Source organism: Aulonocara stuartgranti (assembly GCF_965226115.1).
Source record: "Aulonocara stuartgranti genome assembly, chromosome: 23".
Classification (NCBI taxonomy): domain Eukaryota; kingdom Metazoa; phylum Chordata; class Actinopteri; order Cichliformes; family Cichlidae; genus Aulonocara; species Aulonocara stuartgranti.
Genome location: NC_138958.1, coordinates 30587527 through 30658780, shown reverse-complemented (window position 1 = coordinate 30658780; position 71254 = coordinate 30587527). Strand labels below are relative to the sequence as shown.

The 71254-nt window shown below is 43.6% G+C and overlaps 3 protein-coding genes and 1 long non-coding RNA gene across 5 annotated transcripts in view; 1 reads left to right on the top strand and 3 right to left on the bottom strand.

Moving 5' to 3' along the window:
* Nucleotides 1-17468: 17468 nt before the first annotated feature.
* hemk2 (HemK methyltransferase 2, ETF1 glutamine and histone H4 lysine) lies at nucleotides 17469-19259 on the top strand. The gene is made up of 6 exons (XM_082525278.1): nucleotides 17469-17787; nucleotides 17869-17955; nucleotides 18055-18145; nucleotides 18216-18299; nucleotides 18383-18524; nucleotides 18609-19259. Exons 1-6 carry the CDS (start codon nucleotides 17651-17653, stop codon nucleotides 18722-18724), a joined length of 657 nt encoding a protein of 218 aa, XP_082381404.1. The 5' UTR covers nucleotides 17469-17650; the 3' UTR covers nucleotides 18725-19259.
* On the bottom strand, nucleotides 18986-30685 carry gart (phosphoribosylglycinamide formyltransferase). Its single transcript, XM_082525238.1, has 23 exons — nucleotides 30460-30685; nucleotides 30200-30293; nucleotides 28600-28749; nucleotides 27908-28003; nucleotides 27655-27829; nucleotides 26906-27017; nucleotides 24532-24600; nucleotides 24268-24393; nucleotides 24083-24170; nucleotides 23918-24003; nucleotides 23662-23830; nucleotides 23078-23309; nucleotides 22706-22800; nucleotides 22256-22365; nucleotides 21962-22160; nucleotides 21617-21868; nucleotides 21383-21535; nucleotides 21014-21217; nucleotides 20770-20928; nucleotides 20233-20363; nucleotides 19877-20018; nucleotides 19674-19789; nucleotides 18986-19571 (listed from the first exon to the last, which is right to left on the bottom strand). Exons 3-23 carry the CDS (start codon nucleotides 28742-28744, stop codon nucleotides 19377-19379), a joined length of 3054 nt encoding a protein of 1017 aa, XP_082381364.1. The 5' UTR covers nucleotides 28745-28749; nucleotides 30200-30293; nucleotides 30460-30685; the 3' UTR covers nucleotides 18986-19376.
* A 2918-nt stretch (nucleotides 30686-33603) lies between these two features.
* Nucleotides 33604-39885, bottom strand: LOC309701195 (uncharacterized protein). Its single transcript, XM_082525273.1, has 5 exons — nucleotides 39786-39885; nucleotides 39308-39594; nucleotides 34423-34689; nucleotides 34189-34341; nucleotides 33604-34014 (listed from the first exon to the last, which is right to left on the bottom strand). Exons 2-5 carry the CDS (start codon nucleotides 39579-39581, stop codon nucleotides 33836-33838), a joined length of 873 nt encoding a protein of 290 aa, XP_082381399.1. The 5' UTR covers nucleotides 39582-39594; nucleotides 39786-39885; the 3' UTR covers nucleotides 33604-33835.
* A 29720-nt stretch (nucleotides 39886-69605) lies between these two features.
* The window catches only part of LOC309701207, a 9806-nt gene continuing 8157 nt past the window's right edge, over nucleotides 69606-71254 (bottom strand). For both annotated transcript variants that reach the window (XR_014274910.1, XR_014274911.1), the window contains exon 2: nucleotides 69606-71248. This is a non-coding gene — a long non-coding RNA (uncharacterized lncRNA). The remainder of the gene's footprint in view (nucleotides 71249-71254) is intronic.

Below are 71254 nucleotides of genomic sequence, written 5' to 3'. Positions count from 1 at the left end.
TAACTGCCTCAGTGACACCTCTGGTGTCCACCATTTGGTTTGAGGATTACCACCACGACAGTGTAAAGCAAGTGTTCTTAACAATATTAATAAGTCTGCAGTTTGTTACAATCCACTTGGCAATTGTGTAAGTCAGTGTTTCCGAGGTAGACTTACTGAGTCCCTGATGCTCCGTGAGTGGTTTGTCGCAAGCTGGGTGACATGTTAGCCAAGGTCCTAGCAGCATCCCAGACTAACATATGCTTCACCTCAATGTGATATTTTAAGCTGGAAGTACCTCGGTGAAAAGAAAATTCATTCTTGCACATTGTGCATAATACTTTATGTCGGTCGACTGTTCCATCTTGTTATTTTTTTAATACTCAAATTTCCCAATGTGCATTTAATAATAATAATGGATTGGATTTATATAGCGCTTTACAACGCAACTATTCATTCACTCTCACACACTGGTGGCAAGCTACAGAAGCGAGGCTGCCATATTGCGCCATCGGCCCCTCTGGCCAACACCAGTAGGCAGTAGGGTAAAGTGTCTTGCCCAAGGACACAACGACCAGGACAGAGAGGGCAGGGATCGAACCGGCAACCTTCCGGTTACAGATGCGCTTCCCAACCCCCTGAGCCATGGTCGCCCCGTTTATCATTTTCCATATTGAGTTGAGTGGATCAGCTGCCCATCACTACCAGATCAACTGCCCATTTGCGCATGTAACTGTACTTGGACAAACTGCCCGAAATGCGTTGAAAAAACATTGCAGTGATTTTGAGTCATTTTGCACTCGAGATGCATTAATTGCGTTAAAAATTTGAATCGTGTTGACCGCGATGGCAGATTAATTTGCGTTAATTTTGACAGCACTAATTCATATGCAACAGCACATACTACATACAGTAAAACACAAACTGGGGCTTTTGTTTATTATTTAGGAATTGTATCTGTATTATCTGTTATGTAGAGAAGTCATTTTTTCTTTGCTCTTGTAAAAATAAGCAGCACCTCACCTTGAGGATTTTTGTGCCTACAGATGAAAAAAATAACTCAGTCACAGGTCTGGACTGATATTTGCTGAAATGGTATTTGCCTTGATTTATCCATTAAATCCAACATTTGAATTTTTTCTCTCCCCTGATTCATACACCAAACATTGTTGTATTAAATTCTTATCTTCTCTTTCACGGGGGATAGAGTGCCTCGTATTAGTTAGGCACACAGATGGGAATTCTCTATTACTTCAGTTTAGATTTGTCTGTATTTTTGAGCCACTGTCGAGCTGCTGAGTTTCACAGACCTGCTTCACGCAGACACCAGGGAGTGGTTTCCTTTGTTGCAAGTCTGCAGGTAGCAATTTGAATGTGTGATGTTGTATAAACGAACTATAGTGTCGCTTTTTCCTTCCATTTCTTGAGGGGACGGTGTATTTCACAGTTTGTTTTCACCGTTATTTAAATGAAACGTGGCAGAGACAACGACCACTGCAAATCAGTTATTGTTTAAAAACACAGCTGGAAGGACAAGTACATAAAAGCTCCAGTGAAATGCTGAATGACAGTGACAATAATTAATCAGCATTAGCAAAGGCAGAGGGTAAAACACACATAGTAAAGGTCCGCTGATAAGCCTGTTTAATCATGCATGCATTTATTATATTGCATCACAGTAATCTAGCATTTATTATTATTGCATATACAGCATGTGACTTCATTTATGTGATATTTTTGTACAACTTGTTTGCAGTAAAATATGCACTTTTTTAAAAATGTGATTATTCTGGTAGTGACAAAATGCAGAAAAAGTCATCTTCATCAAGATGGACTTCTATAGCTTATAGTCATTTGAATGTTTTGTAGCTTAGTATTTGCATGTGTATTATTTCCCCAACAGACACTAATGTGGTGAACATTAGTTTTTACTGGGACCCAAGAAGAGTGATGTAACTCCCCTGACTGAGCATCATCATCTTCAACCTCATTTTTCTTCCCCACTGTTTTCTCTCTTGTCATTACAGTTTTCAGCTTTTGAGTACACTTTCAAATAAACTGTACTTTACAAAGGCTTTAAAAGTTAAATTGGTTATGAGCTGTAGGTTAACAGGCCATTATAAGTACCCCAGGCAAAAATGCTCTAAAAGTTTAACAGGGACCTTCATCATTGTCTTAGAAGTTTAGTTTTAAACACCAAGAGGTCATTAAAGCCCTTTAGTGTTTCACATAACCATCTGAAAAGACATAGCTATGAACAGGATATAAGAAGCACTTCAAAGTACACTTGTTATCATGCTTGCCAGGACATAAAAGCAAATATTGATATCATTGCTTCTGAAGCCACTATTACTACGTCTTTTTGAGCAGATTGAACTAATGAGTGTTAATTGGTGACTTCAACGGAATTTTATTATCCGACCAGTGGCTAGCTTCTCATTTACTGTAAAGATGGCAGAGTGGGCTCAGGCTTTTCATCCAGCTATATGTCAGATGGTGTTTTTAGTAATGTGAAGTTACTACTCACTGAAGAACAGTGTGAGACTGCACGCTTAGATCCTATATTATTCCAACAATCATGCATTGACTGAAAACAATTTCCGTCTGAGACCTCCTTCTACACAATCAAGAGCGCAGCAGCCAAAACTGGCACACAGTTACATCTTAGGCCTCTGGTGGTTCTTATCTATATCACATATTGCCAAGCAACCACCTACTGACCAAAATGATCCATTTGTCACTCTTAAGCACTTATAACACCTTTGTACTTGTATGTCTATATATATATCACGTTACCTACTTAACAACAGACTAAAGCAACATTTACAGTTGAGGCCAGAATTATTAGCTCTCCAGGAATTATGGAACATTTTCCTAAACTTCTTCTCAATGTTTGCAGCATTGATGAAACTTGATATAATCAAACATTCACCAGTGCTATTTAGTAGCTTTTTGTACATTTTGCAGTGGAAAATACATTTTAGCCCCATGGTTTAGCCCCATGTGAATGTTTGCTTTCAAAACACACCTACAGTAATTAACCAGTCTGCTTTGAAACCACACCTCTGCAGTCACTTTGCTTCCTAACACCATTCAATAAGCATAAAAAGACTCCAAGGAAGAGGGCACTTGAACACATGAGAGGGACTACTGTCACAAACCATGCCAAAGACAAACGAAATCGGTCTTGAGCTCAGAAAGAAGATAGTACAGGCTCATGATAAGGGGGAAGACTGCCATTTCCAAGCGATTCACAGTGTCTAGAACCGCTGTATGTTGCATCATTGCCAAGTACAAGGAGACAAATTCTGTAAGAAACATACCTGACCGTGGCCATAAGTGCTCTGGAGAGGAAAATAGTCAGACATGCCAGCAAGGAACCCTGGACATCTGTCAAGACAATTGTTGCTGACCTGGCCTCTTCTGGAGTTGATGTTTCAAGGAACCCAGTTGTGAGGGCTCGTCATCATGGTGGGCTTCAGGTCCATCGTCCCAGAAGAACCCCTTTACTCAAATAGCAGCACATCACAGCCCGACTGAGGTTTGCTCGTGAACATTTGAAAGGTAAAGACGAGTTTTGGAAGTCTGTGTTTTGGTCTGATAAGACTAAACTGGAACTGTTTGGGCACATGGATGTTGCTTATGTTTGGCGAATAAAGGGACAGGCCTTCAACCCTAGGAACACAGTTCCCACAGTTAAACATGGTTTGGGGCTATTTTGAAGCCTCAGGCACAGGGAGACTTGTTCGGGTGGATGCCATCATGAAAAAAGAAAATTATGTTGACATTTTGAGGGGGGATATGTAAAAATCTTCTCGTAGTCTAGGCTTAGGTCATTGCTGGGTCTTCCAACAAGACAATGACCCAAAGCATACATTGAAATTAGTCCAACAGTTCCTCAAGGATACCAAAACCAAGATCCTGGAGTGGCCCGCACAGAGCCCAGACCTCACTCCTATTGAGAATTTGTGGCAAGTGCTCAAAGTGAATGTCCATGATTGGAAACCATGCAATTTAGACCAGCTAGAAAGATTTGCAATGGAGGAATAGACCAAAATCCCTCAGTAGACCTGTGCCAACCTAGTAAAGACCTACTCTCAGAGATTGTTGTTGGTTGTGGTTCAGAAAGGGTACAGTATTGTCTACTATTGGCCATAGGGATAATAATTTTGGATGTCTCATTTTTGCCCTTTCTTGTTTCAATTCGGTGTATCAATAAAATATCCTAATTAAACTTAGTGGACATTGTTATCTTGGAAACAGATACACTATAAAAACAAATACTTGTTGTTAGTGGTCATTTCTATATTGAAATCAAGAGTGTTGTCTAATTTCACAAGGGCTAATAATTTTGGCCTAAACTGTATAAAGTACAGCAGAACAAGTATTGCCAGGGACTTTAATACAACCCCATATTTGTCTTCTATTTATGCATAAAAAAAAATAACATCTGTGATTGGCCCTCTTTTGATTTTTTAGTTGTTTTGTGTATTTGTCAGACTTAGAAGTTTCAGATCATCATACAAATTTATATTATTTTATATAAAATTTTTTTAATATTAAACAAAGATAATCCAGAATTAATACAAGTTCAGCAATTTTGGCAGCTACTAAATACACACAAATGATTATAACTAGGGCTGTCAACGTTAATGCATTAACGCGGATTAATCAGTCATCTCGATTAATGCAATTACATTTTTTTTTAATGCAATTAATATATCTGGAACTCAAAATCCCTGAAATGTTTCTTTCAATGCATTTTGGGCGGTTTGTCCAAAGTTTGTCCATTCTGCGCTCCAGGTTTTGGCCTGGAGCGCAATTAAAAATTTTAATCATGTTAATCGTGATGACACGTTAACGTTGACAGCCCTAATTATTACTGATCACTTTTTTCAATTTCACTAGTCCCATTCAGGCCTGGTAACTGCCAAACTTGCTTAATCAAGAAATCACTTAAATAGAGCCTGTCTGACAAAGTGAATTAGGCTAACAGATCTCAAAAAGCAACACATCATGGCACAATCTAAATATACTGCTGAGAAACTAAGTCATTGACATCTATAATTCTGGAAATGTTTACAAAGCCATTTCTAAAGCTTTGGGACTCTGGTGAACTACAGTGAGAGTAATTATACAGAAATGTAGAAAACTTGGAACAGTGGTGGAGCTTCCCAGGAGTGACTGGCCCATGAAAATTACTCCAATAGTGCATAAACGACTCATCCCTGAGGCCACAAAAAAACCCCAGAACAAAATCTACAGAACCACAGGCCTCAGTTGCCTCTCACTTAAGGTCAGAGTTTAGAAAGAGACTGGACAAAAATGACATCCATTAAGGAGTTCAAGGAAAAAAACACTGCTGACAAAAAACAAACAAAAAAACAAACAAAAAAATTTTGATGATCCCCAGGACTTTTGGGAAAATATTCTGTAGACTGATGACACTTAGTCTCATCAATTTTTGGAGTGTTTGAGTCCCGTTGCATGTGACATAAAACTAAAATCAGATTGAGATGCTGAGGCATGACTTTAAATAGACAGTTCATGCTGGAAAACCCTGCAATGTGTTTGAGTTACAACAATTCTGCAAAGAAGAGTGGACCAAAATTCCTCCACAGCTATGTGAAAGACTCATTGCCAGTTATCACACTTGATTACAGTTCTTGCTGCCCAGGTTGGCCCAAACTATTTTTAGGTTTAGAGGACAATTACTTTTCACACACGGCCATGGAGATTTGGATAACTGTCTTCCCTTAATAAATGAAACTGTCATTTAAAAACTGCATTTTTTTATTTACTTGGATTATCTTTGTGTATAATTAAAATAAGTGATCTAATACTGGCTAATAAATGTTGAGAGACTGAGTTTCAACAGATTTATCACAGTAGTTAGCACCATGACTGCCACTTCTGTAGAAATGGATGACATTGGATTTAGCATTCACCTTCAGGATGATTTTGAAATGGTTTCATACAGGAATTATCCCATATCCACATGGTGCATAGGGAAGGGGAACATTGAAAGTGCTTTTACCTTGTCATGTTTCAAGGAAGACATGAAGCTAAAGGCGAGGCACAGTGAAGATGTGTAACAGGAACACTAAAACAACAAATTATGGCAACCAAACAGGTCATAGTATTATACTGGAAAGCTTTTATTCGATTCAGAGCAGTAAAATAAACTGTTGTAAATGTCAGTAGGCACACTGTAAACAGATGGCAAGTCTAGCTGCTAAGGTTTTACTGTAATCTAACAATGACATTTATTGCAGTGCTGAAAAAAAAAACACCAACTGTGCAGGATTATGGTTGGTGAGGCATTTTAAGCACGTTTTTCTCCACAGTATGATTAGAAGCGGGTATTACATGTAAAGTCTGCACAGACCATCCAAACTTTGACTGTTTAAACAGGCGATCATAAAAAAATGTTTACCTGTCCTTATGTGTTGTGTTGCATCATTACAGTATATTTGTTTTAACACCTCAGATTGGCCCAGTGCCTCGGTGGCAAAGAAGTGCTACCTAACAGAGTCATGATGAAACAAGGAAGCTTGCTAATGAGAGGCACCTCACTGGTATTAACCACGGAAGGCAGTTGTTTTGCTGATGGGTGAGAAGCTATAATTTGATCTCAAAGGTATTATTATTTGTGTGTATTAGTTTAATGAGTTTGCTGAATGTTTTGGGGGATTAGGTGATGGAGGGGTCTGGGGGCCAAGTGAAGCTACTGTTGTAGTCTGTTAAAAATTACAAACCCAATTCTGAAAAACACTCATATTTCCCTAATAGAACATAGAAAACATAAAATTTTGAATTCTGTGGCAGCAACATACTGCAAAACATTGAGATTAGGGGGGTGGGGCAACAAAAGGTTGGGAAAGTAAATATTACTAAAAGCAAACAGATGGATGAACATTTTCTAACCAGATTGATTCATAGGCAACTGATCAGTGACATGATTGGGTATAAAAGGAGCATCTTAGAGAGGCAGAATTTCTCAGACCTTTGGGGTTCGTCAAGCTGCAGTAAATGTTTCTAATATGTGAAATTGTGAGGACTTTGAATAATTTATTTCCTACAGGCCATAATTTAATCAAAAGATTGAGAAAATTTGGAGAAATCTCTGCGCAAGGGATGAAGCCAAAGATCAGTACTGTATGCTTGTAGATCACAATTTTTGGCCTTCAGGCAACAAACTAAATGATTTTGTGAACCTGGAAAAACTAGCTAAAATAAAACAAAAATATTGAGTAAATATCTTTAGTTTTAGTATTTGTTAGTTTGGTAAAAGCAAAGCTAAAAAACAATTTACCTGATTTGGGATGAGTGTTTATTGAGACTGATATCTATCTCTGGGGCGATCGTGACTCAAGAGATAGCAGTTCGTCTTCTAATCAGAAGGTTGCCAGTTTCAGCCCCAGCTCCGACGGTCTCGGTCGTTGTGTCCTTGGGCAAGACACTTCACCTGTTGTCTAGTGGTGGTGGGCAGCTGTGGCTACAATGTGGCTTGCCATCACCAGTGGGTGGATGACTGAATGAAGTGTAAAGTGCTATACAAATACAGGCCATTTACTGAGCTGATTGAGTCAGCTGCTTTCAAAATTTTATTTTAATACCTGTACTAATTTTCCTGCTTCCTTGTCTCTGACATATGCCCTCCGTAACATAATTATAAAGACTAAAACTAACACTGAAACTAATAAAAACTCTGAACTAAACATAATAAAAGAATAAAAAAAATCAGCTCTGGAAACTAACTGGAACTAAACTGAATTGAAACCAAAAACCAAAATAAAATAATAAATACAAAAAAATGCTAATAAGAAAAAACCAAGACTATAACTCTGTACAAAATTAGTTTTTTGTACAAAGGGAAGGGTGGCCATTTTAACAAAACGAAATTTTCATTTTATTAATTCATTTTATGTATTTATTTATTTGTTTAACTTTTTCAGACTAAAAGAAAACAATGATGTATTGCTGGCAAAATATTACACTGGCTTGTCAATAAATAGATGAATTTTAGTAGATAAAAAAAAAATGTAACATGCCTGTAAATAATTCCAAAATGCAAATGATCCTGTTTTGGGACTACAAATGTTTCAAATAAGTAAAACACCCAATACATTGTTTTAATGTTGTTTGTTGTATAAATTATTAAAACCACCTTTTGTTTTATGTTTATTTTGGTTAGGAGTGACGTCACCGTGACGTTGTTGTATATAGGGCTTTGCCGCATGATGTCATGGACGGAGGGGGGCACGCCCCCTCCCGCCATGACAGTAGGCCAGACAAAGCACATGGAAGCGTCAGCTATGGTTCGTATGTACTGTGTTGTCGGTTGCAACGGTAGATCACACAATAGGGAAAGGAAAGAAGCTGGAAAATGGGATCTCTTTTCATCGTTTCCCCTCCTGGAGGCAACGGGAGGGATCTCATGTATCCGATAATACTAAACGAAGACGTCAGGCTTGGATTGCAGCAGTCAGACGAGTGGATATCAAGTTCTCTGCCATCCCCAAACGAGAGCAATTGCCCACCTGAGAATTCATGTTGAGCGAGTAATAGGTAGTTTGCGTAACAAGTTCAAAATGCTACCACTACAATGCCAATCCGATTACTCACATCATGTGAGGGTGAAGACACAACACTGCTTGATAAGATTGCTAAGGTGTGCTGTGTTTTGGTGAATATGTGCCCCAGTGTGGTTGTCAAACCAGGGCCAAATGAAATTTGCTCTTTGCTCGTATTGCATGTACAGTTCATTGTAAATAATTGTACTTTCTGTAAAGTGGTTTCAATAAAACAGAAAAAAGTATGTTTATTTTTTTATTCAAGATCCGTTCACATGTACTTAGCAAGTACATACACATGAAATGCAAACTATTTACATGGCAACGCACAGCTGGCATCAATCGTGAACCGTTCATCTAGAGCAAATTTTGGGGCAGGTGTTGAGAAGTCAATGTTATGTGCAACCTCTGGCTGCATCTTGGTCATATGGTCAACGTACTCACAACGTGGAGGCTTAAAAACGGCCAAATCTTGTACCCAACCGTTTGTGAATCAGATGTGCGCCTCCAGGGATTTATAATTACGAAAATGATTTCCCCTATGCGCTGACTCCACAGGCAAGGTACGCGAAGATATTGGGATAGGACAACGGCGGTAGGCTGTCTGGGTTTCCACTCCACTGCCTTATTTCATACAGGTCCACATTACCGATGCACGCTATTTTTTCCAAGTACCGTCTCTTGGCTTCTGGGCGCAATCAGTCACGATACAGCCCTTTTGCGCTGATTTTAAGCATGGTTCTGGCAGTCCCGCTTCCAACACCGTGGCCCTTTCTCAATATGCGTACTTGTGTGTACTTGCGTTCTCGTGATACGTCATCAGTCGGAGACCAAGTACTGTTCCAATTCGAAGTACGCATCAAGCCGAGAACGCGAAAAAGTCCCGGATGTGTTCTCACTCCGCCCGTTTTATCGAGCATGCATCGGTGGTGACTGTCACTACCCGATCTGTACCGGAAACCCGATCGGTACCCCGCATGCGCGAAAGGTGTCTACTTCCGGTCGAAGCATTTTACGATAGTTACAGGTCAGAGTATCTGTTAACTCATTCACTGCCATTGACGTCTATAGCCGTCAATGGCAGTGAATGAGTCAATGGGTTTAACTCATTCACTGCCAATGGCTGGCAGTGAATGAGTTAAGAATAACAAGTATCTCTTAAAATGTTTCCGATAATGAAACATTTAATATAATGTAGACAAAAACAAAAAAATAAAAAGATAGTGACAAATCGGGACTCCCGATCCTTACTGCGCATGTGCAAAGTCGGACCGTACAAATCGGGTCTACCCGATCTGTACCGTGCATGTGCAGGGGTTTTCTTCTTCTTCTGTTCGTTTAATGGCAGTGTACTCCCCAGTGTACGAGGGCACCACCACCTGCTGACTGAGCGAATGAACCCTATTGTAAACTAAATTAGCGTCATTATAAACGTGTGTTAAATTTGATTTAGTGATAATCGAGTGTGTTTATGCTTGTCTGTGTGGAGAGGATTGTTGGAAAAGTGATGATAATGTCCGCTATCACTGTCAATTGCCAGTAAACACTTCATCTGGCTGCTGAATCTTCACTTGACATATTATAAAGTCTGTATTATTAACTCTGTCATTAGGCACCATTCTTCTTATTTTACGGCGCTGTTGTTCAATCGACGAACGCTCTCTGTTGAGGAGAAAAGCAAAAATTTGTTGCGGATACGGATTATCCATTGTTTAAATGTCCCGGTAGTCGAAAAGGAGGCAGAGCTGCTGAGAAATGCTAAGAGCTAACTGGGCGCTAACCGTGTCATTCAAATATATTGAATGTCGCAATGTTGGCAAAGAGAGGAAGTGACGTAAGATTTGCGCATGCGGGGTACCGATCGGGTTTCCGGTACGATCAGGTAGTGACAGTGGCTGTATCCCAATTCAGGGTCTGCAGCCTTAAAGTACGCAGCCTCAACGGTCTTCAAGGGCCGCGTACTCAAAGACCACTAAGGCCGGAAGTGCGAGGCTTGTGAAATGGGACGGTCTAGCCTCCGTCGCGCTGCCCAGGTTGCCTAGCAACCATGATACTAACAGCTGGACACGTTTCATACAGCTTTGTTTGACAGAAATGAAGAAGAAAATCTTTTGTTCATTTGTTTGTTTGTTTCTACATGAGCTTTGATCATTCTCTGTAAGATGAAGGTCAGCTATTGAAGGCGTATATTTTAAAGTAAAGGCTTTAAAACCAAGTTAGTACAAATGTCACTAATGTCACATAACTTTGCCGACATGTGGCCAACAGTAATGTTTTAATGTTCTTCGTTATTAAGCATTTGCACATAAATAAGTGACATAATATTCAGTACTTACTTAAAGTTTACTCTTCGGGCGCCCCTCATCCGCCGTTTTTTTTTTCGGTAAAATTATCGTAATCGGCCTTAAAATGCGGCCTTTAAGGCTGCAGACCCTGAATTGGGATACAGCCAGTGGTCGTGTCCAAATTCATGGGCTGCATCCTTCTGAGGCCGCATTTGTAGACCGATTATGCCACAGCGACGCGCCGAAGGCTGTCCAAATTCGTAGACTCCTCCGAATGCAGCCGACAAATGCGTCCTCCTTTTCCCCGAATTTGAAGGATGGGTCAGGTGTGTCCTTCGTGGCATACCATATCCCAGAATTCATAGCGCGGCCCAGCCAAACTCCAGTTTCCAACAATGTTTCCAACTACTAAGTTTTAAAATTACTCATACTAATCTTTCTGGGTCACAAAATAAACTTTTAACATATTTTCAGGCGAGAAAGTAGCTGTGTAAACATCAAATATCTGCTCGGTTTATCAAGATATCGCATATTTGCAAAAGTGCCTCGACGTTTTCGGAGACGTCTGCTACCCACCAGCTCGATAGCTAGCCGGGAGCTCAAGGGTTACTGATGCGGCCGAGAACGGCACAACTCCCGGCACATCATTTTCAGATCACCGCGGACTGCTCGGGTTAAACGTAATATATAAGTCACTTAGACAACCTAAAAATGTTATTGTTGGGCTTTTTTTCAGTGTTTTGTTTGTTCGTGAGTAAATCGGTTTGGCTGAGATTAAAGTTATTAGATTAGATTAGATAAAATAAAACTTTATTAATCCCTTGGGTGGGTTCCTCCTTGGTTTTTACACAGCTGACTAAACGTCAAACAGAAAACTGATTAAACAGAAGTATGAGACAGTCGAGAATTTACGCCAGTGTCCTGTTATATTTTAGATAGCAAGGAGCAGACGGCTGAGTTTATTAAACTCCACCGAGACAGCGGTGACGCTAATCAGAAGGCTAGACCGTCCAATTTCACGGCCGTTTACTTCCGGCCTACCCGACCTTCTGAGGACCCGGCCCACGTAGACCGCGAAGGCCGGGTCTATGGGCTCAAAATATGGTCATAAATAGTTTGTACTTGTAAATCAGTCTCGTATGTGTAAAAAGAATTTGTGTGTGTATAAAAGATTTGTATGTGTAAAAAGAATTTGTGTGTGTGTAAAAAAGATTTGTATGTGTAAAAAGAATTTGTGTGTGTAAAAAAGATTTGTATGTGTAAAAAGAATTTGTGTGTGTAAAAAAGATTCGTATGTGTAAAAAGAATTTGTGTGTGTGTAAAAAAGATTCGTATGTGTAAAAAGAATTTGTGTGTGCACAAAAAAGATTCGTATGTGTAAAAAAGATTTGCGTGTGCGTAAAAAAGATTCGTATGTGTAAAAAGAATGTGTGTAAAAAAGATTTGTATGTGTAAAAAAGATTTGCGTGTGCGTAAAAAAGATTCGTATGTGTAAAAAGAATTTGTGTGTGTAAAAAAGATTTGGGTGCTTTTTTGAACTGATTTGAACACACAAATCTTTTTTACACATACAAATCTTTTTTACACACATACAAATCTTTTTTACACACACACAAATTCTTTTTACACATATAAAACTGATTTACAAGTACAAAATATTTATGACCACGTTTTGGGCCCATACGGGTCCTCAGGAGGATGCAGTCCATGAATTTGGACACGACTTGTGTGGACTTGGTACAGCTAAATATCCCAAAATGCATTTCGTCCAAAACTCAAACGCGGCAATGGCGGACGAGCGGGGCTAATAACTTTTAAATATTACTCTTTCTGGGTCACAAAATAAACTTTTAAGTTATTTTCAAGCGAGAATGTAGCTGTGTAAACTTCAAATATTGGCTCGATTTATCAAGATATCATATGTTTCCAAACGCGCTCCGACGTTTTCGGAGACGTCTGTGACCCGCCAGCTCCATAGCAGACAGCGAGGTCGAGGATCATTAGAGCCGGCGAGAACAGCGACTCCCGGCACATCGTTTTCACCCCCCCCCCCCCCCCCCCCCCGCGGTCTTTTCGCTACTCAGGTTAAACAAACCCCAAACCCCAGTAGCTGTCTATTGTATTGAGTGTCCACTAAAATAAAGGCGTTCTAACATCTCACCTGCTTGTTTCTATTAAGGTATGTACACGTATGTACATGTACACTATTTTTATTAATAGAGCTTTCACTACTGAGGTTAAACATGATATATAAGTCACTTAGATCACTTCTAAATGTTAATGTTTGGTTTATTTCAGTGTTTTATTTGTTCCTGAGTAAACCGGTTTGGCTGTGATTAAAGTTAAGCTTCATAACATATTACTCACAGTTAAATTAAGAGGGGACGGCAGTAAAAACTCTGGACCTGTGACATCATCAAGTACGCTGGTGTTCCAATTGTACAAGCCCGTGCTCGCGTTCTCGCCAAGTCCGGTCTCGCCGAGAACGTGAGTACGTACTCGCGTACTTTTTTTTTTTTTTTAATTTGCACAGAACAGTACAACAATTATGGCAATCTCTACAAACATTCTATTTTCCCAACATGAAATAGTATCAGAACAGGCTGAATTCCAACATATAGAAGATAGATAATGAACAGGAAGTACAAACAACAACAAATAAATAAAAACAAACCCCAAACAGAATCAAAGCAAGCAAACAAACAAACAAACAAACAAACAAACAACAACAACAACAACAAAAAAGACGTTATACCTTAGGGGTTTTCTAGCAGATCTAGTTCAATAATCATATGATTCAGAACCAGGGCCCTGTTTCAGGAAGCCGGTTTAGAAAACTCAGAGTGAAAAACGATACTCAGGGTTGAGTAACCCCGAACTGTCCAACTCGGAATATTCGGTTTCAGAAAGGCTGATAACAATTAGTTCAGTCAACGCGGAGTTGCTTTAACCCCAAGTGAAGCGCGCGGACGAGGATACATAAAGCACTGATAAGCGGAGCACAGATTAAGCGAGTCACCATGGAGACGGAGGGAAAGAAGGCGCGGTCAATGTATTTTACAGCGCTTGACGCCGAAATTCTGACGGCAGCATATGCCGATGACATGCAAATTCCGCGGAAAAAAGTAACACAGCCACAGCTGCGAAAGACAGGGAGCATGCATGGCAAAACATAGCCGACAGAGTCAATGCGTGAGTGTTAATTTAAACATTGATCTAGGGATTTCCACCCATTTAACACGTTATTTTAATATATTTTATTTTATTTTATACATTTTATTTCCTGATGTGATGTGAGCGCAGGTGCAACCCAACAGGCCCCAAACGTGCCTGGCAGCAAGTAAAAATGAAATATAAAAATATAGTCCAAACAGGTAAGGTGTAATTGTATTATGAGCCATAGTGCTTGGTCTGTTTGTCCCATGTAAATCAATTGCAGTTAGAGGCTACATTAATTTTCTTTCTGTAAACACCTATTGAAATTATCTGAGCACATTACAAGTCCATATTTGCTTACTCTGTATGCTCAAATGTGGCCCGTTATAGCCAACAGAAAAAAAGCGGAGGCCCGAAAAACAGGTGGGGGTCCTCCACCACCACCACTCAGAGGCTGAGCAGTTGGCCCTCAGCCAAAACAGTGGGCGCCCTGTGGCCGAAGGCATCTCTGCGGGGACATCCTCTGAGTCAATAACCCCGCAAGACACAAGTGCCCACATAGGGGGTAAATCCAAAATAATACATGATGTGCATACATCCTTTCTTCACAGTCACCTTTGCAGTGCTACTCATTCATTTGATAAACTCTTCACCATAATGGATTATTTTGTAGTGAAGTTATTTTCCTACTGATTTTGCCTTCCCTCAGTCTTGGTTGTCTTTGAGAGCATAATGACAATGAAGTGTAAGGTGCTTGGTATGTTTGTTAATTGCCATTTGGTCCCTTGTAAGTTATAAGTGACCTGTGTAAACCTCATATTCTATCAGTTGATGGTGGTGGTGTACTGCATCTGGTGCAGCCTCCTGTTGAGCCAGACCAACATGCAGTTGTGAGTAATACTCCACAGATTATATGAGTTTACAGTAGAACAGCAATGTTGTTTATTTCTTTACTACAGGAAAATAATGAAGAAACATTGACAGCTGTTACAGAGGAGGAAGCAACAGAGACACTTTATGAGGTTTACATCTTTTAATAATTTGTGTACAGGAAACACAGGCAACCAATAAAGCCAGTTGAACAAAAAATCTGTTTATTCTTCTTTCAACATGTTGAGGTGATGGGTCAAAAGAAATGATTGTGACATATGGTGTCTCTGACTGCGCTTCCATCTTGTATGTCCGTGGGAGGGTCAGGATGTTCATGGTTTGGATCACTGCTGTTTGGTTCAGAAGGACAGTGTTCTCCTCTAATTGTGGCAATGTTGTGAAGAATCACACATGCCACAATAATGTCACATGCCCTTTCTGGGGTGACCCTGAGTCTTTGCAGGCACTGGAACCGGGCCTTAAGCATTCCGATAGTCATTTCAATTCTGGCTCTTGTCCTGCAATTAGCCAGATTATATCGCTGCTGTGGGCCCGGTTCAGGGTCAGAGTAAGGGGTAAGCAAATAGGGTAAACATGGATACCCCCTATCACCAAGCAAGTAGCCAGTGAACTCTCCTAAGACAGAAGGATACACTTCAGTTCAAATGTCCCTGAAGCAATTGGTCTTTATATATTTTAAAGTATTCTCAACTCACCATGTCCAAATTTTGTGCTCAGTGTACATTCACGGAATATTTGTGAGTCATGGACAGAGCCTGGCCACTTGGCTTCCACATTTGTGATAATGTTGGCAGCATCACATATGATCTTCACAGTGCAGAGAACACAAATTAGCATCCATTACTATAATGATATAATTTGTTAGTTTGAAATGCTACAGCACATTAATGCTGTGGGAAGACTTCCTGTACACATAGTCTCCTTCATTTACTGAAGGAGCAATGATTGGAATGTGAGTGCCATCTGTACAGCCAATCACGCCTGGGAACCGTGAAAATAAATGTAAAATTTAAGTAGTAGTCCAAGTATCACCACACCATAAATTAAGTTTTGGTCATCCTGATACCTGCAATTTTGTGGCATCCCTCTTTGATAAATCTTGTGGGTCTATGACCGGGGAACACCACAGACGAGTACAGGAGACGTTTCAGTGCAACTGTAACATTCCTGACTGCCCGACAGACGGTAGCCTTGGAAACGTGCTCAGCGTCACCAATATTATACAGAAAGCTCCCATTTGCAAAAAACCGAAGTGCAATACAAATAATATGTAATGAACTGAGAGCATGTCCGCGATGTGTCACATGCGTAATATATGGCCTGAGGATGTTATCCACATAACTTATAGATTGTGCTGAGAAACGGTAACGTTCACACAGGAAATCATCAGGAAATGATAAAATGTCCAAACGCGCTCTGATCACTCTCTCCCGGCGGAGAGCTCTGCGGAGAATTTGGGCTTCACGATCTACTGGCTCTTCAAGGAAGGGACACGCCATGTCCGACACTTCCTACTGTCAGGTTTCCGACAAAGAGGCGGAGACAGTCAGGGTTAGTTGTAGTAAACCTGCTAGGGGGCAGGTTAGCTTCACGGCGTGTGTCGTCATAGTGACTCACTCAGGCTTCAGCTGAACTCGCTTTGTGAAACCGAAAACCCAGAGTTTTCGTTAACTCAGGGTATACTTACTCAGTTTTTCCACTAAACCGGCTTCCTGAAACAGGGCCCAGAGCTTGGTTTTTTGTCCATAAATTTAACAGATGAGAGGAAGAGGCAGAGGTCTTTGTGAAAAGTCAAAAAGGACGGCTTTGTTTTCAGAAAACGACATTTGTGAATGAAGAATTTGCCCATAATTATTACATTTAGAACATTTTCAAGTTTCTTTTCTTTTCTTAGAGAACCCAAGATAATATCATTTTTAGAAAATTCAAGTAAGTTTGGAATCTTTGGAAAGAGCCAGTAGTGCACACAGGGCTTTACAGAATATACAATTATAAAATAAATGTTCTGTTGATTCAATATCCCCGTCACAAAAAGAGCAAGAATTATTATCAATAGCAAAGCGACGTCTGAGAAATTCTTTGGAAGGGTAAATACCAGAAAGGATTTTGTAGTGGACCTCCTTAGCTTTGGGAGGAATGGGAAGTTTTAGGTAATTTTTTCTGATCTCTTACTTTTGATCACTAGAGAACAGATGTGAGATGGAATTTGGATTGGATCTATAAGGGAAAAAAACATTAGTAAATAATTCCCTAATTTGGGAGTTTTTTAGACTGTTAGCTGTAATGTTATGCCCATTTACCAAGAGTTCAGGGAGGTCAGGGGATCTAGTCAGGGTTTTGAAAAAGATTATATGCTGTACATAGAATGTTTTGAGGGATAGCCTTAGTAATTTTTTGAAATTCTTTGTTATTTATTTGCAGATTATAATTGGTGGTGAAATCTTCTAATAAAATTTTACCTCAATCATTTAACAAATGCATCACACTCGCGTACTTAGAATTGAGAAAGGGCCAGTGTGTTTGTTTTGATTTGTTGCCTTCTGACATGGCGCCGCGATCCCACAATACACTGCGGCGTGACGTCAACTCCAAAGCCCTATAAGGAAGTACAGCGAGAACGTCTCCGGGGCTGAGCTACCTTTATTTTTAGCATGAGTTTAGGCATATTGTCATCAAACATTAAACAGTGGCTCTGCCGAGCTTGATTCCTTAGTGTGGGCCAGCAGATGGAGGAGCGGATATTTAGTGAGCTGTAGAGTGAGCATGAGTACGAGCTACCCCACGCCGCTTTATTCCCACGCTGGACGAGGAGACTTCCGAGAGGTTTACGAGCCGGCGGAGGACTCCTTCCTCCTGATTGATGCTCTGGAGAAAGACGCAGACCGGCTACAGCGGATGAGGTAGCCATAGATCGAGTATTATTTCCAGTAGACACACACACATTTTTATCAGAGTCTTAACTGCCTCTTCACCGTTTTCAGCCCGTGTGTATGTTTGGAGGTGGGCAGTGGCTCAGGAGTGGTGTCTGCATTCCTGGCGTCGGTGGTGGGACCTTCGGCTTTATATATGTGAGCCATTCTGGTACCTAGCAGCAATGTCCAGCCAATGGGACTTACTGATGTAGAACATAACATCCAGTTTCATGTACGCATGCATTTATGTTTCAGTTGCACTGATGTGAATCCTGCAGCAGCACAATGCACAGCAGAGACTGCTTCTTGTAACAGGGTGTCCCTGCAGCCGGTGATCACAGACCTGGTAATCTTCAGCTGCTCTTATGGTTTGGGGTTTTCACAACCTGCATATCTGAATGTTGTTCCTCCTGCAGGCTGACTCTCTTCTCCCCCAGCTGTGTGGGAAAGTGGACATACTCCTCTTTAACCCTCCCTACGTGGTTACGCCTTCAGAAGAGGTGCATCACATAGCTCAGCAGGGTTAATGAAGTTCAGGCATGGTGCATTAACCTCCAGTTACTCAGTGGGTTTTCTTTTTCAGGTGGGCAGCACAGGCATCGAAGCCGCCTGGGCTGGAGGGGAGAGAGGGCGAGAGGTGACAGACAGATTTCTGCCAGCTGTGGTGCAGCTGCTGTCCGATAAAGGGCTGTTTTACCTCATCACAATTGCTGAGAATGATCCAGGTTGGTTGACTTTATTCATTGCAAATTATTCATTGTAAGGAATTGAAGCTTGAATAGTTGTTTCCCCCCCTTTTTCTTAACCAGAGGAGATCATCCACCTACTGAGCCAAAGTGGCTTGAAGGGAGAGTCCTGTTTGTCTACAAGAGCGAGAAACGAGAGGCTGTCCGTCCTGCGTTTCCACAGGAACCAACAAACATGACCTCCTTGGACATGTTTGTCCAGGATGCATTTCTTTTAGCCCCTGAGGTAGAATTCAACAAGAGCAAATCATGGACAACTGGACAGCTGTTGAATCGCCAGAGGACGAACAGCATGGGAAAACTGCAAGGAATTGGATCAGTCAAAGGATATTTTTAATCCAAGCTGGCTCCATGGAAGGACATTTAGTCCTAAATGTCCTTCCATGTAGCCATGGACAAAAAACAGCCACTATAAAAATAAATGATTGAAATCCTTATAATTGACTGTTTGCATTCAACCACAGTTTTTATTATCAAGTCACCAATGATAACATTCAAAACCTCATAATCAAGCATTCAGATACTGTAACAAGAAGGCTCATCATGCTAAATCTGTTATTTAGTGAGTCCAATGCAAATCTACAAGATATATGTGGAATGTAGTTAATGCAGTCATTTATCTGGGTTTTTTCAAAAGCTTTAAGTGACCCTACAGCACATGTGTACAAAAGTCAGCTGAAGACTTTTTAAAGAGTAAACTTTTTCTACTCATCACTCTGTTAGTGCCTCAATTTCTCTAAAACCAGTTTTGTGTAACGGAAGTAAACTGGAATTGCTGTAAACAGCACATAATTATTATTATTAATTTTTTTATTTTTTTTATTTTTTATTTTAACTTGAGTGAGATTTCCAGCTTATGCGTCCATCCTCTCCAAGGCTCACAGCGCCGCTCGCCACCAGCTCCAGAGCTGCAGGGAAGGCTCGGTGCTCGGCCTCTCTGATTCTGTCGGAGAGACTCTCCTCTGTGTCGCTACCCAGCACGGGCACCGCCTCCTGCACGATGATGGCTCCTGCGTCCACCTCCTCCTGATCGAGTACAGAAGCCACAGCAAAATGTTAAACTTTCCTGCCTCCCACGACTCTGCTTCTTGGTTTTCACATCTGAACTAAACACAAGCTCCTACTTACTGCTACAAAGTGGACCGTGCAGCCGGTGACCCTCACACCAGCCTGCAGAGCCTGTTTCTGAGCGTTCACACCCTTGAACGAGGGTAGCAGAGACGGATGGATGTTCAGCAGCTTACCTGTGACAACAAACGCACTGAAACTGTAAGAAAACTTAAATCTCTCTGATATTTCACAGAAGAAAAGATGCGCTTCAGGGAGCCTACCATTCCATTTCTTGACAAAGGTTCCAGTGAGGATCCTCATGAACCCAGCCAGACACACCAACTCCACCCCAAATTCTTCCAGCACGCGATCAATGGTGCCATCGAACTCTGCGCGGCTGCCATATAGTTTGTGGTCTACCACCTATTCAGAGCCAGACAGACAGGTTTTCCCCCCAGACAGTGTGCACACATGGATCAGACCACTGCTTAGGGTGTATTTATTTATTCATTTAATTCCAAACTCACATCAGTGAGCTCATCCAGACTTTTTAAATCTCCAAAACCCCACTCAAAGTTATCATAAATGCATTTTTTTCCCCCCCCAAGTTAAGTGAAAAGCTACTTCTGGTTGTTACCCGGGTCTGGATGCCAGCCAGTGATGCTCTTTTCAGGCCTTGAACTCCTGGTTTGTTGGAAATCACCACCACAATCTCAGCTGAGCTGCACGGACGCTTGGCCTGCTCTATGAGGGCCTGCAGGTTTGTGCCTAGGAGAACAGAATAGTCATTTATTTTTAGACACCAGTTTAAAAAATATGGTCCTTCATTATCTTGACTCTGAAGGAGCAGACATACAAGGATACAACTTCTCTTCTCCTTCGCTTTTTTGCACACTACATGTGACCTCTCTCCAGCCGCATACATTTAAAACAATTAGTCAGAAGGAAGACGTCCTCACCTGACACTGTACTTCAATATTTTGGAAAACAAAATGACTTTCAAATTGCAAATACCTTGTCTAGATGATATTTTGTCACTGAAACATTGCGCCTGATAGTGGCAATGTTAGACTTATAAACTCTTCTGTTGCTTTTATGTGACACACACAGATTTCCTAAACCACTTTTCAAATGGTACTTGCATGAACTCATTTCACCATTATTAGAAACACACCTGTGCCAGAGATGAGAACGCCTACTTTTGTCCTCTTGCGTGGTACCATGCTGTTGTCGTGACAACCCCCATTCGCCTCGACTGCCACCTCTTTGCTGGAGGCCTGTCCCGCATTGAGCAGGCTGTTTTTCAGGTTGCGGACCACCACAGGTTCGGCCCCTGCGTGAACACAAAGTTCATTTTTAGTCTCTTTTGTTTCTGTCCCGCCAGCCTGTTTTTAAGCATCAGCATTTCACAGTCTCACCAGGTTCCTTGTGGGCCAGCGAACCGACAATCCAGGCCTCCTCGTGGGCTTGAAGCTGGCTCAGGACCCTCTGAGCGTCCACGGGGGCGACCACCAGCACCGCTCCCAGGCCGCAGTTGAAGGTGCGGGCCATCTCCTCTTCACTCAGACCTCCTTCCTTGTGGAGCCAGGAGAACACTGGGGGGATGCTCCACTGAGAGGCATCTGTACCGTGCATAAACCGTGTAAATAATCAATCAGGAGGTGCTGCAACTGTGCTGAATATAAAAACACTTCTGTTAAGTGTTTTTATACATTCTTATTCTTCCTCTCCACATTGTTCAGGTCGTTGTCTCTATGCTATAGTTTGCGTTTGTGCTTTCGTCTCACCTAAATCCACAGCCAGCTCCTGTGGCAGCACCCGTGGGATGTTCTCCAGGAGTCCCCCACCTGTGATGTGAGCGTAGGCTTTGACAGCACCGCTGCGCAGGATCGGCAGGAGCAGGGGGCTGTAGATCTTCGTTGGAGTCAGCAGAACCTCCCCTGGAATCAGAATTACAAACAATTGAGTTCAACTGTTAAGGGTAACCTGGAGGAAAGGCACACTTCATCTCTTTGACTCACCAACAGTCTGTCCTGACTTGCCAAAGGGAGCAGGGGAGCTGTAGCTGAGCTTTGCCTTCTCCAGGATTTTACGGACAAGACTGAAGCCGTTGCTATGAACCCCAGAGGAGGCCACTCCAATCAGCATGTGCCCCTCAGAGATATCCCCCAGTCTGGGCAGCAGAGCTCCTCGTTCCACTGCGCCGACGCAGAACCCGGCCAGGTCGTACTCTCCCGGAGGATAGACGCTCGGCATTTCAGCCGTCTCACCACCTGCAACAGAAGCAGATGGCATGAACTCAACATAACGTCAAGACCGGATCTACCTTACCTCATAAGCCTCAAATGGTATGTCTTGTTTCTCACCCAGCAGCGCGCAGCCGGCCATTTCGCAGGCCTTTGCGATGCCCCTGACCACCGAGGCGGCCACGTCCACATCCAGGCTACCACAGGAGAAGTAGTCGAGGAAGAAGAGCGGCTCAGCACCCTGTGCCAGCACATCGTTTACACACATGGCCACCAGGTCCTGACCCAGAATGCCGTGCTGCCCGCACGCCTGGGCGATCTGATGATTTAAAAAAGAAAAAAAAAAAATTAAAAGAAAATCCAAACACTGCTAGGTTTACAGGCTCTATTCTCCTTAAAGGACTGAAATCCCACCTTGAGCTTAGTCCCAACTCCGTCTGTTCCAGATACAAGGATCGGGTCCACAAATCCAGCCGCCTTCAGGTCAAAGAGCCCAGCGAAGCCTCCGAGCTCTGCATTACATCCTGGCAAAGACAGAAAAACAAGTGACTCATTCGTTCTAGTTTGTTGTTTAGACTACGGCTGCTTTATCTGAATAAAACAGATGTAATAAAAATCACAGCATTTAATGACTACAATTACTGAAAAGGCAGGAAAACGCGTTTTCTAATTAGAAAAAAGGTTTCCATCAGCAGAAGAGGAAGAAAATAAAATGAGGTTTACAGAGTGGCATTTAAACAATTTTCCCCCAATGTTGTGGGTTTGACATTCGATCACAGATACAAGCGCATAAGCTGTGTGTAAACACAATACAAACCCTTTCTTCCTTTTGTGTTCAATTTCTGCAGATAAGAACAAAATTACCAGAACGGGAAGTTGCCTTGGCCAGGGGTTTGATCACGTCCACCAGCCTGTTTCCGGCAGCAATGTCCACACCGCTGTCCTTATAGGTCAGACCTCTGTCAGAGACAACTGATCAGCACTCACTGAACTGTGACAGTCGGTAATATCGTGTTGGTCTGCAGCTGCTATCACAGTGAAGCTAATGAAAGAGGCTAAAAATCAGTCGGGAATTCCTCACTGTGAATTAGATCAGCTACATGACAACTTAATTAGCTGAAGATGAAAATTAATACCCGCGGAAAGAAGAACAAGGACGCAGTTTATTATTCAAATACATGATATCCAGCAAAGGAATGAACAAAAGCACAACAGAATTTTTAGCCACACACACACCTGTGCTGTTTCAAGTGAGCGATGGCTCGGTGACCGATGTCGCGCCTGTACACCGCGTCCGGGAAGCCAACTGCCGCCACACCCTGATTGGCCGCCTGCAGGGCCAGCTCCAGAGACGACTTCACTGCAGTGACAGACAAGACCCGCCCGCCGCTGGAGACCACGCTTCCTTCTTTCAAGGCTGTACCGGCATGGAAAATCTGCAGCCCCATGTCCTGAATCAGGGACAACCCTGAGGAGGAGCCAAGGTGTTACACTAATAGTTCCAAGCACTATAACGTGCGCAAACACAGTATATGTCCCAAAAATCTAGATGTAGTGTTTTCAGTAAAGCACTTGCAGAAATTAATGCATTACATTAACTTGATCATTTTTTGCAATAAAATGTGCATGTTTTTTTTTTTGATTGCAGAATTATTACATCCACAGAACCACAGACTGAAACATTAACATGAAGGAAAAAGGAACTAGAGTTTTGCACATGTACAGACTGAGAGGCTCACAGAAAAAGTGAAGCCACACTCCATCTTCACTCACAGACGATTTTAAACAAGACTCCTGCTGAAATCGCGGATTTCCTGTACCTGTGATTTCGACTCCTTTCTTGTAGGAGCCGGGGTAACCGCCACTGGCCATGACCACAGTGACTGCAGAGCTGTCCTGGTGCCACACGGGGGCGTTGGAGGCCAGTTTGCCATTCATGGTGTTCATGATCACTTCATATAGGTCGCTCTGCAACAGCGGCAGCAGCACCTGGAGGAAAATGGCAAGAGCGGAGAGAAACGCTTAGTTTTAAAGAGAGGAGATGCAAAGGTGGACGTCTGCCTGTGAAACACACACCTGACACTCGGGGTCTCCGAAGCGGCAGTTAAACTCTAGCACCTTCGGGCCCCGCTCTGTCAGCATCAGGCCTGCGTACAGCACGCCTGAAAGACAAGGGCATAAACGATAAGTGAAAATAAATGAAGGCTGCTGCAGCAAACATTGACTACAGATGGTACTCACCCACATAGGGTGTTCCCTCCTCACGCATCCCATCCACAGTCTTCTGCAGAACAGTCTCTGTGATTTGCTGCAGCAGGTCCTGACTCACCTGTACCACAGTGACAGAAAGCAGCTTAACCATTAGCCAGCAAAAACTAAAGTAGAGCACAAACAGGGTGGTGCAGAACGACTACAGTTAACGTTACCTGAGGGGTGGGGCAGTAAGCTCCCATGCCGCCTGTGTTTGGGCCCAGGTCACTGTCCTGCAGCCGCTTGTGATCCTGTGCAGGGGGCATCTGTGACACCGAGTGGCCGTCGCTGAAACACAGGCACTACAAAACCAGAGCATGCGGGATAAGCAGTTTGCCAATTTTGATGGAAGAAAAAAAATATACACGCACATGTATATAAAAAAAATTCTTAAGTTTGTTTAAGTTTTCTCAGACTTTAACTTAAACTATTGCACTCACAGATACTTCCTCTCCCTCCAGAAGCTCCTCCACCACCACCGTCTCCCCTGCAGATCCAAAGGCTCCGTCCTTGAGCGCACAGTAAACACAGCAAACTGTTGACACTGGAAGATCCAATTACCTCCCCCAAAATTCTTCAACAGCTCAATATATCGGGTAAAAAAACCCCCCAAAAAAACAAAACAAAAAACCCCAACAAACTTCTGAGACTCCACCAGCGATTATTCTACTGACTAACCAGGCGACTCTGCACCTGAGGCTGCTGTGCAGCTTTAAAGGGAAACAGTCTGAGAGAGAAGAAGAAAGGCGTTTAAAGGCTTCTGCAGTTCAATTTCTTTTGGGAGGATACAGGGCAGAGAAGCAGCTTTGCATAAACAAGGCACACCAAAGTCTAGAAAAATGAGGAGCTGCCTACAGAAATATAATCCACTGCAGGATTTGTTTAGCACACAAAATAATGGTAACAGATTACGACAGCTGTGTAGCATGTTTCTGCCATCACTTTGAAAGAAGAAAGAAAAAAGTAGCACGTTATAATTCACTTCACTGCAGCACTTCTGGATGCTCACAACAGGAAACACGATGCAGCAGATCAAAGCAGATGACTTTGACCTGGAAGAAACGTGTTTGAATACTCAGTGAAGCAGACCTTAATCGTGCTTTCCTGAGTAGGTCGGAATTCCAGAGTTTCCAGCTGGAATTGCAGGGTTTTTTTTGATGAGTAAATATTCTAAATTATGTTAACATTAATGAGCAGTCATCTGTGCCTGCACTGCTACACTCTACTGATGCTCAATACTAACTAGAATAGCACTTTACCCTCTCGTCCAACCCTGGTCACCACCCCAATGCCAAACTCCAGACTTAAAACTGTTAGTTTGTGAAATCCCATTTTAATGTTTACTGAGGTATTTTCTGTGTTTTATTGCAGGAATAGTTTGAAAAATTCCTCCAACATTCCTCATGCTAATAGTAAATAACTCTCAATAATATAGTAACATACTCTGTTTTGCATTCCTGCTTAAAAATTACTTCCCAATACTTCCAAAAAAGAAAAACACCTGAAAACATGGAAGCTTGTTTCTGCCACATTTCTCCTCCCCCTGTTTTTTGGCAACTGAAACTTCAACATAGCTCAAAACTGACAAAAACATGTTTTTTTTGTCAAGTTGGTAAACTCAAACTGTGATTTTGAATTATTACATTAAAATTTAAATGAAGTAACATGAAATTTTGAATTACGGATGGCAAATTATTTTCTTTTTTTTCCTTAAGTGGCAGAAAGTTTCAGCTCACAGTAGCAACGTTTAACGTTATACTTCATCAGGAAATACACGTTAGCTTTCTGTTTGAGACAGAGCCATTGTTGGTGCCAAGTCAGTTTTGTTCCTTAGCCGTTTCAAAACTTTTGAAATGTGAATGTGAGAGTGACTGAATAGTGGCATTGTAAAGCGCTTTGGGTGCCTTGAAAAGCGCTATATCAATCCACTCCATTATTATTGTTATTATTAAATTACTTACGAGTTTAATTTGTCAGCAACTTTCTGCCAGCCCTCTCTCCTTGCTTTTGCAGCCTTTGCAGTGTTCCCTTGCGTTCTGATTAAACTCTGAAACTCCTGAAATCCCTCACTCAAGAGTTCTTGCTCTGCTGCCGAAAAATACCGAGCCGAGCGCGCTCCGTCGACATTTTCGCCGACCAATCAGAGGGTTGCCGATCAATGTTTCTACTATCGATGCGTAGCCCCTTTTACGACACCCAGTGATGTCACATTACTGCGTCCAGCTGTACTAATCGTCAACAGCAGGTGTGTTCGGGGAACCGGATTAGTGAGCTCACGGTTAGCGCGATGGTTTGGTCTTGGATGTAGTGAGCGACGTACGAAGAACGGGCCCCTGAACCATGTCCTTCTCAAAAATAAATAAAACAAGGTCCATTGTCTGCAAATGGTGTAAAATCTGCATCTGAAGACATTAAAAAGACTGAGGAGTGCGCCATAACAGCACAGCTACAACATAAAGGTGAAATTAAGAGGAAGAGCAGAGTTGGCACTAATTCCCACCCTTTTCATATACACAAAGCAGTTTGGTCCAACATTCATATAAAAATAATGATTACAGCAGCTTTAAGTAGCCCAGAAATGTGCTGGGAAATGAGCATTGAGAACATTACATACATCACTGATCTAGGAGGACTGCTCTGTGGGCAGCTGTGACTGAATATTCAAAAAGGAAGCTTTTACAACACTCATTCATCTATTTTCAATTAAAAATTTTAGCCAAATACTGCTGCCCATTTCCCCCTCTTTCCCCTCCTTGCTATAACATAAGGCCAGGGATTAATGAAGAGCTGCAGTATTGCTTAATAGCCTCACACCTTCATAATGTCCATCACGGCCTGACAGGCCTCGTCCTGATCTCGCGCCACGATCACTCCCTTCCCTGCAGCCAGACCGCTTGCCTTCACCACCAGAGCTGGAAAGTCGGCCCTGGAGAATCAAAGAGATGAAATAAACCTGGATAATGTGCAACAGGAATCTTTTCTCTGCCTCCCCGCTGCCGCCACAGACATACACTGAACAGATGCTGATACTGAGCATAAAATGTTTTTTTTTGTGCACCATTTAACATTTGCAGTGCGCGCTGCTGTTGGGGAATGGGTTTGCGATCCGTATGGATGAAGGCTGTCAGAATATGGCAGCTGTTGTTCTGCCCAAGATGCTTTACATGACCAGAGAAACGGCTCTCATTGAGCGCAAGACATTTTTTTTCCCCTTTTACCCTCCCCTTTGTCGATAAAAGTAACAAATCTGTTTATGCCGGATTGCTCCGTGCGGCTTCGCTCATCAGAAAGGCGGTCATTACATCTTAGATCATTAACTCATGAAACCATCTGAGGAAGGAAACTTCCATCTTCTTTCACGGTGTCGCTTTTTATGCGTTTCACGGCTCTAAAAACAAAACTTCGCAGCCATAGACAGTCTTTTACCGTAAACAGAAAACCCCATCTCCAATCCCAACTACTTCTTCAATTAAGCTGGACCAAGACGAGTTTTCAACAGTCCAAAACCAGAACTGTAACTTTAATGAAGTGTATTGCCTCACATATCCTTCTATAGTACTGACGTGCGGATGTAGTGACAGGCCTGCTGGGGGTCGGTGAAGGACCCGTAGCGAGCTGTGGGGATGCCGTGACGTTCCATGAAGGCCTTGGAAAAGCTCTTACTGGCCTCCAGCTGAGCTGCTTTGGCTGAAGGACCAAAACATGGAACTCCTGCGGCCGTCAGGTCATCCACAATACCTGAAAGAGAAGCAACAGGTGCATTTAATATAAAAATCATACCCATCATACAAGTTTAAACAGACGGCCGGCACTTACCTGCTGCCAACGGAACTTCAGGTCCGACCACAACCAGCCCCACATGGTGATCCTTGCAGAACTGAGCCAGGATGGTGTGGTTGCTCACTGATACCTCTGCACAGAGTGTGAGCACTTAGACATCATTCAGTCTTCAGCTGCTTGACGGTGTAATCAGCATGGCATACCGAGCATATCCCATTAGGCTAATTATATAATTAACTCAATCAGTGCATTAATTAATACATATCTGTGCGAGCGTCCTCATCGTCACCTTAAACAGAGGTGCTGTAAAAGTTTGTGCTATATTTATTAAAGCTCTTAATGAGTAACGCTAATGAAGAAGGATATGAAACGCAAAGAAGTTCATCTGTAAGATAAGAAACTTAGAATGTTGGCAAAGGGCAAAAACGTGTCATATCGCAGCTTTAGTGTGGAATCTGTGCAGCTACCCTTGCATAAAGCAGGCAAGCCAATTCCTCCGATTTACAGGTTTGATGCTTTGCAGCTTCTGGTTTAATGTGATGTGCATAAGTCTTGAGTCATCCTTCATTTCTTTTCATTTTGTTAGGAAAATGTGTAAAAGGTGCAGTGATTTACGCCACAGCAAGACCTTCGAAAATTGTCTGAACGCTTGTGTCTCAGAGGGACACCTGATCTTCACAAAGCTGCCCGTCACTCAAGTATTAATATAGAAAACACTTCCCACTTACCAGAATTGCTGATTTTTCCACAGCCGGCCGTGCCCGCGTTACCCGGCGCTACCAGAACCTGCTGAACCTGTGGCGACTGGGCCAGCTTCCACGCCAGCGCGTGCTCCCGCCCGCCGCCACCAACCACCAGCACCCGCCCTGCCATGACACCTGAGCGGCAAAAGAAGAACAACACCACCACCAAAACTCATCTTGTCATCCACCTTTAATTGACAGCACTCGTGCCAATTTAATTGCATGCAAACGGTGACCTATAACTGCACAGCTGCGAGGAAGCGGTGACCTTTTCAGTCAGCCTGCTGCTCTCATATTATCTTGTATCGCCGCAGTAACAAGGATCCAATCAAGCAGAACATAAACACAAGTCAACAATTACACAGAATGGTCACCAGGCAAGGCTAAATCACCAACAAGTGGAAACACAGGCTCAATTTGCATAGAAAAATAAAACCATAACAGCCACAGTGTGGCTGGGCAGTTATTCGGCAGTCCCTCCATTTTTGGAGTATTCATCCAACGCATTTTTTTTTTTAAAAATCCCTGTCATGGAAATTTAATTAACAAAGCTAGCAGACACTGTAGTAGCAGTAAAAACACCTTTAATTCTTCTATCGCATGCATGAGGACAGACATCAGTCAGGGGGCACTGAGAGCCGTCTTTGAAAATGAACAGTACTGGCCTCTTTTTAATACAGTCAACAGAACAAACGAAGGCCTTAAACAGCTGCTCCTTACAACTGCTTCCCCAAGGAAAGAGTTTACAATCCTTTACAAGAGCAGTCTGGGGTGATAAAGTCAAAGTACTGTTACTAAGACAATATGTGACCAATACGTAAAAAAAGTCCAACATATCCCTTTTACTTCAAACTATTGGGAATCTATTAGAAAGCAGGATACGGATATAAAACAGCTGAAAGGGACTACAAAGTTGTTTGTTGGCCCTTGAAATCAAACAAACTGGGGTCAGAGTTTAAACCATCCCCATGTGCGCTGACCTGAAACCAATTCCTTGAACCCTGGGAGGTTGTGCAACTGCATGGTTTGCTACAGTAAAGGCCAGTTTTTGCAGATACACTGCATCAGTGCAGTGACTTCAGGGATAAGACAACACAAAGGCGTGTGTGTTGCACAGTGGTTGCGCATGCTCAACAATTAACCAAATCATCGGGTTTGATTGAAATCACTCCGCTCATGTGACTCGCTTTTAAGATGCACGAGTCTAATAAGGGTTTAAGAAAGCTTTTTTTTTTTCTTGAGAACCTTCACTGACAAAGCTGTTTATACGCTGTTACACAACATGCTGCGCAAAATGATGCATTTGAAACTGGTATTACTGCACTGGCATGTGCCAGAATGTATATGAATGAATTTCACTGCTATACTCTGGGAAAACAGTGAAAAGGTGGCAGCATGTACACAGAAATCCATGCATTTATTCTAGAATAACAAAAAAAAAACATCCACTGCATTTCTAATAAACTTTCTTGGATCGTCTGTGCAATGCATTCAATCCCATTCTCTTCCACTAAGAGTACATTCAGCGACATTACCGCGTTAAACTGGGTAAAGTGAGCATGTCGCGTGCCATTTTAACACTTACCTGCGCGTGTTAAGTGTATGTGTGAAGCAGGAATTAGCCGGAGCCCAGACCAGGACAACAGTCAGACGTGTAGCCTCTGCTCCCAGCCCGCTGACTGACCGAGGGGATGCAAAGTATGTCATCACACACACATACAACACACCACGTGGATCCAATGTAACAAATACATATTCACTATACGTTAGCAAACGCTACGAAAAGTTAGCTTAAAGTGCTACGAAGCATAACAAAGTGTATCGGCGTTTGTGTTCGCTGCTTACCTTTATGTGTTGTACAAACTAATCTGGGACACTTTTTTGGGGAATTCTACAACTTCCTCGGGGTGTAACTGGCAAGTGCATCATGGGAATTGTAGTTTGTTCGCCATCTCGTGCTAGTGTGGCGACCATTGACTGTAGAAAACACAGTCAATGGTGGCGACTCGAATTAGGAAAACCGGTAAAGGCAACTAACTAGATGGTGATGACAGCAACACCTGGTGTAACACCCCAGGAGAGATTGCCGGCGCAAACGTTGTAACAGTTATAAAAGGCACACAGGCTCGTTATTATCGGGCAGAGACGAGGCAGGTCAAGTTCATCAAACAAAGTTTATTGGACAAAATCACTAAAATTGTAGAGCTGAAAAAAAGAACTTCTTAAGTAGCAGGGCTGGGAATACCGAACCGTTAATTAAGACACGTTATTTACAAACATTACTTAAAATAACAAGGTTCAGTAAAATGATCCTGTGTAGTCTGTCTACAATCCTCACTGCAACTTAAATGGTGCGTAATACCCATTTCCCGGTGTGTATGCTCACATGCATCAGAGGGAATTCCACCACACGTGCCTAGCCCTCACAAGCATAGTGGAGCAACCCTCCACTAAAGCAAAATAAACCCATAAATCAATATATATTAAACATAAAACAACTCAGTAAATGAGATGCAAAAGAAACAAGAACCAACAAACACAATTAACCAGTACTCAGAACAATGTGCAAGTCCTGGAACTCAGTGAAGATTAAAGAGAACGACAACTGCAAGACAACAGTATCATCACTTGTATGTAAATGTACATTATTCACATGTGTCACTACTTTGCCAAGATCTGGAAGAAAACCTAAAGTATTACCCTCAGGAGAGGAAATTGGTTTCTGGTGCAACAGCGTCACTCCACACAGTGTAGAATGATGCTGCCAGAGCTTTACATCTGCTCCAAAATTGACACCTTCAAGCTTGACTGAAATTTGCAGCTGCCCACCTGGACTAGTTATATGCTTTCTCAAGAAAAGTTTTATGGTCAGATGAGACAAAGATTGAGCTTTTCAGCCACAATGACAAGTGGTATGTTTAGAGTAGTAAAGGTGAAGCTTTCAAACCTAAAAACACTGTACCAACTGTCGAGCATAGCGATGGTAGCATCGTGCTGTGGGGCTGTTTTGCTGCCAGTTGTACATTGCACAAAGTGGATGGAATGATAAAGGGCTACTTCCAAATTCTTTAACTTCACATGTCTGTCTGCTTCCCAGGTGTTTTTGGTGACTAAAGCTTGAGCTTTACATCACTTCCACTTTTCCACTTTTGTGAGATCACCGGTCTAGTCCAATCATCTTTCTGCCGGCCTTCTTTAGGCCAATCAACCTTCACTCCGTGTACTTCAAATCTCACTGCACATCTGTCATTCTTCTTTGCAGACACCTATTTGCAACCCACCTCCTCCCTATCACCGCCTCTCACTCATCATTCAAGCCTCCATCTATTTCTACCACCAGCGTCTAGACTTCAGGGGTGTCCTGCTCTAGTCTCTTTCACAGATGGGGTTACGTTCTGCTATGCTGGGCCATTGGAGTTGCCAAATACCTGAAATTGAATTCTGTACATCTATTAATTATGCTCAATTCCTTCTAGACCTGCTAGAAGGCTGAAATCTGGGCGTTCCAACAAGTAAATGATGTTAAATACATGAAACGTGCATTTTGAATAGAGAACGCAGACTACCATTAAGCTTCTGAAAATCTTCCCAAAGCCCTGCTTAAAATTTGTGGACAAGGGTTAAAACCTGTGTTTTGCAAAGAAGCAAACCACTTTAACGGAACTCAATTCAATACCAATTCTGCCAGAGTGGTGAAATATTTGCCCAGAATTATGTCAGAAGATTGTTGATGGCTACCAGAAGCATCTGGCTGAGGTGCAACTTGCTTAGGGACATTTAACCAAATATTAGCGGATGTATATGCATGTTGTTAGCCCGTGCGGATTAGAGAAACTTGTACAAGTTACTAAAGATGTATACTGTACAATCATTCCACCCTGGAAAAAGAACAGTTTACTTAAAAGCCCCAAATTACCATGATATTCATCCTCATGGATAGTTTATGCAAACTTCTGAACTTTACATTCAAACCATCACATAATGCTATTGGCATCCCTATAATGTTAACCTAATGCAGGCTTTTTAAAAAATATCTTTTTATCCACAAATTCTTTAATTTTGATCATAGCTTCTAAAAAACGATTCAGGAAACACTGACAAACTTTAGGAACGATCACAGCCATATCAAGCTGGGATAACAAACGCAACATAATAAGTGTTAGAGTTGAATTGTTAAATGTTTGTCATTTTTATGTTTACCATTTGTACAGTGTTTTAACTCTGATGAAAGAAATTCCACTGTCCTTCCCCCCAGATTCTCGAGGTTCTGGTGGGGGCTGTAATGTTTTATTGCAGATATATCCTATCTGGAAGATCTGCTTCGTTTGATGTAAGCTTCCTGCGTTTACGACCCTTTGGTCAGCAGGAGGTCTGACACACACACACACACACACACACACACACACACACACACACACACACACACACTCTTACAGAAGTTCACACATACACATTTACATACAGTCCTTGTCTTTGTAACCAAAGGGGGTTGCAAGGGGAGGTGTTTAGTAAACTATTGTTTGAAGTTTGTCAATAAAAGGCAGCGAGAGGAGGCCACCATTGGGGTCATTGTCGTGCTGGACACAGATGAGAGGCCTCCCTTGCACAAGTAATCGATCGATCGACTGTCTTGTTTTCTTCATGATGAATACGTCTCTAGAATTAGCGGGGTTTGTGGAAACACAGACCCAACAATAAGTTATACAAAAAGAATCCACTTTTCATGCAAGTGTGACAGTTTTTTCCTTCTCAACTGTAGCGATTTGTAGCGCCCTAACTGCAGCGACTCCATCACTTTTAATGTGGCTTTGGAAGCAATCACAGGAGATTAACCTGCTGATAGAAGCTTCTTCACAAAAGCACATAACAGCTCTGAAATACATGCTGGAGCTGTGCCATTTATTGCTTTTTGCAAGCGATCAATAAATTCTGAAAGTCAATCTTGAAGTTAACATGGAGATGTGTAAAGTTAGCAAATAAGGGCTGAGAGCAGGGTGGGGGCTTTTAATGATGTTGTCTTTAAAACAAAGATACAAACATGTACATCTCTTAAAATGTGATTTCTAATCAATGTTGCCACAGAAAAATGGACAGAAAGTCAGAGTTCACTTTGAGCTTTGATTTAAATCTGCTGATCTTAAACATTTGGATCAATACAAAGTGTTATTGATAGTATAAATAGATCTTCAAGCTTTAAGTCCATCCACATGTGGCAGTGCGGTCACAACAGAGGGAGTTCAGGAGCATCGAGGAGTTCTTGTCCCAATTCTGACTCTCTTATGGCAAACAATGTGACGCCTGAGCTGTATGCTGCAGGGATCCTGATGTGAGTCATCTTGGGCTGATTATTTTCTTCTTCTTCTTCTCCTTCCTCCTCCGTGGCCATCTGCCTCACCTGACCTGAGGAAAACAGGAAAAACAGTGTCAAATATCACATCGGGCACAAAATGTAAATGTAGAACACCATGATGACCATGTCGTGAGTAACAAATGCTGCACTGTCCAACCCGAGAAGAAACAATAGACGTTCGTCTTCTTCAATACCAATTCAGTGAAAAGGAGCTGCTGCTTTACCCTCGACATCCAGGGCCTTCCACCGTGGGTCGGACTGGCTCTCCGAGAGGCCCGACAGGGAGCAGTCGGGCGTCAGTCGCTGCAGCACGTCTTCTCGACGAATCAGCAACATGGATTCACTGCAGAGTCGCTGGTGCACCTCTCCCTCGCTTACTACAACGCACAATAACCAACACCAGCATGAGGAGCTGATTCCTCTTCCCTATAAGCAGCTATTTCCTTTCCCTTACTCACCTACATCTAAAGGATTGGTCATAAAGACAGCGTTGGATGTGACTCCGAATATGAGCTGGTGGTGCCAGGCGTCGGGCACCTCCTCACCCTCGGGTACAGCCAGCTGCATGTTCATGGTCGCCACGGGAACAGCGCCTTTTCGGATCCAGCGGGCGAGCCAGGGGACCAGTCTGACTCGCCTGCTAGGGTGGAGGTGGAAGAATCGGCCCGTCACCTGGCCTCCGCTGGCCTCCTGCGCTCCCTGGATGAGCTGGATGTGAGTCGCACCTGAAAGAGCGGGATGAAACGGGACGCCGACATTTATCGCATCTGAATCATAACAGTTGAACAAAAAGTACGTGTCACGTCCGCTCAGAAGCTGAAATGTCGGTGTAAAAACTGTGTAGCAGAGCCGAGAAAGTCAATTACAGCCTCTCCTGCGAGAGACATCAAACTCTTTGTCTAATTCAATAGGGTACTTTTGAATTCGCCTGGTTGGCAATGCAGCCAGCTGTCACACTTGTGGGAAGCAGCACTTATGGGTTCAAGACATTACAGAACGGGGCAGTTATAGTCCCTGTTAGCATCTGTGACACCCCAGATATTACTGTCTGTGGAGCTAAATTAAGATATGCACCTATACCACACTTTATGTATTAACATTTCATTACCTGAAATGTCATGGAACAGCTTGCCGAGAGAGTGAGAAATTTTGAGCTTGAGCCAACGGCTTACAGTGTAATACCTGCCAATTTAGGGGGAAGCTTTTAAATTGCACAAAAACACACATTTTTAGGGAATTGTAAATGCTAAAGAGACTGCATTTATGTGGCTTTTCTAGTCTTAATGGCCACTCAAAGTGCTTTAACACCAGAAGCCACGCTCGGCCGTTCAGGCAGAGGTTTATAGTCTAGATCAATTCTGTTTGAGCTGTGTAACCTTCTCGGTCCCCTGGGTTCTTGAAGCAAATGGCCAAAAGCAGCCCTTGGGATCATTTTATGCAGCCCGTGGAGCAGAAAAAGGAAAGAAAGCAGTACTGTATGCACAGGTATAGCCAAAAGACATTTTTTTAACATCTGCGGTAATTTTTATTTAGCAACATTGCTCTGTGTTGGTACCTCATCACCGCTTTCATTTGAATGTGAGATGGATATAGAACTGCAAGACCCCCTACTGCCAGCACCAACGCCATGCAGAATAGAGCAGGCATCACTAAAAACAGATATTAAATAGTATTAGTTAAAAAAAACAACATGAAAGGAAGAGCTGGGTTGCAAAAAGGCTTGCAGGGGCAGCTTAAATAGGCTGCTCACTTATTTGGCAAGGGGTCACCACAGCGAATGGATCCACAGATTTGACATCAGATGCCCATCCTGATGCAACCATCCCCGACTGGAACTCAGAATTCAGTAGCATGTGACCTCTTCAGGCTGGGTTTGTTTCTCCTTTTGGCAAATGTTTTCACCACTATACTGAGGGGCACTACAAAAGATTTTTCAATGGGATGTGAGATGTATAACGTAGGCCAACACTGAGCTCAGCCGATCTGCAATCAAGACAAATCACAGTTTAATTCCATCTCTCCAAGCTGTCCACCTGACAGCTTTTGTTCAGATTTCTTAATTGCCTATGTCGCTTCTGCAAGAACTCAGAGGACCACGTGCATTGTTATTACATCAACTTGTCAGCAGTCAGGACTGAGATTTGTTTAGTAAGGCGTAGCAAAGAAAAAAAAAATCCTCTTATCTTGGAAGAAGCAAGCACAATAAAGCACAATAAGAAAATAGACCCTCATGTTTTGCATCAACTACTCGTTGCTACATTCTTATTAAAGAGGAATCAAGACTCATTAGGGTTTACACAAAAACATATTCCAGTATGGAAAGAGGGATTCTGACCAGTTTAAGTGCGCACACATCAGACACATTCAGCTAACGGTAAAGACTTCCTGTAAGATGGCACTCAGACAGTTAGAGTGCTCCCCACATCTCCACCACCCTAAGCCTCAGTATGGGCTCCTAAAAGGTTGTATGCCATGTCCCTTGCTCTACTCCATGATTGCACCCCATCCACTACAGCAACACCATCAGTAAATCCACAGACGACACCACGGTGATGGGGTTCATGTCTATGTGAGATGAATCGGCCTGCAGGGACGAGGTGGTGCAGATGACGGTGAGGTGCAGAGACAACAACTTGTTTCTTTTGTGTGTGGTGCAGCTGCACAGTGGCAAAAAGTCGTCTTTAGAGGAACTCAACAACACTCGCTGTCTCAGGAAATCCCAAAAACATTTTGTCTGACTCATCACACCCAGACAATGCAGTACAATAAAATCAAGGACAATGTTACTTCCCCACAACTATTTAAGCATAGTTTTCATTTATTTTGTATATATTATTTGTATCCTCTTTAGCACTAAGTGCTGAACTTAGTTTTGCTGAACTTGTAACTTAGTAATTTTAATCATTATTTAGGGGTCTGGAAGCCATGCTAACTTGTCGCCGGGAAGGTTTAGTCTGTTACACTGGCTGGAAAAGACGCTCACTTTCAAACTTTTTTTGCAGTGTTAGAGCATAGCAATATCTACGGCTGGATTAAGTGCATACAAATGCCTTTTTTTCTCCACACACTTTTGCACTTACAGGGTGCATAAAGTGTTCCAGAGGGCTGTCACTGGCCTGCAGCTTTCACTTGGAGAGCCCCGGCCCTTGAAGGTTAAACAGGAACTCCAAGAGAATCGATCTAAAGCCACCGTCGCCTGCTTGTGCTGAAATAATTCATTTACTTGTCATTTGGCTTTCTGTTTCATCAGCTTGTATATGCTTAATCAAGTTAATGACAGTCTGCTGAGCTTGGTTTCATTTTTATGGAAAGTTGAAGCATCTAAAATCTGTCCAAATCCTCACGGCAAAGGAGCATTTGCAGACCTTCAAATGTAAGCTTTTTACTTAAAAAAGCAGTTATGGTGTGCTTATAGAACATGTGTGTCTACTTTCCCTCTCCCTCCCCTTAGGGAATCCACAGTGAAACAGGACCTACACTAGGGCTGCTCAATTAATCGAATTTTAATCACGATTACGATCTGGGCTTTCAACGATCATTAAAAATGACTGAGCCGATTATTAGCCCCTCCCTAATTTATCCGCGACACCTTAAAGGCCGGTCCGTGAAAATATTGTCGGGCATAAACCGGTCCGTGGCGCAAAAAAGGTTGGAGACCGCTGATTAAGAGGACCCGAGGGAAGCTCGGAAAGCTAAGCAGAAGTTATTTGGAGAGGAGAGTGACTGCTGTTGGTTGAAAAGAGAGTTTAAAAAAAAAAAAAAACTTCAGTGGTGTTGCACACTATTTTATATTATTTTTTTAAAGTCATTGTTAACCCTTTAAAGCCGGTCAGAGCAGCACGCTCCGTTTTGCGTAACTATTTTTAAATCCCTGTAGAACCTGAACCGTGTAAGCTAGCGCAATAATTTGTTTTGCATATGAAACCGGAGGAGTTGTACTTACATCTGATGCCATCAGCTTGTCCTCGGTCACGGTTTCGTTCCACATATAGCTTTGCAAAAATTGCATAAAAAGCGCTTGCAGGAACAAAAACATAATATTCCAGAAACACGCTTTGCCGTTCCTATCAGCTGTTCGTAACACTTCCCACAGTGAAATGATGCACATGCTGTTTTCTTTGCAAATTTGCATCATAGGATTGTTTTTTGTTTTTCCTGCAGTATATAAAAATTGCTGTATCTCCAAAATAAAACTATGAAGACACTCAAAATAAATTTCCTGTTGTTGTAAACTATTTTTTGCAACTTTATTGTATTTAAAGTTTTGAGGGATAAACCTCTTAAACTTCTCCAAGTAGAAATATATGTAAACAAAACAAAAGCGATTTTCAATTTTTTTTGTAGTTTATTGCACTTTTTTGCAATTTATGTAATTACTATGGACTTAATGCATACATATTATTAAAATATGGGCTATAACAGTTGTATTGATGTATAGCAACTTGAAATGCTCCCACAAATGGCACTACAGCATGCAAAAAAAATAATATAAGCTCTGGTGGACTTGGTTCTATAGTAGGTCTTAAAGGGTTAAATAAATATCGTCAAATAATCGTGATCTCAATTTCAGTGAAAATAATCGTGATTATCATTTTTGCCATAATCGAGCAGCCCTAACCTACACCCTATAACTGTTGCAGTAGTCAAAAATTCATGAGAATGAAAGTTACCTGGCAATAAAAATATATATTATGCACAGACAGAGAAGACTGGACTAATCCAATTGTTCTCTGTCTGGAAAAAAAAATAGTGGAAAGTTGGATATAAGAAAGACAAATACAATTTCAACAGTACGTCTCAGTTTTTCCACGTGATAAAGAAACAGTAATGGAGGAAATGAAAGAAACCTGTCAGCACCATGGTTTGGGTTTAAACTTTGAAAAAATGAATGTGTAAAATTACAGAAATAAATTTGATAGCTCATTGCCCAGACTCCTGTAGTTTCTGTTATTTCATGTGGACGCATTGCAAAAAAATAAAATAAAAGATTTCTATAGTCAACAGTGGAAAAACTGTTGTTTTTCTGTTATTTCACTGCATCTATTACTAAATTATTTTGGTGTAATCTGAATGGGCGTGGGGTCGGTCTTTATCACAAAGAAAAGCTTATAATACATTTCATATTTTCCAAAGCCATCCAATGGGTCAGACTGGAGTCTCTGCGGGTCGATTCTGGCCCCCAGGCCTTATGTATGACCCCCCCGATTTAGACTTAATACTTAAACGTAGCTCAATGATCAGGATATGAGAGTGCACACGGCATTTTCTGCACATTTATGTGCACTTTTTGCGTAAAACAAGCACACCCCTCTCCCTCTCTTTAGCCATGTTTAGTGTTCTCACCAGCTTCACTGCGGGACAGCAGGTAGTCCGGCAACGGTGACTCGTTCCTCCGCAAACGGGTTTGGACGCAGCGGTCAGCTTCCTCCGGGGTCACGTCTACTCCGAGCGCCTTCAGCACGTCCACCACAGCCGTGGCCCCGCAGGCGGACGCTCCGATCTGCAGGGTCTGCATCTCCAGAGCCTCCTGGACGGACCACAGCATGGCTTCATCGGCCCCTGCCTCCTCATCATCCTCACGACCTCCCCGCACCTCCTCACACACAGCCGCCTCCATCTGAGAGCCTCACCTGGAATATAAGTAAAGGCACAAAGCCAAAGTAAAACACCTGCAGCCATTAACCATGTAGCCCATGAATACGGAGGGGAGAGCTTAACGAGATCCAACACATATGTGCACCGAAATTACTCCTCATAGTCCACTCGGGTGTTTGCCAGTCTAAACAACGGATTTATTTACGTTTATTTTACATGTCCTCACCATTTCTCACGCTGTCAGACACAAACCGACAGCTGCAGCTACAACAACAGTGTGCGCATGCCCGTACTGCGCGTGTTCTGCTCCTCACCGCTTTCTTTACCAGCAGGGGAGAGGAGGAATGAGGCGACTGGCGCCCCCACTGGCCGCTTTCAGCTATGACCCACGACCACTACAAGTGCATCTCTGCAGGCTGAAGGCATTTTTACACCGAAAACAATTCAGTTTGCATATCTGTCTACAAACCGTGTTTATAAAGTAGTACTGCTGCATTTTAATGTATTTGGAGATCTGCAACAGACTTGTATTAAATCATTTTGGCGTATCCAAACAATTGTTTTTTGTTTTTCAACTGTGCATGCTCTTTAGATTTTTTTTAAATTCATTTATTTATTGGTAAAGTCTAATCTGGTCTTATTGTACTTGAGTGTAACCAGATGTTTGTAGCTCGGAGTAAAGTCTCTGTATGTACATCCATTAAGGCATCGCTTATAGATTTTAATAATGATTCTCCTACCTTTCTGAAAGTGTATTTGACTTGGTTTGATGCTGTGAAGTTGTTCTGTTTAACCACTGAATAATAATTTTGTCATCATCCACTTTATTTGTCTTCTGTGCTCTTTCAGGCCTTTGTTTGTAGCTGGCCATCATTCTTTTAATAATGCACAAGATTATTGATCTAGCCACTCATAAAGTTGTTGCTGTCTCTCTGACAGGTTTTTCTTTGGTTTCTTTGGTTGATCTTTGGTTTCACTGAATGATGGCCTCCCTCACTTGCACCAACATCTCTTTGTACTTTACAGTGTAGAGTATGAAACAACAGGAGAGCAGGCCTCACCTGGCCATGAAACTACTTGTCAGTCAATTGTCCAATTATTTCTGGGGGTTTGTGCATAAAAATGGCAGTAATTCCTAAACACTCAGCAAAATACTTTTGTTAAACACTTGAATTAAAGCTGAAAGCCTGCACTTCAGTCACATCTTGATTGTTTGATTTGAAATCCACTGCGATGGCGTACAGATGCAAAACTACAAAAAATTGAAGCCTTTGTCTAACAAGTTATGGAGCTGACTGCATGACCACAAAGCCCGGACAGTTTTCCATCAAGCCAAAAGATGTCAGTGTGGCTACATGCAACTGCAGCATGCAGAAGCGCAGCATGTGTGGTAACAGCAGATATGTACGTGGTGTCACAATGTTTGATGCTTTGTGAAAGAGCCTGAGGCGTGCAGCACGTCGCCGATGGCCGCGTCTTCTTTTTGCCGTGCACGGTTATCACAGGAGGAAGGGGAGGCATCGGGGTGAAGTGTACAGAGAGCAGACAATCTGAGGCATTAAAGGAAATAGTGTAACAAGGCCACTGTAATCAAGATGGTCTTTTTCTCTTTTAATGTGCTAAATAATTTTTCTCGTTGAGCTAAATTTTGAGCCAACCTGGTTGCACACCGCACAAATGAAAAGCATAACAGAACAGTTCAGGATAGTCAGCTCAGAATCATCCAAACAGGAAGTCCCACGGGACGTCACTGTTCTCCCAATTATTTCTGACTTAAATTCTACAAACAGCCAACGCTGGCTCTGCCTCAAAAACACATGAGAAGCACATGGAAATAAAGTAAGCCAGCTCTCTGCTCAATGCCATCTGGTGGCTGGAAAAGAGAATCAGAGTTTGCAACCGAAAGTGACCTGCGCTGGAAAAAAAGAAAAAACCCCAGACTTTAAGATTTGTATTTGATTAAGAAAGCCTAATTTTTATTCCCCTTGCACACCTTGCTTTGATCTCTCCTACAGTAACTTTATCTGTACTGATCCAGGATCACCCATCAGCATGTGTAATCACGAACACCAAAATCCTTGTTGGTATTCGCCTCACCCTTACTTTCGCCAGGTTTTCTCTCAGTTGCAGCAACTGGCTGCTGGAAACACTACAAGCAAAGTGTGATTAAAACTGACGGGCTCGACGAACGTGACCCGGCTGCCAATAAGCCAGCCAGGAGATGAGGTAGATGGGATGGGATGAAAGACAGAAGCAACCTTGGCGTCACCATTTTTTTTCACTTGCAGATGTAGCAGAAGCTTAAAGGGAGTTTCCTTCTAAGCCGTCTAAGCTTTAGCTCTTCGTTATCAAGCTTGCCAACAGATATGCAGATCAATATTTTCCTGAAGTGGGCTATGAATAATATGAATACTGTGGGGGTAAAATGTGGGATGTGCTAGTCATTTTAGCAGATAATTTGGAAGCTGCGGCGACTGTACAGAATCAATAGCTTTTTCCTGTGAAAGCATTAAACAGTGTGGATATGCAGCAGCTGTAATATGATAATGCTGTGCTGCCAGCAGACTGTAATGTTGTGCAGCCGTGAATCCAAACGGGTGACCAAGTGCCATCACAGGCACATTCAGCCGAACTCCAGTATTGGGACTAATGCGGCTGTTTACACTAGTTCTCAAGTGGCTCACGCACTCTTTATCTGAATCCTGCTTTACTTGTTACATAACCGCTCCCAATGCAGAGACCATCAAAAGTAGATCCTTCATGCACTTTCAGTTGAAACCATTAAAGAGATTAAATGAGAAGGATTTAGAAACCGTGCTTCACGGGCCCAGTCTTTCATTGAAACACCAAAGCGGTTTGATTTAGCAAACAGCTGGATGGAAACGCTTTCTTTTAGAGGTCTGCCGTTTCCCTGAACTTTCCTGTCCTCTGGATGACCTTTTGGGTGCTCCACCATCCACTCACTTATTTTTGATTTTTTTATTTTATTTTCCAGATTTCTGAAGTATGAAATACATTTGTGAATATAAACAGCACCAAAGCCTATACCTACTGACACGTCATTCATATTTAATGATGCATTTCTGTTGTTGTTGACTTTGCCTTTCATGAGTAAACTGCAAATCACTGAGGCTGGAGGATGAATAGGTAGTTTTTTCCTCTGTGAATACAGACCATTAATAAAGAGACACATACAAGCTGAAGATGCAGCTGTGTGCCCGTCTCATAAATAAATAGTAAATAAAATAAACGAATGCACTGATCACAAATTAACAGTGACTGCTGTGAGGCAGGCTAATGCAGATTCATGAATCTACTGAAATAGAGGTGCAGGTTAAAAAAGTAAAAATGCCACATCTTTGGCTTCACATTTGTTAAGAGTGAACCATTACAAATGATGGTGGGAAAATAAGAAATCAGGACGGAACCTTGTTAATTGCTTGTTATAATGCAAAAGTTTTCCCCAAAATGTCAGACCACAGTGCCCAACAACAAATGCTTTAAGGCAAGGACACACACAGCTCAATTTAATCTTAAAACTCACTTTTCTGTCCAAACAAAGAAGTTTAAGGGCACTGTGGCGGAGGCGTGGCCCCGGGCGCAGCTGCAGGGGAGGAGTGGAGCGGAAGGCTCAACAGGGCGGCGCTGCGAGGCCGGTAAGAACAGCTGATGTTGTTTATGGACTGATGATGGTCTCCCTCCGCTGTGTTTATAGTGAGACGAGGAGGAGCGGCCAGAAGAGAGATCAGCTGGGCTCGTGAGCTGTCAGACTGTGTGACTGAGTCAGCTGTCAAAACAACAACACTTGAATAAATGTGGAAGTTGGCTGTACCTACCTGTGTGTGCGTGTGTCTGTGCCTGGTGTATTCCACAAGTGGTGCCGAAACCCAGGAAAGTGCCGGTGGGGAAATGTCCGACCCACAGGCCGCGCCACCCGCCCAGCCTCTGCAATTCTTGGCGCAGATGCTGGCGGAGATGGCGACGATGAGCCGGGATCAGGCGGCCGACCAGCGTGCCCACCTGGCCGCGCTGCGGGAGCAGACGGACCGGCAGACGCAAGTTCTGGAGCGGCTGGTCGGGGCCGCTGCCACGCCGAAGCCCTCGCCACTGTCGGTGGCGGTGCCCCGGATGGGGGACGGGGACGACCCACAGGTTTTTTTGGAGACCTTCCGTGCCACGGCGGAGGCTTGCCAATGGCCGCGGGAGGAGTGGGCTCCGCGGCTGCTCCCCCTGCGGTCCGGGGAGGCACAAACAGCGGCCCTGAGTCTGCCTCCGGCGTCGAGGAGCAGCTTCGCGGACGTGAGCCGGGCGGTGGTGGACAGGCTAGGGCTCACCGCCGAAGACCACCGCCGGCGGTTCCGGGCCTGTCGGCTGGCTACAACGGACCGACCATTCGCCTGGGCCCGGCAGCTGCGCGACGCGGCGGTACGCTGGCTGCAACCGGGAACATCGGAGGGGGAGACGAAGCTGGTGGACAAGGTGGTGCTGGAGCAGTTCACGGAGGGATTGCCAGCGGAGACGGCGAGATGGGTCCGGTGCCACCGGCCCGCAAGCTTGGAGGTAGCGGTGACGCTGGCGGAGGACCACCTTGCCGCTGGAGCAGGGGAACCCGGGGACGCCGGACGGAGGCCGAACAAACAGGCCCCAGTGCCGGCGCCGTGTGCCGGCACCAGGGCAGGCAGAGCGGCTGCCGGCGCTGAGCCCCACTAACCCTTTCGCGGCGATGGTGCCGTCCAGGGGAGCCGAGCCAAGTGGAGCCGCCCCCGAGCCACGGAGAGCAGCACAGACGCCGGGGCCGGAGTGTTGGAAGTGCGGGCAGCCGGGGCACCTGAGGAGGGATTGTCCGCTTATGGAAGTGGGGCAGGTGTTTCGTGTTGCTGGCGCCCCAGCACCCTCCCCCGGTCCAGGAGGGACATACAGTATTCCGGTAAGGACTCGAGGGGGTATACGCCAGGCGTTGGTGGACACGGGCTGCACGCAGACCCTCGTACACCAAAGCTTGGTTCGCCCCGGGGCATTGCTGGAGGCAGAATGGGTGGAGGTGAGGTGTGTGCATGGTGACGTTCACAGCAGGGGTGTCACTAGGTTTTAAGGACAGGGGGGGGCTTAGCCCCCAAGAGATGCACACGACATGAACGAACGTAGTGAATGAGCACAAAATTTCACAAACAGAAAACAAAGACTGAGAAATTGTTTTCCTACTTTTTTGGACAGATTAAACATCCTAGGCCACCAATAGATCTATTGTTTTATTTCAGTCTGCTTTATAATACAGTACAACAAAAAAACAGAGGAAATGTGTTTGCTGCATCAATAACAAGAAAAAAACTGAAAATAAAAAAGTACATTTTTCTGGCTGCAATCACCAGTTACTTGGTGGGTGGAAGCATCAAAGAATGACGTCTGTTTTTAAGAGTGGCAAATCGGTCAATCACTCTGTTGTGACTCAGATGCTGAAGCGTGTCTTTTTCAATAGACATGACTGCAAGACTGTGAAGTCTTTTCTGACCCATTGTTTGACGCAGCCAGGAGTGCAGCCGACGCAGTGCACTAAAGGACCGTTCGCACGAGCAGCTGCTGACAGGCACTGTTAGGGCAACTTGGATGGTTGCCTTCAGAGAGGGAAACATGTCTGAATCAAGGAGGTTGTACACAGACAACATAGTTTTGGGTGGACATCCAGCCTCTGTTTTCCGGGTAAGAAAGTTTCTGGCCACCAGAACCTCCTCTTTTTTCAGGTCAAGTCTGTAGTGCTTTGCAAGTTCATTCAAGTGTGGTTCACTCAAGAAGTTCTCAGATTTAGGACTGCATGCCTGGACGCCTTTTAGCAGCCCTGCATCTACACTGCAAAATCTTTGATCAAGCTCGCCAACCATCCGATCCACACAAGGGAAAAGTAACTCTCTTTTCAATGTGTCTGAGTTGTTCAATTCAGTGCGTGAACCCACAGTTGCCTCCAGGACAAAATCCTCCATTTTCCTCTGTTTGTGCCTTGTCTTGGCACCTGGTTCAGGGATACTGTGGGTGTTACACAGGGCCTTGGTTTTCTCATACAGCTCTGTAGCAAATGCATCTGAGTGTTTGCCCTTAAGTGTGTCACACACAGCTTGTTTGCAGATAAAAGCTTCTGCCAGGTCTAAAGTCTCTTTCTGCAGGAATTTGTGGAGTCCTTCGGTTACAGACAGAATCGACTGAAACATCAGTAGTGCATAGACTGCTGAGAACTTGTAGAGCTTTGCTCTGAGACCAACAGCTATGGGGGATCCAATTGCAGATAGGCACTCCAAAATGGCAGGCAATGTCTCAAGAACTGCACTGATTGATCGCAACTGACATGCCCAGCGAGTGTTTGAAAGTTGCACAAGCTCAGTTTTTGTCAATCCAAGCTTTGCCTGAGTCTCTATGAACTTATGATGATTGACTAGGGAGGTGCTGAAGAAAGAATACACACACTCCAACAAGCTGAAAAGCTCCACAGCCTCTGGGACAGCCTTGCAAGTATTGCACAAAACCAGGTTGAGTTGATGAGCATAACAATGCACATAGATAGCCTCAGGATGGAGCCTTCTAAAATGTGCTTGTACACCTCCAGTGGAGCCACTCATAACGGCTGCACCATCATATGTTTGTGCTACACACTTAAGCTCTGCAAGACCATAGTTTTGGATCTGCTGCTGAATCTCATTTGCAATGGACTGGGCATCAAATGATTTTATCTCTGCAAGTGCAAGGAAACGCTCCTTCACTGCCCCCTCTGACACGTACCTGACACAAACAGCTAACTGCTCTGCCTTTTTATCCCTTGCCTCATCCACCATGATGGAATAGACTTTAGACTTTGTCATTTCAGATACAATGACACTAGTAACTTCCTGGGCACAACAGTCAATCATGTCATTCTGGGATGTTGGTGAGATATACTGTGCATTTGATGGGGGATTATGTTTTTGAAGAAAAGGATCAAACTCCTTCAAAAGCTCCATGCACGCAAGAAAATCCCCTCTGTTTGGGCTGTCTTCACCTTCATCATGACCACGAAAAGGGAGTCCCTGTCTCCCTAACATAGAGGTGACTGCAACAATTCGTCTGAGATACACTCTTCTTTCGACTATCTCACTCACATTTGCAGTTGCTATCATCTGTGCAACGTTTCCCTGTTTGCTAGTTCCCTGGTAGCTTTTCCCTGTAACAACACTGTCCTTATGTGTTTGTGCCATCTCATGCTTGCCAAAGATGACTAAAGCTTTCTTCCAGTTCTTGCAACCGTTACTGACCAAACTATCATGTTTGATGTTTTTGCCAAGCACTCTACATGGGAAGCAGAAAGCTGCATTCTGGTTGACTGAATATTCTAACCAGTTGTGCTTTTCAAACCAGCTGTGGTTAAATGCTCGCTTCTGTGTACCAAAAGTATCATGTGGATAGCTCTTCAGCTTCACCTGTCTGGGCCCTGTGTCTTTGTCACCTAAATCAAACCCTGTAGTAGAATGAGTTGCTGCAGCTGCTTCATCATTTTCCCTCTCTTGGCCTGTTTGCTCTCCTCTCTCTGTAATAACTTGATCTTCCTCTGCCTCTCCATCCATTTGCTGCAGCTCCTCTGTCTCTCCTTGCTCTCTCTGACTTGAACTTGCCTGTTGACCTTTTTCTCCCTCAGCCACTCCTTCTGCCTCACCCTTCAAGATACATTAAAACATACTGAATTGTAATGTAAATTGCTAATATCATGACTTCTGCTCCCGCTCCACAGTAATTTGTTGCTCCCAAATATTTTGAAGTTACAAACATTATATTTTGAGCACGCATGTGACTAAAATGGTTGCAATTTAAAGCCCTGAAAAATATTACTAAATTACTTGAATTGAAGTAATATTAAAATAGAACCCTCAAAAATATGTGAGTCAGGCTAATTTGACTTATATACATATCTCTCTCTTTGCTCTCTCCACTTTCTAACCTTGACTCTCCTAAATAAAAGCTCAAGTTAAACAGGTCTTATATGTTGTACCGTGACTGAAATGTTTCATATTTCATATCCATATTGAGTCCCATAAAATTCTAATCAGACTGTCTCCATCACAAATGACTCCATCCTTTGACTCACCTCTCCAGCAGACGTCTCTCCCCTCTGCCTCTCTGTGCTCCTCTGCCCTGACTCCTACAGGTTAATGGGGATGGAGTGATTATTATTATTTCCACTGATGATAACCATACCTGAATGAGCTCAGCTGGATTTTTCAGAGCTAAAACGAGTGACAGAAATTAACATTATGCTAACAATTTAACTTAGTGCGCTAGCCAGGTTTTTATTTACAAAATGGGGAGCACCTGGTTCATTATTTACATGGGACTCTCTGCTGTTAGCTGGAGCTAACTAATTGTTACTACCAGCCAGTGATGAAAACTTACTTTCTTGAAAAACTTGCGTATATCCATGATTTCTTGCCGTTTGCCACATGCACGCTAGTGTTTCTGCAGGTGTATACGAGCGGAGTGTAAAGTAGCAGTGAAAACGAGGACTGGATTTTCAGTCATGTGGATGTCCCCTGTGAACAACTGGAAGGGATTGGATAACGAAGCACTGACGCTACCTTAACAATGTAAAGCGAAAGGGACCAACCGAGTTATGATCATATTTGTGTGAATAGCGACAGGTTTATATTATTATTTCTTTAAACTCATATTCCTGCATCTTTATATTGAATTTGTCTGCAAGTTCTGTAAAAAAAAATCGAATAAGTTTAAAAAAAAAAAAAAAAAAAAAAAACTAAAAAAAAAACCCCACCAAATTATTTAGGGGGGCTTAAGAATATTTTAGGGAGGCTTCAGCACCCCTAAAATAGGCCTAACGACGCCACTGGTTCACAGGTATCCCATAGTGCCGCTGTTATTAAAGTATACGGGCAAAACGCATAGAGTAACGGCGGCGGTTAGCCCGCGCCTGTCGCACCCCCTGATTCTGGGTACCAATTGGCCGGGGTTTCATCAGCTACTGGGACAGTACGCGGAGGTGCGATCACGACCGGAAGCGGGGTGTAGCGTGTGCGCGGCGTTCAGCGGTGACGCGGGGTCGTCCGACACTGACTCCGGGGGGGAGGAGCCGGCGGGTCCCTCACGGGACGTCCCGCCGGCCCCGGAAGTGTCCCCCATGGGTGATTTCCCACTGGAGCAGTCTCGTGACGGCACCCTACGCTCAGCCTTTGACCAAGTGATGGCTATTGATGGTCACGTGGTGCGCCCTGAGGCCGCGCAGACCTACCCGCGTTTCGTCTTATTAAACGACCGATTATATCGAGTGAGTCGTGACACTCAGACAGAGGAAACACACACCCAGTTGTTGGTGCCGCAGGGCCGCCGGGAAACGCTTTTCCAGGCGGCCCACTATAACCCCATGGCAGGGCATATGGGCTATGAGAAAACTCTGGAGCGAATAACGGCCCGATTTTATTGGCCGGGCATCCGAGCGGATGTGCGCCGCTGGTGCGCGTCCTGCCCGGACTGCCAACTTGTTAACCAGCCGGCCATACCGAAGGCGCCGCTGCACCCTCTCCCCCTCATTGAGGTCCCGTTTGAGCGCATCGGCATGGACCTCATCAGGCCGTTTCACCGGAGTGCACGCGGCTACCGCTTTGTGTTAGTCCTGGTGGATTACGCAACGCGGTACCTGGAAGCAGTTCCGCTGCGCACAATCTCTGCAAAGAGTGTGGCGCAGGCACTGTTTCAGGTCATCTCCCGAGTCGGAATCCCGAAAGAGATACTGACTGACCAGGGCACGTCGTTTATGTCTCGTACACTGCGGGAACTGTACGAATTACTGGGCATTAAATCTATTCGGACCAGCGTCTACCACCCTCAGACTGACGGGCTGGTGGAGCGGCTGAATAAGACTTTAAAGTCCATGATTCGGAAGTTCATTAACGAGGATGAACGCAATTGGGATCACTGGCTAGACCCTCTGTTATTCGCAGTGCGGGAGGTGCCCCAGGCCTCCACGGGATTTTCTCCCTTTGAACTGCTGTTCGGCAGGAGGCCACGTGGGGTGCTCGACCTGATTAAAGAAAGCTGGGAGGACGGTCCGAGCCCCGCCAAAAATGAGATTCAGTACGTGTTGGACCTGAGAGCAAAACTCCACACTTTGGGGAGGTTGTCACGGGAGAATTTGCTCCAGGCTCAGCAGCGTCAGCAACGCCTGTATGACAGAGGGGCTAGGCTCAGGCAATTTTCACCGGGAGATAAAGTGCTTGTGTTACTCCCTACTTCCAGCTCGAAGTTGCTCGCCAAGTGGCAAGGACCCTTTGTGGTCACACGACGAGTCGGGGACGTGGACTATGAGGTCGCTCGGTCGGACAGGGGAGGAGCCACGCAGATTTATCACCTCAATCTCCTCAAACTGTGGCGAGAGGTTGAAACCGCTTCTCTGGTGAGCTTGGTGAAGGAGAGAGATGAGTTGGGGCCTGAGGTGCCAAATTCTATCATTCCCACCTCCCTCCCTTGTGATGACCATCTCACACAGGCCCAGAGAGCGGCTGTTGTCGCGTTGCAACAGCGTTTTGCGGACGTGTTCTCCCCCTGCCCGGCCGGACGTCCCTCATCGAGCACCATTTCGTGACGCAGCCCGGCGTGACGGTGCGTTCACGGCCCTACAGGCTCCCGGAGCACAAGCGAAAAATCGTGCAGAGGGAATTGGCGGAAATGCTGAGGATGGGAGTAATAGAAGAGTCGCACAGCGCCTGGTGTAGCCCCATCGTTCTGGTGGCGAAGAAGGATGGGTCTATACGGTTCTGTGTCGACTATCGCAGGGTGAACGAAGTGTCACGCTTTGATGCCTACCCCATGCCTCGGGTCGACGAGCTCCTGGACCGGTTAGGCACGGCCCGCTTTTTCACGACACTGGACTTAACCAAGGGCTATTGGCAGATTCCCTTGTCTGCCGAGGCCAGGGAGAAAACGGCCTTCTCCACTCCGTACGGTTTGTACCAGTTCGTGACACTTCCGTTTGGCCTGTTCGGGGCCCCGGCCACTTTCCAGCGTCTCATGGACCGGGTACTGCGTCCGCACGCAGCGTATGCTGCCGCCTACCTGGATGATATGATCATCCACAGCGACACCTGGGCGGAGCATGTGCTGCGGGTGGCCGCGGTCCTGGAGTCCCTGAGGGGGGCGGGGCTCACGGCCAATCCGAAGAAGTGCGCGGTTGGACGGAGGGAGGTGCAGTATCTGGGGTACCACCTGGGGGGCGGGCAGGTGCGTCCACAGGTGGAGAAGACGGCGGCTATCGCATCCTGCCCGCGCCCCAGGACGAAAAAGGAGGTGAGACGGTTCTTGGGGTTGGCGGGTTACTATCGTCGCTTTGTGCCGGGGTTTGCGCAGCTAACCAGCCCCCTGACCGATCTCACTTGAAAGGGTGCCCCGGATCTGGTCCAGTGGACGGGGCCGTGCCAGGCGGCGTTTGTGCAGGTGAAAAAGGCTCTCTGTGGGGAGCCGCTGCTTCACACTCCTAACTTTTCCCTCCCTTTTGTTCTGCAGACTGACGCCTTGGACAGAGGGCTGGGAGCCGTTTTGTCCCAGCAGGTAAGGGGGGCCGACCGCCCTGTCCTATACATCAGCCGGAAGCTAGCAGAGCGCGAGCGCCGGTACAGCACCGTGGAGAAGGAGTGCCTGGCCATCCGGTGGGCGGTCGGCTCCCTGCGCTATTACCTCCTGGGACGCTCATTCACCCTCTGTTCGGACCACGCCCCGCTGCAGTGGCTCCACCGCATGAAGGATGCCAACGCCCGGATCACCCGGTGGTATCTGGCGTTGCAGCCCTTTAAGTTCAAGGTGATCCATAGGCCGGGGGCGCAGATGGCAGTGGCCGATTTCCTCTCTCGCTCGCGGGGGGGGGGGGAGTTGGCTCGGCCGGACGGCTCCCCGGCCTCGAACGGGCGGTGGGGGTGTGTGGCGGAGGCGTGGCCCCGGGCGCAGCTGCAGGGGAGGAGTGGAGCGGAAGGCTCAACAGGGCGGCGCTGCGAGGCCGGTAAGAACAGCTGATGTTGTTTATGGACTGATGATGGTCTCCCTCCGCTGTGTTTATAGTGAGACGAGGAGGAGCGGCCAGAAGAGAGATCAGCTGGGCTCGTGAGCTGTCAGACTGTGTGACTGAGTCAGCTGTCAAAACAACAACACTTGAATAAATGTGGAAGTTGGCTGTACCTACCTGTGTGTGCGTGTGTCTGTGCCTGGTGTATTCCACAGGCACTTTTAGCTGAGACATCTTAATATAAAAGAAGATGTCATTTTAAAGGCAGTTCTTAGTTATTCTGTAGGATCACGAATCGCTGCTTTAATTAATAGAAAAGAAACGTTTCAGTATGACTTAAATTATAAGAAATAAGATTGTAAAATTACAGAAAACGACAAAGAGAAAGTTTGTCTAAATTCAATTCAATTCAACTTTATTTATATGGCATTGTTGATGATTTCCTAACTATATGAAGAAACACACAGCCTTCATTTTCACTGCTGAGCAGATAATTGTGGTCAGACAATTATATCCACTCATCAAGAGCATGAATGTAACAGTAATTCGGGCCTTTTAATAATTTCTTTGAATTCTTTTTGCAGGGTTGAATGATTGTACAACATATGTCTTTAATGACTTAATGACTGGATTAGATTTGATTCTACTGTATTTCATTTGCTGTCATTTTAAAAGTATATTACTCAAACAATGAAAGGAAGTTTGGGATCCAGTTCAAAGTGCAAACAATATATACATGCGTTGCTATCAGTGATCAGAGTTTAGCAGGCTGACAGCAGTGTGGAAGAAAGTGCTCTTCAGTCTGCTGGTTTGGGAGCAGAGGATCCTGCACTCCTTCCAGAGCGACGCAGAGTGAACAGTTTGTGGTTTGGATGTGAGGAGTCTTTATGATGTTGTGAGCAGTCTTCAGACTGTGATTCCAGACTATGTTAGCAAAGGAGGGGAGCTGAGTCCCAATGATGTTTTGGGCAGTTTTCTCAACTCACTGTAGAGCTGCTGTTAAACCACAGTACAATGCAGCTAATCAGGATGCTCTCAGAGGTGCATCTGTAAAAGTTCAGGAGACATTTGAGGGTTTTCTTTATCAGGCTAATTGTATTGGTGTGCCAAGTGAGGTCATCGCCGATGTGGACTCCCAGAAGCTCAAAGAGACACACTGCCACCTCACTCCCTTAGATGTTAAGTGGAGCGTGTGATGTGTCACTGTATCATCATAAGTCCACAATAAGCTCCTTGTTCTTCATGGTGTTAAGGGTAAGATTGTTAACTCCACACCAGTGAGCCAGATGTTCCACCTCCTTCCTGTAAGCCTCCTTGTTGTTCACACTGATCAACCCCACCGTTGCAATGTCATTTGCAAACTTCACAGTGGTGTTTTATACACACACAGGAATGCAGTGATAGATTAGCAGTGAGTAGACGAGTGGATTGAGTATGCAGCCTTGTGGGACACTGTGGTTAGCGTCAGAGTAGAGACGATGCGGCTGTCTACTCTAACAGGCTGGAGTGTGTTGGGTGTAGTCCAGTTGCAGAGTGCTGATGCCCAGCTGTCTGAGTTTGGATGGTACAACTGTGTTGAATTCTACAGTTCATCCTGTTAAAACTAAAGCTGAATTTAAAACCCTTCTCCTCACATACAAAGTCTTAATTAATCAGACTGCATCACAGCTTGAAGATTTCATATTAGGGCTGCTCGATTATGGCAAAAATGATAATCACGATTATTTTCACTGAAATTGAGATCTCGATTATTTGACGATATTTATTTAACCCTTTAAGACCTACCATAGAACCAAGTCCGCCAGAGCTTATATTATTTTTTTACATGTTGTAGTGCCATTTGTGGGAGCATTTCAAGTTGCTATACAACTTTTATAGCCCATATTTTAATAATATGTATGCACTAAGTCCATAGTAATTACATTAATTGCAAAAAAGTGCAATAAACTAAAAAAAATTGGAAATCGTTTTTGGTTTTTTTTTACATATATTTCTACTTGGAGAAATTTAAGAGGTTTATCCCGCAAAGCTGTGAATACAAAAAAGTTGCAAAAAATAGTTTACAACAACAGGAAATTTATTTTGAGTGTCTTCATAGTTTTATTTTGGAGATACACCAATTTTTATATACTGCAGGAAAAACAAAAAACCAATCCTATGATGCAAATTTGCAAAGAAAACCGCAGGTGCATCAAAATAAACTATTTCCAGCAGTGCAATTTGAGTTCCAAGCATCCCAGAAACTATTCAGAAAAGTCAAACATGACCAGTATAGGCTTTTAAGGCTACAAGTAAAAAACTACAATTTCTGCGAAAATGACGTCACTTCCGGTTTCGGCCAGGAAATGGCGGACATGCGATAGTTCGCACTGACGTCTGTTTCACTGTGGGAAGTGTTATGAACAGCTGATCGGACCGGCAAAGCTGTTTCTGGAATATTATGTTTTTGTTCCTGCAAGCGCTTTTTATGCAATTTTTGCAAAGCTTTGTGTGGAAGGAAACTGTGACCGAGGACAAGCTGATGGCATGAGATGTGAGTACAACTCCTCTGGTTTATTGCGTTAGCTTACAGGGTTCGTGTTCTACAGGGATTTAAAAATAGTTACGCAAAACGGAGCGTGCTGCTCTGACCGGCTTTAAAGGGTTAACAATGACTTTAAAAAATAATATGAAATAGTGTGCAACACCACTGAAGTTTTTTTTTTACCTCTCTTTTCAACCAACGGCAGTCCCTCTCCTCTCCAAATAACTTCTGCTTAGCTTTCCGAGCTTCCCTCGGGTCCTCTTAATCAGCGGTCTCCAACCTTTTTTGCGCCACGGACCGGTTTATGCCCTCCAATATTTTCAAGGACCCTATTTCATATCATCGTAATAGACCACTTTGCTCTCTAATCGCAGGCTTGTGTGGTTCCTCGAGTTTTTAAAAGTAGAATGGGAGGCAGAGGGTTTGGCTTTCAGGCCTCTTTTCTGTGGAAACCTCTCCCAGTTTGGATTCAGAAGAAAGACACCCTCTCTACCTTTAGGATTAGATACAAAACTTTCCGTGGATCAGGTGACCCTGAACCCTCCCTTAGGGTGTGGGGAACTTTTCATGATGCACTGAACACTTCGTCCTAGTCTTGCCACTACTGCATATCATTGAATTTTACCTTCTCTCTCTATGTAGTAGTCCATTTTCCCCACATTCACCAAGTCCTTGCATATTAGAAATATATCCTTTTCTCCAATATTGTCGGGCATAAAGCACCTTGAGTCAATTGTTGTTGTTAATTGTTGCTATGTAAACAAAATAAAACTGAATTAAATGGAACATAGAATTGGGTTGGGGTACTTGACTAGCGTGCTTAGATGTCACAGGGTCTATAACTCTCCTCCTGGTGGCTGACACTGTAAAAGTCACTGCTGAGAATCAGTTGCTACCATTTCAATGTTGCATCTCTTTCTGATTCTCAAGACAGTTGTTGGTATGTAAACAGCTACATACATTTTCTAGTAGCTGTCTATTAAAGTGAACAGCTGGAGAGCACTTGAAATTGTTTTCTCCTCTATTACACAGTGACCACATTTGATTTTGCTGATTCAAATCCACAAAGAGCCAATGTCGGCGACAGCTCAGTGTGAGCCTCCAGGTTATGACTGCAAACGAGGTGCAGAGCTCAGAGATGCTTTGTGCTACACCAGAAATAAAGAAACATTCAGTTCTGTAATCTTTGCCTCTTTTGTGAACACTAAATGTGCAGGAAAAATGGAAGAAACTGCAAAACTGTCAGCTGTTTACAGACCTGTGGTCGTCCCCTTGGAATAATACGTTAAACAGAGTCTATTTAAACACTATCTCTATGACCCCTTGGTACAGAGCAGCTCTGCAGGGATCTACAGGATTAACCAGCGCCTCTGAGGTAAGCTGAATCATAATAAACAGCAGCAACGCTTTGAAAATACCCATAACGGCACATTAGCATTGAAATGAGGTGGCACTTTTGTCAGTAGGTAGTTCTGGGTCACGGAGACAAACGCTGAATACTGCCGCGGGGACGACGGCACACACTCAGCTGTCCTCTCCACAGCCCAGTATGCCTACATCGCTAATGTCAATAGTGTTAACATGGCGGCTCGTTTGCAGAGGAGCACGGGATGAATTTGCTCAAAGCGCTGGAAGCCATCCATTTTTTGGAGAGAATTCACATCAACCCTGCTTCGTACTATGGGCTACATCCATGGCACTTCTACTCATAGGCTGTAAAATTTTAAGGGTTCGCACAAAGCCATGGGGTCTATGAGATTTGCTCCTTATATTCTTCACTTCAACTGGCTGTAAAACATCTCCCGCTGTTAACTTACCTTTATATAGGCCATTATGGCAGGCGAGTGCCTGCCCTCTCCGGCATGTCCCCCTCGTCTCCTGCAGTAAAAGTTCTCCGGATTTCAATAAGGCAAGTGCATAAATAATGAGACAGGGCATTTAGTCTCCACAAAGACAGCATTCCTTGTCTTTTGTCAAACGCATAATGTGGATTTTGCACTCCAGGAAACACTTAAGTGGCAGCTCTACGGGATTGTATTCAGAGTCCAAGTCACATAAGAGCAAAATCACAGTCTACCACTAATTAAAACGATAGAGGGAAACAGAGCTGAATCGGAGACACACACGGTCCTATAACTGCCAAGCTCAGCTGTCACAAACCTGTGATTTTTTTTTTTAATGGTTTATTCAAAAGCCTGTGCTCTGGAGTGGATACTGTATAGCACAGGTTGTTCTTTCAGTGGCAAATAAAAGGTTTCCTTTTTTTTATTACTGTTCTTTTATTTAGGAGCCTATTACAGCGTGTTCAGCCACTCGGAGCAACTGCAGTCGCCATGCTGCGTGTCAGCCCCTCCTTAGTGAAATTTAATCGCTCAGGCTAAGTCATACTTTCACATATTTAGAACAGTTAAATTACATACACCCATGCACAATTAACTCAACCGGTTGTAGAGAATACTCTTGATACTTCCTGAATGATGTCGACACAGTTTAGCAATTAAACAGCAATGTAAAGCGTTTCCCGAGGAAACGGAAGGCACTTCCTGTTGTCCGTCCAAACAGCCGATGTGAAGTTTGCATGAACAGCAACGGCAACAGCTTGACAAGAGAGCGGCAACAGCTGCACGGCTCGTTCATGAATACAAATCAAACCGTGTGCCACTTTCAATTAGGCCTTCGAGGGGTACTTGTGGGAAACAATTCACAAAGGAGAAGATGTGACATGTTTCATCACTGCGTCATGTTTCACATGCGGTACATGCAGGAAAACAACGTGGAGTCATTATTTATGACTGTCTGATGCGCCTAAAAGTTGTTGTTTGGGCATTTGTGCATAGTGTTGCAAAAAAAAAGAGAGAAAAAAGAAAGAAAGGGCTTTACAGCCCATTATCACATCTAACCAGGATCAGATTCAGCTTAGCCTGACGACCAGAGGAACGCACGCCTAAGCTTGATGTGCAAAAGCTGTACATCATCACCTTACTGCAAAAACAAACTGTCCTTGGCAGATAATGTTCCATAAAGTTTCTCGAGCCGGCTGATTTTCCTCTCTGCGAGACATTTGTCAGGTTTCCCTGACACCGGGACAATTTCTGCTCCTCGCTCGTACATCACGGCGCAAAAGGCTGATGAGTTCTTTTCTGAAGATGTCAGCCTAAAATAGCCGTGCTGACATTCCTAATCACACACACGACATTCACGAGGCGAGAGGAAAACTTTCCATCTGCTCCCCCCCCCAACTCTTAACGGACCGATCTCTCACACGCCGATGTGACTGAAAGGTGCTCTTTAGGTTCAGACACCTGCATCAAGGCAGCCTGCCATTAGCGTATGATGCGCACTGTGGTAGCTGTCACTATAGCTGAGTGTCTCCACAACAGAATGCCATTTTCTCTTGCTTTGTTTCTCCAGACCCCCCGCTACTCGGCCCACCGTTTAGCTATCAACCTCTGACATTTGTCAGCTTCCCTCCAAAACACCCTTTTCACTACAGAGGAAGAAGTATTAAATGTTCAGGGTGGCTTCAGACAGGTTTACAGGAGGATGAAACACTTTGTGTCGTGCTTTTTTTCCTGCATTAGCTGGGAGAATCTTGTCAGTTCTGTGTGACGAATGTAGTAGTTTCAAAAGTTGAAACCCCCCCCCCCCACACACACACACACACACACACACACACACACACACACACACACACACACACACTAAGCAACTACTCAGTCCTCCATGAACTTTATCTGAAAGTACTGGAATACAAAACAAGGACAGGAATATTGATGTGAGGGAAATGAAAGGCTGCATACTGAGCTGGTTAGCTTACTGACCGATCTAGCCCATAGTATGTTTTTCCTTTCATTGACCCAAACTGTATATTGACACAATGGGAATGCTGTAGGATGGCGCTTCTATGGTGCTGCCACGGAACAAGGCCATAGAAAGTCCTTACTCCATCAGTAGGACCGATATCAGCTTCTTTTGGGCAAAAGGATGAGGAGAGCCACAGGAGAGCTAAAAAATTATCTCCAGCAGGACACTGGTCTGAATGTCTCTGACCAAGCAACCAGAAACAAACTTCATGAGGGTGGCCAGAGGGCCCGATGTCCTCTAGTGGGCCCACTGCTCACTGGCTGGCACCGTGGAGCCCAATTGGCATTTGCCATAGAATAACAGAATAAGCAGGTCTGCCACTGGTGTCCTGTGAGAAGCTGTGGAAAATGTTATTCTGCCTGTATCATTCAGCATGACTGGTTTCATGGTGGGTCAGTGATGATTTTTCACTTAGATTTTTGCGGTATCTTTACATTCAGTCCTGTGTAGGTGATCCATTTGTTCCTTACACATTATACAGCCCATATGAGTATAGCTCTCCAGCATGACTTTTTCCCCCATTGAGATCTGATATGTGTTCTAAATTCCTTTATTTTTTGCAGGAGTGTGTCATTTAAAACCTTTCCCCCCTGATTAGCATCACTGAGAAATATAGATGCTTCAATATAACTTAACCAGCAATAAAATAGTTGTAAAGTATTAATATACATTCGTAAAATAGAGTACCCGTTTGTACTTTGTAACCAAATTTGCACATAGACTCAGCCTTCATTACTCAGACCCTTAAACACCACCAGGGCTGGGGCTGAAAGAATAGAAACACTATCAGATTCTCCCGTGTCTTAATCATAGAGTTGTGATATTCATAAGTCCATTAACTTACAGTCTGCATTTTTTGTTTGTTTTTGTTTTGCTGTCTTTCCTTCCTGGCTCCGAATAGCTCAGACTTTATTAATATTTAATCTTACTGACCAACGCATGTACAGTGCTCACACGTTCATGCAGTACACTGCCTTTTCTTCTCAGACACACTCACACCACTGCTTCGTCTGCAGCATCTGTGTTACATTCAGTCTATAATGTGGTTAACCTCTTCATTTTTTCCCCATTTTTCTTCTTGTGTGAAATCATCTGCTCTGCTGACAGTACACTTATTCATAACTGTGATCGGTCCGATGCTGCCAGCACCACCCCAATCACCCCTTGCAAACGTGCAGGGGAAACCCCGGGTTAGCTTAGTGTGCTAATAATCAGCTTTGTGTGACCACTTATCCTGATTGCCAGTGTTAAGCCAGATAACAGAAGGATACACTGCGTATTTTAATACATTTCATAATACAGGGCCCAGGACTAGCTTCCCTGCTATCAGACTTCTAGATTAGGTAGCAGGTGTGGTTTTAGCTCAGCTGCAGGAAGTCAGGTGGGGCAGAGTAGTTCAGAGAGCCGTGCCAGGTGGATTAATTGGTGCACCAACTGTGTGTTTTCTAATCAACTTGGTGCGCTGGGGCCTGAGAACACACACACACACACACACACACACACACACACACACACACACACACACACACCTAAAGAAACGTCGCAATTAATGCCGCCTCATCTACTGTATGCTCAGTTGAAAACACTTGAGTTGTTATCCAAGTTGAGTGCACTCTGGTAACACTGGTCAAGCACCACTGGAGCACACAGTTTTGTGTTTGTTTGCTTGCTGTCCGGCTCAGTCTCCACCACAGGGGTAATGGGGTCTTCTGCTACACAGATGTTTTGGGTTTGGTCCACCTTTTTTTAGATGAATTACAAGCTAAGTTGTCACACAATGCTCTCTTCTGTTATCCCTACTGTGCTCCACGCCTACTTACACAAAGATGGAGGCAGCAGTGGGGAGAAAAGACAAAGGAACTAGCGTGACCATAAATGACAGCAAAATGCAGTAGAGCAGCAGTGTCAAACATAAAGCCCAGGGGCCAGAATTGGGCTGCCAAAGGCTCCAATCTGTGCAAATGTGAAGCAGAGCATACATTTTGTGCTTGCAAGTGTATTTTTACAGGTTTTGCAGCTTCTTCTACTGATAAAGCGCTATACAAATACAGGCCATTTTTACCATAAAGAGCTCCCCCCCACATGTCACCAAAGTAAAAAAGTAATGCAACAATTAATAAATAAACAAACAATTAAATGACAGAAAAATACATTTTTTTCACTATCTGCTTTAAAATGTATGCTTCTTAAAGTGGTTTCACAGCCCAAAGACAGATTTCATTTAGTACAGCAGCATTTGTTATCATATATTAAAAAAAGAGATGTATTGAATAAATTCCACTTCTTTTTTTATATTAAATTATTTTAGGCATTAACTCTTTCTCCGTATGTATCTGGAAGTACGACAGGATCTTAGCTCGGTCCACACCCTCTATTGCCTCCCCGTGTATGAGGAGAGGAGCGTGTTCTGTCTTTCTGGACCTCCAGCATGACCAAAGAGGTCATTGTGGATTGCAGGTGTTCAGGACGAGCTTGTTGTCTAAGCACCACTTTGTCAAGTGTTGGTACATCCTCTCTCATCATTATCCGATACGAGAGACACCACTGTGGTATCATCCGCAAACTTCATGACTGTGTCAGAGTGAATATGGCCAGGCTGAGCACACAGCCCTTTATCTAATGTTCCATAGAAAACCGCACGCTCCTATACAACATTAAACAACTGTTTTTTACAGCGTGGCTTAAACAAACTTTAAGCTTGGTTGAAAGCAGTCAATATGAATTTCCATGTCACTAGTAGCCATTTTGAACAGCAATGACAAACAATATTGACTTGCTGATGTGCTCCTCTGTTCGGTCTCCACAATGCAGAAAGAATATGTGTTGTTAAGGGCTCGTAAACTGTAAACAACCAGTTATATAATCAATAAATGAATATAAAACAACTGGAGATTGCTGGAGCTCCAAAGGCATGTAAATGACAGATATATTAAAGGGAATATTAAAATGCCATACAGAAGACTTCTGCATTGCAAATCCTCTCTTGTTGCCACTCACCTTTTTTTTTGGTAAACACGTCGAGTCGTCCTCATGTCCTCATTTTTCTCATCATGTCCTCGCCTCTGACTTCCTCGAGGAGGGCTCATTGTTCTGAAGTGATTGGACCTTAAAGGAGCAGACTCTGTATATGAGTTTATTTGTGTTTGACATAGAAAGCAGGGTGGATGAGGGAGGAGGAGCATTTGTGAGGGCCCCATCTACCGATCTAGATTCAATTTCTATGCAAATTTGACGACTCGTTGTGGAAGAAGCTGCCTTTGTCTTGCGTGGGCAGGCGAGGCCGGCTTAAGGTGTCGCAACGCTCAGGAGCCGTGTGTGCACGGGCAGCGAGTGTGCTCATATTTTCCCCAACTGACAAACTTGGCGTGTGATGCATTTCGGTGCAGCAGCTAGCAACTGGAAGGCAATACTTTACGCGGTGGTGACAAACAGCTGCAGGGGGAGAATCACACCTAACTGGTGGAAGAGGCCAGCAAACTAATTGTGAGTCTGTGGGGAAATGTTCCTCTCAGCCAATGGGGCAGAAACCTGAGCGCTCATATTTCTTGGCCACTATATCACCCCCCGCCCCCAAGCATCATTCACGTAACAAATATCACCATCTGCCTGTTGCGGTGTTTCTCAAAAAAGCAGCCTGGGCCCTGCGCCTTCCATCAAATGCTACAGGGGGACAGTGTGCACACTGCAGTTAGTGGTTGTTTGCCATGATGGTTAGCTGTTGTTGTTGTCCATAAAAAATAGTATAGAGCAGCTGAATGAGCACAAATGCAACAGGCGCCGTGTTTCCAGGCTGTACCAACCTTGAAAGTGGAAGAGAAAGCTGCTCCAAGATTTTGAAAAGAAAATATAAATAGACAGCAAAGAGATTTTCCCGCCTCGCATTTTCATTCATCTCCATCCCACACACACACGCCCACTTATGCACGCTTACAGAAGGGAACTTTGTGTGAGTAGAGAGAAGTGCAGTGACCCCCATTTCACTTACGTGTTCCTGGATTCGGACGTAGGGTGGGTGGGAGGAGAGCGTATGCAATATTGCCTTCAGCTCCAGTAATCCGCTGCTCTGCATTTGTTATGTGTGATTCTGGTGTGAGCAGAAACTACCTGTGTATTCTGTGGGCAAGGCTGCATCACACCTTCAATAAAATCTTCCTTATCGCTATGCAAACATGCACTGAAGAAAAGTTTTGTAGTCTTGCCATCACGGGCAAGCGAGCAGGGCCAACTCCTCGAGTTAATTATGTGCTCAGATGGTCTCGCTGACACATGGTACTGTAGATCAGTGGTACTCAAAGTCCCGCTTGGGGGCCACTTGCAGCCTATAAAAGACTTCTAAGAGGTCCTTGAACATTTTCCAGGATGAAACAAGCCCATCTTGGGCTGCTGAACCACCTCCTACGTCCATGAAGACGGCAGGATCTATAATTAATGTCTGATAACTTCATCTGCAGTTCCAGTGATTTCATTACCCTTCTGGAAGCAGTTCTCCCTAAAGAGGGTCAGTCTTCAAGTAATAATCCGTTGCATCATTATTTTAACAAATTTCTGTTTTTCTACACTTCACTGCTGATTGCACGATGAAGCTAATTCAATTAGCTCTTCTAAGTGCTCTCAAGTCATTACTTGGAAAGATTTCCTGGGAAAGTGATGAGCTGAATGTTTACAGAAAGAAATGGCAGCAATTTAAAAATGAGAAGAATGGGTAAGTGATCGGGCAGGGTTTTCTGTGGGCTTCCCCATAGAAAACTCATACAGGGGCCCCAAAGGGCACAACTGCCTGTGTGGGTGCACCCACTTGGAGTCCCTGTGGGAGAAATGTTTGGCCTGCTGACACCCCCCCCCCCCCCCCCCCCCCCCCCCACAGTCTAATGGCATTCTTCCTGGCACAATATGTACAATAAGGAAACACCTTGTTATACATAATATTATATATGAACATGTTTTAATAGACCGTCAGAAGTATGAAGCAGGCGATTGATTCCATCCCAGAGTAAAATCAAAGTCTTACTGGATCTTGTAATACGTCAAAAGAACTACAGAGGTCAAATTTATCAGATGATATTCAAGTTACTGCAACAGAATAACTTGATTTTTTTTAGCTAATTGTTTCAAAGTGCCATGTATACATTTGCCTAGCAATTTAAAGGCCCTGGTTTAAGCTTGGGGCTTCTGGTGTAAAGACCCGTCAAATCTCTGTATGCCACCAACTGGTGCCCAGTGCCACCAGTTGGGCCATGCACTGTGCAACTTACATTTGACTTCAGTACTCGTGCCCAGTGGGTGGGCTTGCTGACTGTGGCCCCACATGGAGCCCCAAGTGGGCATGTTTGCTGGGTGCCTATAGTACTCATACTATAGTGACTTGTCAATGTCAAGGTAGGCCACACTGAAGAATATTTTACACAACTGTAAGTTACACATCCAATAAACTAAGACTACAAAATAGTGAATTGAGTCTCCAAGTTAATTAGGAAAGTGTTTATTGGGTTATTTAACAGCCACTAGAGTCACCTCTTAGAATTATTCCTGGTTATTATAAAGCACTTTTCAGACTCGGTGTTTATATCTCTTTTTTCATTTCAAGTCCATGTCATAAATAAAGCCAAATATCCTGAATAAAACAGATTTAAGGTCTCAAACAGGCCTCAGCTCACTTTCAGACTGGTTGGCAACCCTGCTTAGGAAAAAGGTTCATTATCTGACGGGCTGATCAGTCTTTGCATTATGCTGCATTAAACTGATTGCTAAAGTCTCTGTCAACAAACTGGTGGTGCTAGTCAGTAAGTTATTTGACTAGTTGGTGGGCGGTTGCAAGGAGGTATACAGAACTGCACTGAAAACCTTCTACCTGAAAACCTGAAAACTAGCAGATTGCCAAAATTGCTTGCAGTTTGCAACTACATTACAAATCAGATCGTTTTTACCCTCAAAGTTTTACTCTTTTACTCTGAAGGAAACCCATCTTCATTTTATATTTGCATTGTCCGTCAAGTGGGTTTATTGGTTCAACAATCCTCTCGCCAGCAGGGAATACCGGTCTTGTGGCTTGTATGACTGAAACTAAACAGCCAGTTTGGAAGGACCCCAAGAACACATGCTCGAGTGAACAATGCTTTGATTGCAGAATCACTACAGCTCTGCCTCCACCAAACCAAAACAGAAAAATACATCTCAATATGTTTCATACTGTACAATCTGATTAGGCCAGAAAGAGATATGTATGAGCCATAAAATTATGGGCCTTCATTTCCGTCATGCAGATAGAAATCTAAGAGGGATGAAATGCAAATTACCGAAGCAGTAAATGTGTGCCGTGTTAGTGACACGCCTGGATGAGCGAAATTCCCCTTAATGTCATGCATTAAGAAACAAAACAAATAACCAAAGACGTACTGGAGCATAAAAATAAAGCATGAAACATACTCTGACACCCTGAATATAATTTTTTTACACATAAACCCAGAGTTGACCATGACAAGTAGATTGGATTAACGGGCACAATTAAAGAGAGGAGGATAAGAAGTGATGACACATTCAGCAAACCGCACATAATACTGATTCAATATTCTAAATACATCAACTTTATTTTAATGCAGACATGCATTTTGAACCTTTGCACTAATTACTTCACTTCCTAAAACAGGAATTGGGATTCATTTTAAGTTTAATTATCTGTGCCCTTGTTTTTCGTACAGTTTGATGTTTACTCTGCTGAGAAAACAAAACACCATCAGTCTTCATCATTGCCAAGCAGAGCATACCACAAAACCTCTCTCATTGCCAAGACGATGAGAGCAGATGATGAGCAAAATCTTTTATTATTTTGGAAGACTTCTCTTTGATGTGGCTTTAAAAAAAACCCAGCTTTTCTCTAATGATTGTGCAGATGTAGAAATACACTTCAAAACTGGGAGTGCTTTGTTTTATCCAAGGTGGTACATGAACTTTAAAGCTCAAGTTAAAAAGAAAGAAAAATGACATTTTAACAGCTGAAAATACACCAAAGAAGACATGCAAAGCACAAAAAAAGAACTAAATCAGCACAATCAGGTTCCAAACACACCTGCGGAAGAAGAAAGAAAATCCTCTCTTGATCGTTTTGTTTCTTTTCAATGAGACTTTTTGCACTGCGGCGATTTTGCCCACCAAGAACTTGTATTTTTTTTTAATGCAATCTGCTTCTGTCAGTCATTTTAAAAGAAATTGCACATTTTCCTCTAAAATCATCGCCATCTTGCCTTTCAAGTCTCTCAGAAACTGTAAAAACTCAAGAGTCTCCAGTATTGGCGAATCAAAATCACGCCGCACCGCTGATGGCTGTTTCTGAACCACTCAGAGCTGTTAACCTCGTTTCATTCTCGGGATTAATAAGCATCAGAAGAAGCAAAGCCTCTCAGGGTGCTGCTGAGATCTTTGGCTCAGTGGAAGATTGCTCTACGCTCTCTTTCTCCCAGCTGCCTCCCTTTCTCGCTGGGTGTCTCATTACAGTGGTGCAGCACCAGGTAGGGTAGAATCTGTTGGAATAGCCACCGACGGTCATTTTTAAACCTCTCTCTCTACTTGTAGATCTGTCATCATACCACACAGGGAAGACATTTAAATAAAAATCTAATTAATAGACTGACTTTTATTGGCCTCTATCTAGATATAGATATTGCATCAGGGAGTTTCTAAATAATTAGCACCTGCACCTAAGGTAGCTAGGATAAAAGATATGATTAATCACCATGCATAGCATGCATGTGCAGCTCACATCTTTGGTTAAAATGTCTTTAAAAATACATGGGGTACAGGAGATGTGAGCTTCTTTTTTAATATTTGCAGGCTTCATTTTGTGCTCGATGATGACAGGAATCCAAGGCAAGGTGATACGATCATTAAGTTTCACAAGTTTGCTCGTAAAAATCAGAAACTTCAAAGCCCTCCCACGGGGCACCAATTTCAGCACTGCAGCTACTTTTAGATTCCTCACTGGGAGTTCTGTTATGACCATTTGTGCCTCTACGGTGTGGACTGGATCCTCCTTTACTACGTCAGAACACCATCCTTTCATTCTGAATTGTATTTTGTGTAAGAGGATGAAATTGCAGGGAGTTCTGTCTGGCGAGTAGGGCGAACGTTGTGTGGTACGGCTAAAAAAGCCCACTATTTTTAATGACACGCTATAGTTCAGGACATTTCACCATGTGTCTATACTGACAGGTGCAAATTCGAAGTAGAGTAATTCTTTGCAGACTGAATTATACCACTCTAATTATAATTACTGTTAATGACAAAATATGAAAAAACATTTTTTTGTATGTGCAACTCTGACAGTTTTGCTACAGTGGGATATCTTTAGCAAAGTTTGCTAAGCCTAACATATCCAACTGTCTGTCTGTGTCCTGAAAAGTGCTTTTTGATGGCCAGCAGGAGGGGACTCCTCTGGTTGTTTCCCCCCAAAAATGCTGCTCTGAATTCCTATCCAATTCCAACCTTTAAGGAGTTTTCACACAGGAAGTGATTAGCTTATCTCACATTGTTTGGCGCTAGCAGTCGTTCCCTGCTCCAGTTGTCTGGGCAATTCTCTAACCTGACCAATCACGTATCACCGATCAACACCATCCTTCACTCTCACTGGTAGTTTCTAAAGTTGCTTGCCTTCAAGGTAAAAAAAGCTTATCTTGGTACCCGCTCACTTCACAAGCCACCAGTTATTTTGCCCATCGTTGGGTTCAGTGAGTGTCGACTTTCTCTGGACTCTTGGCACAACATTACTGCAATTCGCTTGTTGTGTGGTCTTCCTTTAAGCCAGTGCTGGAAATGAGCAGGTAAAAGCCAGATGTACAAGACATATCAGGACATCAGATTCTCTCAATTTGAGATAAATACAAGGTGTCCTTTTATGCTAATGATAATACGTAGAGCTAACCGTCCTTTTTCTGTAGAGTACTGGAGTCAAGAGTGATGGTAGCAACTTAGGACCCCATTATGACTTGCAAATTACAAAGCTGACGTTAAATTAACATAAACTCTGCAGTCGCAAGCTACTGTTTCTGCTGGACACTTCACCATTTAAATGATATATCAATACAGATGCTCAGAAATTAAACACAGATTATCACAGATTAAACCGAGGAAGCTTTTGCAACAGTTTAAAAAGAAAAAACTCTTTCTTTACTCCAGATTTTGACTTCTTCTCCTCCTGTACCAGGAGATACCAGGAGTGGTGATACCTATCGTTCAAGAAAATATTGCAGCAGATACCTGGAGCAGAAATGGGTGTATAATGATGTCACTGGTGGTGTGTGAAGGGACAAATGTGGTGGTTATACTGAGATCCCTAGGCTTCAGTTGTACTCCGTTGTGAATATGGATACCTGGAGAGTGGAGACTCAATGGCCCAGTAGTCGATCCTGTTATACTGATATAGCATCCACTGTCTGGGGTACGTGTGTAGTTAGGGTTAGGGCTAACAGACTAGAGCTAACTGTCCTTAGCAAACCATTAGCACCCCATTATATCTCACAAATGGCACCATGTAACAAAGTTGAGGTCAAATTGCAGTGGAGTCAAGACCCTAGCACAGGGGTCGGCAACCTGCGGCTCTTTAGTCCTTATAGTGCGGCTCCGCGTGGTTTGGGAAAATAAATTAGAAGTATTTAGCTGAAGTGTATTTTATTTATGTTAGTTCTTTTTTAACTTGTAGTTCTAAATTGGAAGATTATTGTAATATTGAAATATAAAAATAAAATTATAGCCTTGCGACAGACTGGCTATAAGGGTGTACCCCGCCTCTCGCCCTATGACAGCTGGGATAGGCTCCAGCGCCCCCCGCGACCCTGAAAAGGATAAGCGGAAGTGAATGGATGGATGGATGGATGAAATGTAAAAATAAAATTATATTCTACTATTTTTCATTGCTCAAAATAAGCATCACACTTACGGAAGCCGGTATACCCGCCTAAATGCCGTGCATTTATCGAGACTTTCAACCCCAGGTAGGCCATTTATGGATCTTCGGATCCACATTATGTCAGCAGCTGTTCTCCACCATGAACTATGTTAAAAACAAACACCGCTCACGTCTCACAGATGACAGCTTACAGTCCTGCGTAAAGATGAAAGTGACTTCGTACAGCCCCGATTTGCAGACGCTGTGCGCAGAGGTTCAGGAGCAGCAGTCCCATTGTAAACATACCACGGCAGACCCGACGATGTTTCCATGAACATGCTTTTCAGCATCTCTTTATTGACCACTTTTCACACACGGCTGCTTTACGCACACAGCCGGCTGTAGGTTTTCAGCTCACAGCCCGACATATACCAACAACACGCGTTACTGTAATCTGATTACTTTTTTCAAGTAACGAGTAAAGTAAGGGATTACTATTGCAAAAACGGTAATTAGATTACCGTTACTTTCCCGTAGGAACGCTGCGTTACTGTGTTACTAAAACCGTGATGTTTTTGCGAGAATGTCTCATAACAGTGACGTAAGCAAGTGCGACGTTCGTGAAAACCATTGACTGTAGAAAACATGGACGACGCGACAGCTCCCCAAAAATGAAGCCAAAACGTCTCTATCGCCCCCTGGTGTCTGGCTGCAGTATAGGTCATAAACCCCGCCTCCTCCATGTTGGCGGATGGGACTTGGGTCTGACTAAAATAAATTCTCCTCCTGGCTCCTTAGATAATTTTTTTCCAAAGATTCTTTCTTTTGTTATCAATAGTTCTCATCATGCTGATTGATGTCCGAGAGGTCTCCTTTCCCATAAGTTTGATTCTAATTCCTACCGCGGTGATGTTAAATTGGGGTGAAACGTCATTATAACAGCTTTGACTGGCAGCTGCAGTCGCGGAGAAACTTGCGTATCTCTGTCCGGAAATAGCAGATAGAGCGTAGGCTCTGAGAGGAGGGCCAGCGTTTACGTTACGAAAACACGACCGAGTGTTTTAGCCTGACAGCCTGAGGTGTTCTTCAGTAAACTGGACTAACCGACAGAAGGACCCGAGGCCCCGCTGCACTTTTTCGGTAAGTTAAACGTGTTTGTAAGCTAATCCGTAACTACCGTCCTTAGCTAGCTCCTGAGACCTAGCTAGCTAAAATGAGCACTCGGCTGTCAGGGTTCGTTTAGCTGTGCAGGGGAATGAATTTACTAAAGAAATCAAGAGAAACGCTCCGGGCTGCTCAGTCACTAATTACTGTTACTGTACTTTTATTACAAGTATTATACTGTAAAAGCAGCAGGCTGCACCCTGCTTCAGCTCCTGTGCAGAGCTGATTATTAAATATGTGCAAACAACAGCATGTTTTCAGTCTCTTGCCACATCTGTAAAGACAGTAACATTTTTTTAAAAGCTTGTACTTCAGTAACTCCTCATTAATCCGGAACTATGGTTTAAAGTACTGTAGTGTACTGTAATACTGAAAAAAATGTAAGAGAAGAACTTCAGATCCTGAGTGTGTGAGGACAGAAGAATCAGCTTTATTTCAATATTGAGGGATAAAATTTATATCTGAGTTTGATGGTTCTGTTGTCTTTGTGATTACAGGAGCTGCCCTCAGATTCAGACCTCAGCTCCATTGAGTGACAGCAGACAGATCATCCAACATGTTCACATGTTAACTGTAAAATGAACTGATGAAAACAGTGCAAAGGTTAAAGTACCACACGTGCTGTAGTGAAAGCTGCAGCTGTTTTATTGATAAAGTTAAAGACAAAAAAACAAAAGGATTAATCACTCATGTAACTGTGTCACTATATATCAGCATTAACAGGACCTCAGTTTGTATCTCAGACCTGCACAGCTTCTGTTTTAAACACTTGATGTACTCAGCTGCATGAAGAGCATATGAGATTTTCTCTAACACAATTAAATAAAACCTGATGAAGGTCAAAGGTCGTCACTTGTATGTTGAACTACAAACTTGTCATCTGGAATTTTTTCACAGTTTTTTTTACACATAGTGTGTTATTTACCATAAAGTGATGCAGAGTTATTCATACCAGAGTAATGTAACGGAGCGGAAAGGCTGATTTTATTTCCAAGATGTTTTGTGTTTTTAAAAGGAAGGAAACCTTCCTCAAAACGGGCAGAGCAGTGGAGCCGCCAAGGGAAAGCACACAATTTAAACTGTAAGATTAAAAATATAATTTATTATATTTAAATAGTTAAAAATGTAAAATGAATTAAAACAACCTTGGCCAAGGGATAACACAATAAAAATCAATAAAACACAACATTAAAAGTCCAGTGGGATCCACCACGGCATAAAAGTCACAAAAAACTAAGAAATCCAGCGTAGTAGTAAAAGAGGGAAACCCAGCGGAGTCCTCGCCTTCCTCCCCGCATTCCACGTCCCGGTGCACTGAAGGAAGGGAGGGAGCGGCAGTCACTATTCTTTTCGACAGTTTTACTTTATAAAAAAAGGGATAAGTCAAAGACTTACCCCGGGTGGGCAGAGCTCTCAACTCCGCCCGCCGCTTCTTTAAAACTGCAATCGGCACCAGCTGTCTCACTGCTTCTGCTCTCCCGCAGTGCACAAGCTGGCTCTTGTCGTTATTGCCGTCTGACTGCCCGCTGCGCGTCCCTAGTCGCTGGTGGTGGCGCGTCCCCAGTCGCTGGTCATGTCTCCTAACGCCCAGCTCCACCAGCCCCTTCGGCTTGCAGGCGCCGCCGCCTGGCACCACTTACTCCTGGCCGTCTCTCAAGCCTCTCGGTCGAACTCCTTCCTTTGGTCTGCCAGGCCCTCTTATTGGCCTCTCTGGGATCTCTCGCAGGTGTGATCAGTTTATTATCAGGTAGGGGCGGAGTCTTTCCAGGACAAGTCACCAAATAAATACCATTAAAACATGCAGTAAAACTCATAAAAATAACCCAATGTACAATATTAAAATATTAAAAAGGTAAAACGCAGCAAAACATGCATAGTAAAAAAACTTAGATAACTTGTCCCTTTCCACCCTGTGACAGTAACCAGAGAGGATCACATATTTTTAAATATATAACTTTCTACAGGACTGAATATAATATCTTTATGTAAAAGTCCGGAGCCTCTGGGGAGTATCCAAGTATTTATAACATTACACAAACCAAAGGTCTCATCACAGTGTTCATGAAATGCTGGGTTTATCCATCTCCTGGGGCGGGCCTACAGAGGAGCTCTGAAGATTTCCCTGTGAGGGAGCTGCTGGCGAAGATCATGAGTCCTGCTTGATCAATGCGATGAGCTTCAGTGTTCCTGGTGTTTCTTAAATGAAGCCTCTTTCAGTGGGTCAGCAGAACTTCTGGCACAGGACAGCTGTGA

What these genes read in the sequence shown, in the direction of transcription:
- hemk2 (XM_082525278.1), top strand. Translation starts at nt 17,651, where the DNA reads ATGAGTACGAGCTACCCCACGCCGCTTTATTCCCACGCTGGACGAGGA. An exon ending in GACCGGCTACAGCGGATGAG is followed by an intron (nt 17,788 to 17,868) that starts GTAGCCATAGAT and finishes CACCGTTTTCAG; the next exon opens with CCCGTGTGTATGTTTGGAGG. An exon ending in TGGTTACGCCTTCAGAAGAG is followed by an intron (nt 18,300 to 18,382) that starts GTGCATCACATA and finishes TTTCTTTTTCAG; the next exon opens with GTGGGCAGCACAGGCATCGA.
- gart (XM_082525238.1), bottom strand. Translation starts at nt 28,744, where the DNA reads ATGGCAGGGCGGGTGCTGGTGGTTGGTGGCGGCGGGCGGGAGCACGCG. An exon ending in CCGTGATGGACATTATGAAG is followed by an intron (nt 24,601 to 26,905) that starts GTGTGAGGCTAT and finishes TGTGCGCTCAAG; the next exon opens with GACGGAGCCTTTGGATCTGC. An exon ending in TCGGAGACCCCGAGTGTCAG is followed by an intron (nt 23,831 to 23,917) that starts GTGTGTGTTTCA and finishes ATTTTCCTCCAG; the next exon opens with GTGCTGCTGCCGCTGTTGCA.
- LOC309701195 (XM_082525273.1), bottom strand. Translation starts at nt 39,581, where the DNA reads ATGGAGGCGGCTGTGTGTGAGGAGGTGCGGGGAGGTCGTGAGGATGAT. An exon ending in GACCAATCCTTTAGATGTAG is followed by an intron (nt 34,342 to 34,422) that starts GTGAGTAAGGGA and finishes TGTGCGTTGTAG; the next exon opens with TAAGCGAGGGAGAGGTGCAC. An exon ending in GAAGGCCCTGGATGTCGAGG is followed by an intron (nt 34,015 to 34,188) that starts GTAAAGCAGCAG and finishes TGTTTTCCTCAG; the next exon opens with GTCAGGTGAGGCAGATGGCC.